The 72,089-nt window shown below is 38.7% G+C and overlaps 1 long non-coding RNA gene across 2 annotated transcripts; it reads left to right on the forward strand.

Moving 5' to 3' along the window:
• The first annotated feature begins 13,528 nt into the window (after nucleotides 1-13,528).
• LOC131382031 (uncharacterized) lies at nucleotides 13,529-42,520 on the forward strand. Of its 2 annotated transcripts, none has more exons than XR_009211184.1 (4): nucleotides 13,529-13,587; nucleotides 29,904-30,004; nucleotides 34,204-34,331; nucleotides 42,454-42,520. It is a non-coding gene; the product is annotated as an uncharacterized LOC131382031 (long non-coding RNA). The 2 variants fall into 2 exon arrangements; XR_009211181.1 differs by lacking the exon at nucleotides 13,529-13,587 and adding an exon at nucleotides 26,407-26,447.
• The last annotated feature ends 29,569 nt before the right edge of the window (nucleotides 42,521-72,089 follow it).

The raw sequence follows: 72,089 nt of genomic DNA on the forward strand, positions 1-72,089 counted from the left end.
CCTAGATTGCTTCCAAATCTTGGCTACTGTGAACAGTGCTGCAACAACATAAGAGTGCAGATATTTATTTGATATACTGATTTCCTTTCTTTTGAGTATATATCCAGAGGTGGGATTGCTGGATTATATGGTAACTCTATTTTTAGTTTTTTGAGGAACCTCAAAACCGTTCTCCACAGTGATGGTAATTTGTATTCCCACCAACAGTGTATGAGTGTTCCCTTTTCCCCACATCCTTGCCAACATTTGACATTACCTGTCTTTTGGAAATAAGCCATTTTAATCAGAATGAGATAATATCTCATTGTAGTTTTGATTTGCATTCCTCTGAAGATCAATGATGATGATCACCTTTTCATATGCCTGTTTGCCATTTGTATGTCTTCTTTAGAGAAATATTCAAATATTTTGCCCATTTTCATCTGATTATTAGATTTTTTTCCTATAGTGTTATTTGATCTCTTTATATATTCTGGTTATTAATCCCTTGACAGAAGACTAGTTTGCAAATATTCTGTGGGTTTTCTCTTCACTTTTTTTATTGTTTTCTTTGCTGTACAGAAACTTTTAACTATGTGATCCCGTTTGTCCGTTTTTGCTTTGGTTGCCTGTGCTTTTGGGTATTGTTCAAGAAATTTTTGTTCAGACTAATGTATGTTTTTTCCAAGTTTTCTTGTAGTAATTTAGTAGTTTGAGGTATTTGATTTCATTACTTAATCCATTTTCGTTTTATTTTTGTATATGGTGGGAGATAGGGGTCTGGTTTCATTCTTCTGCATATGGATATCCAGTTTTCTTAGCACCATTTACTGAAGAGACTGTCTTTTCCCCAGTGTATGATCTTGGCACCTTTGTCAAAAATGAGTTCACTACAGGTGTGTGGGTTTGTTTCTGAGTTCTCTATTCTGTTCCATTGGTCTATGTGTCTGTTTTTATGCCAGTACCATGATGTTTTGTTTATTATAGCTCTGTAGTAGAATTTGAAGTCAGGTAATGTGATTCCTCCAGCTTTGTCCTTTTTACTTAGGATAGCTTTGGCTCTTCTGTGTCTTTTATGGTTCCATATAAACTTTAGGATTGTTAAATTTACACAAGTTTTCTGTGAATAATGTCATTGGTATTTTTGTAGGAATTGCTTGAATCTGTAGATTGCTTTGGGTAGTATGAACGATTTAACACTATTTATTCTTCCAACTCATGAATATGGAATATGTTCCCAGTTTTTGTGTCCTTTCCAATTTCTTTCCTCAGTGTTTCATAGTTTAGATTATACAGAACTTCCACTTCTTTGCTTAATTCTTAAGTATTTAATTTTATGTATGGCTATTGTAAATTAGGTCAATATTTTTCCAGTTCTGTTGGCATTATAAATGCTAATTTTTGTATGTTGACTTTGTATCCTGCAACTTTACTGAATTTTTAAGTTCTTATAGTTTTTTGGTGGAGTCTGTAGGTTTCTCCAAATATAATATGATATAATCTGCAAACAAAGATAATTTGACTTCTTCCGTTCCAATTTAGATGCCCTTAATTTCTTGCTCTTGTCTGATTGCTCTAGCTAGGATTTCCAGTACTATGTTGAATAACAGTGGTGACAGTGGGAATCCTTGTCTTGTTCCAGATCTTAGAGGAAAGGCTTTCAGTTTTTTCCAATTCAGTTTGATACTAGCTGTGGATCTATTGTATATGGCTTTTATTATGTTTAGTTATGTTCCTTCTATATCCAGTTTTTTTAGAGTTTTTATCATGAAGTAGTGTGGCATTTTATCAAATGCTTTTTCAGTATCAATTGAAATGATCATATGGTTTTTATTCTTCATTCTGTTGGTATAATGTATATTAATTGATTTGCATATGTTGAACCATCCTTGCATCCCAGGGGTAAATCCCACTTGGTCATGATGAATGATCTTTCTAATGTACTGTTAAATCCAGTTTGCCAATATTTTGTCGAGGATTTTTGCATCAATGTTCATCAGCAAAATTGGCCTGTAGCTAGCTAGCTTGCTTGCTTGCTCGCCCGCCCGCCCGCCCGCTTGCTTGCTTGCTTTCTTTCTTTCTTTCTTTCTTTCTCGCTTTCTCTCTCTCTTTCTCTTTCTTTCTTTCCTTCTTTTTTCTTTTCTTTCTCCTTCTGTTTCTCCCTCTCTTCCTCCCTCCCTCCCTTCCTTCCTTCCTTCCTTCCTTCCTTCCTTCCTTCCTTCCTCCCTCCCTTCCTCCCTTCCTCCCTTCCTCCCCTCCCTCCCTTCCTCCCCTCCCTCTTTCTTTCCTACCTTCCTTCTTTTGTGTCTTTGTGTGTCTTTGTCTGCTTTTGGTATCAGGGTAATCCTGGTCTCATGGAATTCGTTTGGAATTATTCTCTCCTTGTTTATTTTTTGGAATAGTTTGAGTAGGATTGGTATTAGTTCATCCTTAAATGTTTGGTAGAATTCAGCAGTGAAGCCATCAGGTCCTGGATTTTTCTGGGTCCTGGACTTATGTGCCACATGCCCCTTTCTTTGTCACCCATTGTGACCCACGGGAAATCACACACCAGGTCTGATGGCATTGGGCTGGAGAAAGTATGATCATCTTATGATCCCATAATATCCTGAATTGGCAAAGGCTTTACTACAGTTTCACCAGCTGACTTTTTGTTTCTTAATAAAATGCAACAATATTTATTTGTATACACACAATATATCCCCCACACACCTCACAGGATTGAGTAGGGTACATATGTACATACTGGGAGGATATATTTGTAGAGTCATTAACTTTCCTCGACCAAGGCCCAGGAACACACAAACATTTTTGGAGACAACTAAGAGAGTGACCACCTATGTCCTAGAATCTTGTTGGCTATACCAAATCTAGTTTTTTGATCCTTTCAATAAAAGATATTTTGGAACTTAAGAAAATTAGTGTCAATTGTAATACAAATTAGTTAAGATCACCATCCTGCCAAGATTTTCTTGACCAATAAAATGAATTTGCTACTTCAAATATGACCACTGCATTCCTTCACAGCTTTTATTTTCATTGAATGAGAAAGAACAGGTAATTCTGAGATGTTCAGATCTCTTTGTTCAAAAGCTAAGTCATCTCTCTTTCTCAAGACATTCTTAGTATAATAATTATTTTCCTAGAAGTACTGTACATATAATAGAATTATTGTTATGTTCTTTCAACTGTCTTACCCTAGGCATAGAGAGATAAATTTGAAGTGGATTGTAGGACACTTGCAACACGGATGAAAGAAGCAACACTCTGTTCTAAGGAAGTGGTCATTGGAGTTTTCTATGTGAAGTGTATGGTCTTCCTTGGCTCCATCATTTAGCAGGGTAAGAAAAGCCACAGCAAATCAATTATCTTATAACAGAGCAAAATTGTGTTAGATGTATTTGGAGAACAGCTGGAGGATGTGTTGGTGTGATAGTTAATACTGAGTGTCAACTTGATTGGCTTGAAGGATGCAAACTATTGATCCTGGGTGTGTCTGTGAAGGTATTGAGAAAAAAGATTAGCATTTGAGTCAGTGGGCTGTGAAAAGTAGACCTATCCTTAATCTGGGTGGGCACCACCTAATCAGCTACCAGTGAGGCTAGGATATAAAGCAGGCAAAAAACCATGAAAAGACTAGACTGGCTTAGCTTCCCAGCCTACATCTTTCTCCTGTACTGGACACTTCCTGCCCTTGAACATCGGACTTCAAGTTCTTCAGCTTTGGGACTTGGACTGGCTTCCTTGCTTCTCAGCTTGCAGATGGCCTATTGTGGTACCTTGTGATTGTGTGAGTTTAATATTCCTTAATAAACTCCATATATATATAAATGGATATATACATGGAGTTTATTAAGGATATATATGGAGTTTATTCAGGACATGTATATACATATATGGAGTTTATTAAGGTATATATATATATATATATATATATATCCCCTATTCTGTCCTTCTAGAGAGTTTATTAAGGTATATATATATATATATATATATAGAGAGAGAGAGAGAGAGAGAGAAGTTTATTAAGGTTTATTATTAAGTTTATATAGATATAGATATACCTAGGAGTTATATGAACCCTGACTAATACAGTTGATTTCCTCTTTTTTTTCCTGTAGGCTACTGATGTTTTATTTATGGATTTGGATGAGTTTATATACGGTATTGTATATTAAAATAAAATTTTAGGACAAGAAAAAAATAAAACTACCACAGAGTATAGTGTCCTGAGTTGTGTAATCTTAGGCAGTTTGTCTTTTGGACATAAATGTTCACACCTTCAAACAAAGCAAAACAAAATAGATATTATTCTGTCTTTAATAGTAGAGATGTTTAAAATATTTCTTGTTTCCCAATTCTGCCTGCCTTGGAATCGAAACAAGAACTCAAGCCACCCTTTCCCCTTGCTAACTTGGCAGGCAATTCATCTAATCTTCCTCAATTGCCTTCATTTGAAGAATGTATAGAGTAGCACATCTTGAAAGCATTATTGTGAGAATCGAATTATATGATGCACACATATAAACTGTGTGTCATTAGTATTAATAAATATAATTTAGGCATTTGAAAGATGATACTTGTTCATTTTTAAATTTTGCCTGAAAAGAGAAAATTTGATTAAGCCATGACAAATAAACATATTCAAATTCAACACTTTTTTCAATAATTTCAGTTTTTAAATTCATTTCACTTGGGATTTTCTCTCTTTGGCTTAAATACATAGTAATATCTGTGTTTTAAAGTATCTAGACATTAGATAAATGAACGTCTGGTCGAGGTCACGTGTCCTTTTTCTTCACCCAATAGTAACTTCTTCTGCCAGTTCTTTCATCTTTGGTGTTCATTCGCATCATTATCTACTGAAGTGGCTCAATCCCAGTTTCCTCTGAAAATTCGTGCTTGTGGATTTGCTGGTGGACTGAAGTTTTTCAAGGATTTACATTTACTATTACTTATTCTGTATGCATATATTGTACTATTCTGCCCCTATGTGCAGTAATTTCAATACATTTTAATGCATGAGACCACACATGTAACTCAAATTCAAAAGAAAATCATTTCATTTGATGAAAATCTCTCTGTTGATTATTTGCAGAACCCAGAATGAGATTTGGTCATCCTGACCAGAGAACTCAACTACACTTTGCATCTGCTTTGGGAATATCTCACATAGTTATTTTCTTAGCAAACACATCTGCAAAAATATCAAATATACAATGTTCAGAGATTTCACAAAGTGAAAATTTCTCAAATTTCACAAAGGTGCCCAGACTGGCCACTTACCCCAGGCTATAAGTTTTTTAACTGAAGTTTATTCAACCAAGTTTTATTACCAGGGGTTGGGGGAAAGCATGTCATTTGAAGATTATAGCTCAAGATGGGAGTGTCTTGATAAAGTTATTAATATATTATAATATCTCTTTGGTATCATCTCCAAGTCACCATTGTTATCAGAAAGGTTAACAGTACAATGTTGATTACTTATCTTCTACTCTATTATTGGATGCTTCCTTTAGCTTTCTTTTTTCTTTTGTCACAAATTATGGGCTTTTTTATGCTTTCTCTTAAAGCAAATTTTTTTAAATTATACTTTAAGTTCTGGGATACATGTGCAGAATGTGAAGGTTTGTTACATAGGTATACACGTGTCATGGTGGTTTTCTGCACCAATCAACCTGTCATCTACATTAGGTATTTCTCCTAATGCGATCCCTCCCTTAGCCGCCCACCCCTGACAGGCCCTGGTGTGTAATATTCCCCTCCCTGTGTCCATGTGTTCTTATTGTTCAACTCCCACTTATGAGTGAGAACATGCAGTGTTTGGTTTCCTGTTCCTGTGTTAGTTTGCTGAGAATGATGGTTTCCAGCTTCATCCATGTCCCTGCAAAGGACATGAACTCACCCTTTTTTATGGCTGCATAGTATTCCATGGTGTATATGTGCCACATTTTCTTTAACCAGTCTATCATTGATGGAGATTTGGGTTGGTCCCAAGTCTTTGCTATCGTGAACAGTGCTGCAATAAACGTATCTGTTCTTGTGTCTTTATAGTAGCATGATTTATAATCCTTTGGGTATATACCCAGTAATGGGATTGCTGTGTCAAACAGTATTTCTGGTTCTAGCGCCTTGAGGAATCACTACACTGTCTTTCACAATGGTTGAACTAATTTATACTCCCACCAACAATGTAAAAGCATTCTTATTTCTCCACATCCTCTCCAGCATCTGCTGTTTCCTGGCTTTTTAATGATTGCCATTCTAACTGGCATGATACAGTATCTCATTGTGGTTTTGATTTGCATTTCTCTAATGACAGTGATGTTGAGCTTTTTTTCATATGTTTATTGGCCACATAAATGTCTTATTTTGAGAAGTGTCTATTCATATCTTTGCCCTTTTTTGATGGGGTAGTTTGTTTTTTTCTTGTAAATTTGTTTAAGTTCCTTGTAGATTCTGGATATTAGCCCTTTGTCAGATGGATAGATTGCAAAAGTTTTCTCCCATTCTGTAAGCTGCCTGTTCACTCTGATGATAGTTCTTTTGCTGGGAAGAAGCTCTTTAGTTTAATTAGATCCCATTTGCCAATTTTGGCTTTTGTTGCCATTGCTTTTGGTGTTATACTCATGAAGTCTTTGCCCATCCCTATGAACTGAATAGTATTTCCTAGGTTTTCTTCTAGGGTTTTTATGATTTTAGGTCTTATGTTTAAGTCTTTAATCCATCTTGAGTTAATTTTTGTATAAGGTGTAAAGAAGGGGCCAAGTTTTAGTCTTCTGCCTATGGCTAGCCAGCTATCACAACACCATTTATTAAACAGGGAATCCTTTCCCCATTGCTTGTTTTTGTCAGATTTGTCAAAGATCAGATGGTTGTAGATGTGTGGTGTTATTCCTGAGGCCTCTGTTCTGTTCCGCTGGCCTATATAACTGTTTTGGTACCAGTACCATGCTGTTTTGGTTACTGTAGCATTGTAGTATAGTTTGAAGTCAGGTAGCATGATGCCTCTAGCTTTGTTCTTTTTGCTTAGGATTGTCTTGGCTATACAAGCTCTTTTTTAGTTCTGTATGAAATTTACCATAGTTTTTTATAATTTTGTGAAGAAAGTCAATGGTATCTTGATGGGGATAGCATTGAGTCAATAAATTACTTTGGGCAGTATGGCCATTTTCATGATATTGATTCTTCCTATTCATGGCCTCGGAATGTTTTTCCATTTGTTTGTGTCTTCTCTTACTACCTTGAGCAGTGGTTTGTATTTCTCCTTGAAGAGGTCCTTCACATCTTTATTTTGAGCCTACGTGTGTCTTTGCATGTGAGATGGGTCTCCTGAATACAGCACACCGATGGTTCTTGACTGTTTATTCAATTTATCAGTCTGTGTCTTTTAATTGGGGCATTTAGCCCATTTAAATTTAAGGTTAATATTGTTATGTGTGAATTTGATCCTGTCATTATGATGCTAGCTGGTTATTTTGCCCATTAGTTGATGCAGTTTCTTCATAGTGTCCATGGTCTTTACAATTTGGTATATTTTTTGCAGTGGCTGGTACTGGTTTTTTCTTTCCATATTTAGTGCTTCTTTCAGGATCTCTATTAAGGCAGGCCTGGTGGTGACAAAATCCCTCAGCATTTGTTTCTCTGTAAATGATTTTCTTTCTCCTTTGCTTATGAAGCTTAGTTTGGCTGGATATGAAATTCTGGGTTGAAAATTCTTTTCTTAAGAATGTTGAATATTGGCCCCCACTCTCTTCTGGCTAGTAGGGTTTCTGCAGAGAGATCCGCTGTTAGTCTGATGTGCTTCCTTTTGTGGGTAACTAGACCTTTCTCTCTGGCTGCCCTTAACATTTTTTCCTTCATTTTAACCTTGGCGAATCTGACGATTATGTGTCTTGGGGTTGCTCTTCTCGAGGAGTATACTCGTGGTGTTCTCTGTGTTTCCTGAATCTGAATGTTGGCCTGTCTTGCTAGGTTGGGGATGTTCTCCTGGGTAATATCCTGAAGAGGGTTTTCCAACTTGGTTCCATTCTCCCTGTCTCTTTCAGGTACACCAATCAAACGTAGTTTTGGTCTTTTCACATAGTCTCATATTTCTTGGAGGCTTTTTTTATTCCTTTTCATTCTTTTTTCTCTAATCTTGTCTTCACGCTTTATTTTGTTAAGTTGATCTTCAATCTCTGATGTCTTTTCTTCTGCTTGATCGATTTGGCTATTTATACTTGTGTATGCTTTTCGAAGTTCTCATGCTGTGTTTTTCAGCTCCATCAGGTCATTTATGTTCTTTTCTAAACTGATTATTCTAGTTAGCAATTCCTCTAACCTTCTTTCAAGGTTCTTAGCTTCCTGGCATTGGGTTAGAACATGCTCCTTTAGCTTGGAGGAGTTTGTTATTACCTACCTTCAGAAGCCTATTTCTGTCAATTTGTCATACTCATTCTCCGTCCAGTTTTGTTCCCTTGCTGGCGAGGAGTTGTGATCCTTTGGAGGGAAGAGGTGTTCTGGTTTTTTGAATTTTCAGCCTTTTTGCGCTGGATTTTTCTCATCTTCATGGATTTATCAACCTTCGGCCTTTGATGTTGGTGACCTTCAGATGGGGTTTCTGTGTGGACATCCTTGTTGCTGATGTTGATGCTATTCCTTTCTGTTGTTAGTTTTCCTTCTAACATTCAGGCCTCTCTGCTGGAGTTTGCTTTTGTTTCAGACCACTTGTAATCACATATATAAAAACATATTTATAGATTTTGTCAATGCTTCTACTAACCTCTCTTTCTCCTGATTTTCTTTGATATCACTTTTTGATTTTCTGTTACCACTTTTCTACTTTATCCACTCTCAATTGTTGGTAGAGCAGTGGTTTTTTTAGAGTGAATTGATCAGTATGATAGTCAACATACTGATTATAGTGGTATGCAATCAATTGCATTAAAAGAATCAGGTAAGAACCAAAAACATTTGCTTTTCCTATTTTTTCCATTGACTCCTTCAATCACTGTGGATAGTCTCATTATGTGTTTTATAATTGTGAATTGTGAGCTCATCTTCAACAAGGCTGTATCCATGGGAATCCTCTACTTGAAGATATTTTGTTCTAGTGATATTGTGCATTATCTTTGAAAAGATTTCCCAGGTATATCACAGTTCTAAGAGCAATTTTATGTTAATTACTAAGTTTAGGGTTTCTGGAACATAGGTATGCTATTTGATTTTTTTAAAAATAGCTTTATAAATATATAATTTACATACCATAACATTTGTCTATTTAGAGAGCACAGTTTGATGTGTTCAGTATAATTTCAGCTGTACAACCATCGCCATAACCTAATTTGAGAAAATTTTTATTATATGAAAAATAAATTTAGTACCCATTATTAGCATCTTTGTCCATTTGGGATACTGTAATAATATACTGTAAACTGGGTGGCTTACAAATAACAGAAATTTATTTCTCACAGTTCTATATGCCGAGAAGTGTAAGATCAAGATGCCAGCAGATTAGGTGTCTGGTGATGAGCTGCTCTTCTGTTCATAGATGGCACTTTCTCACTACATTTTCACATGGTAAGGCGATGATTACCTCAGGCCTCTTTATAATTGTACTAATCCTATACATGGGGGTTCTACCCTCATGAGCTAATCACCTCCTGAAGACCTCATCTCCTAATACTATCATCTTTGGAGTTAGGATTTCAACATATAAATTTTAGAGGACACAATCATTCAGACGACAGCAAGTAGCTATTTCTTACCAATTCTGCAACATTTCCCAAGCCCAGGGAAACCACTTATCTACTTTCTGCGTCTATTGATTTAACTATTACAAACATTTCATATGAAGAAAATCATATAATATGCAGTCTTTTGTGACAGGCTTTTCTTTTTATTAACACAATGTTTTGAAGTTCATCCATGTTGAAACATGTCAGTATTCCTTTTTATTTTAAAATAAGAATTTATAGTATAAATATACCACATTTTGTTTTTCTTTTAATCGGTTGATAGACATTTAACTCTTTGGCTATTAACAATACACTTAGGAATTAGAATCTTCATATGCAATTTTTTCATGGATGTATGTTTTCATTTTATGTGAATATCTACCTAGGAATAGACTTTCCAGGTCATGTGATAGCTCCATCCTTAACATTTTGAGATAATGCCCAGTTGCTTTTCAAAGAGCATGTATATTTCTATGTCAATTAGTAATAAATGTGTTCCAATTAGTCAGTGTGGCGATTCCTCAGGGATCTAGAACTAGAAATACCATTTGACCCAGCCATCCCATTACTGGGTATATACCCAAAGGACTATAAATCATGCTGCTATAAAGACACATGCACACGTATGTTTACTGCGGCACTATTCACAATAGCAAAGACTTGGAACCAACCCAAATGTCCAACAACGATAGACTGGATTAAGAAAATGTGGCACATATACACCATGGAATACTATGTAGCCATAAAAAATGATGAGTTCGTGTCCTTTGTAGTGACATGGATGAAACTGGAAAACATCATTCTCAGTAAACTATCGCAAGGACAAAAAACCAAACACCACATGTTCTCACTCATAGGTGGGAATTGAACAATGAGAACTCATGGACACAGGAAGGGGAACATCACACTCCGGGGACTGTTGTGGGGTGGGGGGAGGGGGGAGGGACAGCATTAGGAGATATACCTAATGCTAAATGACAAGTTAATGGGTACAGGAAATCAACATGGCACATGGATACATATGTAACAAACCTGCACATTGTGCACATGTACCCTAAAACCTAAATTATAATTTAAAAAAAAAGAGTTTAAACAAAAAAAAAAAGAAAAAAAAATGTGTTCCAATTATCCACATTCTTATCAACACTTGTCTTTTTGTTAAAAATCTTATTCTTTTTTAATTTTTTTTTTAACTTTTACATTCAGGGGTACAACTACATGTTTGTTACATAGCTGAACTGTGTCATGGGGATTTGTTATACACATTATTTCAGCACCCAGCTATTAAGCCTAGAACCCATTAATCATTTTCTCTTCATCCTCTTCCTCTTCCTCTTCACACTCTCTACCCTTGAAAAGGTCCCAGTGTGTGTTCTTCCCCTATAGAGTAGTTTTAGGTTGACAACAAATTTTAGAGAAAAGGACATGATTTCCCATAATTCCCATCTCCCACATATTCACAGCCTCCCTCATTATCAACATCCCCTGGCAGAGCAGTATGCTTGTTACAATTAATGAATCTACATTGACACATCATCACTCAGAGTCCAGAGTCCTAATGTTAAAAAATGGTTTACATTAGGGTTCTTTCTTGATGTTGCACCTGCTACGAGTTTAGACAAATGTATAATGGCATGTATCAACCACTATAGTGTCATACAGACTAGTTTCATTGCCCTAAAATCCTCTGTGCTCCTATTTATCCCTCCCTCCTCCAACCCGACAATCACTGATCCTTTTACTGTCTCCATAGTTTTGCCTTTTCCAGAATGTTATATAGTTGGCATAATACAGACTAACTTATTTCATTTAGTAATATGCATTGGATTTCTTCCTCATCTTTTCATGCCTTGGTAACTCATTTCTGTTTAGTGCTGAATAATATTCCATTATCTGGATAAACCACAGATCATTTATCCACTCCCCTACTAAAGAACATTTGGTTGTTTCCAGGTCTTGTCAATTTGGAATAAGCTGGTATAAACATTTATGTGCAAGTTTTTGTGTGGATGTAGTCTTCATCTCATTTAGGTAAATGCTGAGAAGTGTAATTGCTGTATTATCTGATAAGAGCATGTTTATTTTTGTAAGAAATTGCCAAACTGTCTTCTAAAGGGATTTTTCTATTTTACATTCCCACCAGTAATGAATGAGAGTTTCTATTACTCTACAGCCTTTCTAGCATTTGATATTATCAGTGTTCTGGATTTGGGCCGTTTCAATAGGTGTGTAATTATATTTCATCCTTGTATTAATTTATATTTCCCTCTTGTCTGTCTTTCTAGAAATTGTATCCATCTTATAGGGATATCAAGTGATATTGTGGTTTTGATTTGCATTTAGGTAATGTCTAATAATGTGATGTTGAGCATCTTTTCATGTCTTTATTGGCCATTTGTGTATCTTTTTCAGAGAAATATCTATTTAGATTATTTGCCCATTTTCAAATGAGTCATTGGTCTATTTATTGTTGAGTTGCAAGTTCTTTATATATTCTCCATACATGTTCCTCTTCAGAAATATAATTTGCAAATAGTTTCTTCCATTTTGTGGGCTGTTCTTTCACATTCTTCATGGCATCTTTTGAAGGAAAATAGTTTTCAATTTGAAGTCCAATTTATCTATGTTTTATTCCTTGTGCTTTTGCTATCATATATTTAAAAATCAATGTCTAAACCAATGATATGAAGATTTACTATTATTTTTTCCTCTAAGCATTCTATAGTTTTAGATCTTACATTTTTGTCTTTGATGTGTTTGAGTAATTTTTACAATGATGTAGTGAAGGTGTCCAACTTTATTCTTTTGCATGTGCATATTCAGTTGCCCCAACACTATTTGCTGAAAAGATTATTTGTTCCCCTTTTATTTTCCTTTTCACCTTTATTGAAAGTCAGTTCATCATAAATGCAAGAGGTTTTTTTTTCTGAACCCTCAATTCTATCCCATTGATGATGTGATTATTCTTATTCTAGTGCCACTCTCTTTTTTATTACTTTGTGTTGTATATTAAATGAAACAAAACAAACAAAAGTCTGCCCCTTCTAGTACCACTTTCCTAACTGCTACAGCTTTGTGACAAGTTTTAAAACTAGGAATTGTGAGTCCTCCAAATTTGTTCTTCTTTTTAAAGATTGTTTTGGCTACTCTGCGTCCTATGTTTTTCCATATGAATTTTAGAAACAGTTTGGAAATCATTGCAAAAAAAACCCCACAACAAGTCATCAGGAATTTGGTAGGGGTTGTGTTCAATCTGTAGATCCATTTAGAAAGAATTGCCATCTAAACAATATTAAATATGCTGATATATGAACATGGAATGCTTTTCTACTTTATATCTTCTTTAGTTTTCCTTAATTTCCTTTGATAATCTCTTATACTATTGTTTTTAATTCCAAACATTATGTACAGGATCACACAATTGAATGTTTTGATATCTGCCAATCACCTATTACAAATGCTAGGGTAAAAACAGACATATTACTTTATTTTTTTGCTATCAGCCTGTACCAATGACCCAAATTTTTCAAAGTCATGGGATATAGCCCTGGCAGTTTCTGCCTTTAGAAAAGGCATCCTTCCAAACCCTTCACATTACATTGGTCCAGTGTGAACATCCTCTCTCCAGTAATCCCAAGCCTGGCTCATGATTCATACTCACTGTCTCTGTTTTTTCTCAAAAGAACCTCAGCATTAGTTTACTGTCTTGTCTTTAATTCCTTTTTTTTTTTTTTTTTTTTTTTTTGCATCTAGAGATTTCTTTTCATTCCTTGCAAGATCAGAAGTATCTTATTCTTGATTTCTAGATGTTTGTGGTGAAAGTATTTCACTTTGCCTAAGCTTCTACAATGGACAAACTGGAAGTGTCTTGCCACGTACGTCTTACCAGGTCTGTTTATACAAAACTCCTAGATGATACTAAACCATTATTTCTCCATAAACCATGCTATTTCTGTTATAAGAGGGTAAAAAGTCATTTTCCTCTTAAGTATCTTCAAACCAATTTGTTTTTAAATACAGTTTAAGCATAGTCTCGAGAAAAAGTGTTATTTCATACCCTTTCAAATGAAATCCAACACCTCCCACTTTTTTTGAGAACATTGCTCTTCCAGCTTTCTTCCAGCCTGTCTCAGATATTTAGGTATTAAGTTATATTTAGGGGTGTCCTCTTTGATTGAGTGAAAGTATGGAAATCTCAACTAATTATTAAGAATTCAGAGAGATGACCATTTGATCAGAGTAGATAAAAGTAACAAACTACAAATACAAATAAACCAGAACACACTGCAACAAAACAAACAAAAATGGAAATTCAGGGAATATTATTAAATTAGCAAGTGAGAAAAAAATATGTCACGTAAAATAATTTTGTCTTCACTACTATCTCTGTTTTACAAATGAAGAAACAAAGACTGAAGAGAAATAATTTGCCTAAGGCCATCTAGTGAGTGAACGGCAGAAGCCAGATTCTAACCCATCCAATTTGATTTCATAGCCATGGCACATTAGCTGTCTGGCTCCCATTGGGATATGAACAAAATAAACCACCATTCCCATTACGATCCTCACAGCCTTGTTCCCCAAAGTGCTCATTTTCATCTTATATTTCTTCTTCCATTTTCTAGACATCATTGGCATTCTAGTTTTCCAAATCAGAAATGTTATGATCCTCATTGCTCTTTTACCTTACATATGCAATTTGTCAGAAGAGCGCTGATTCTTCTCCTTGTTTCTTTCTTGGTAATCTTTTTGTTTCACCTTATGTCTACTGTGATGCTCCTGGCTCCATCACCTCTCACCTTCTGGGAGACTTACGCTGTCTGTAATAGCTCCACCTGTGTGCTCGACCTATCCTTTGCATCTCTCTTCAAACCAGTGCCTAGCGGTTCCAGGGATCTTTTTCTAGAACATTGATGACAATCTCACTCCATCTCTAGCAATTACTTCCACTGCTAAGAAGGTGTTTCTCAAATTCACTTTAGTGAAGAAACAGTTGATTTTGTTTTTGTTTTTTAATTAATTATCAGACTGGTATGACGTTCTTGTCTCCCTGACACAGCTCGTTCCATTGGAAACTGCCCATTTGAGTTCCACAGCACTAAAATCTCTCTGTGATCTGATGAGTCATGTTTATTGATTGTGCACCTGAACAACACAGCAAGGCCAGATTGCTAAGTTTCCAACATAAATTCTCCTAGATTCTCAAGGCTAGTAATTATTTCATGACAGTCTGGCATTGGCCTTGCAGTTACACTGTGAGTAGAATCAGTTTAGTGACTTCTATGGACTGAATGTTTTTATCCCCCAATAATTTATATGTTAAAATCCTAAACCCCAAGGAGGATATGTTAGGAAGTAGGTTTTTGGGAGGTGATTAGGACATGAGAGTGGAGCCTCACAAATGGTATTAGTGTTTTTATAAAAGAGGCCCTAGATGCAGTAAGTCGAGATCGCACCATTGCACTCCGGCCTGGGCAACTGAGTGAGACTCACTCGAAAAAAAAAGAGGCCCTAGAGAGTTCCCCCACTTCTTCTACCCTACGAAGGCACAACCAGAAGGCCCCATTTATGAATCAGGAAGCGACCACTCATCGGACAGCAATCTGCTGATACGTTGATATCAGAGTGTCAGCTTACAGAACTGTGAGAGATCAATGTCCCTCCTTCATAAGTCACCCAGTCTATGGTGTTTTGTTATTGTTGCCTAAATGGACTAAAACAGTTACTACAGCAAGAATTTGTGTAAGATTTAGATGTGAATCCTTTATTGGCTTCAGAAAAAATGGAGTGAATTGGAGCAAGTCACTTGGTTCCCTTCCTTTTTTTTTGAGATGAAGTCTCTCTCTGTTGCACAGGCTGGAGTGCAATGGAACTGTTTCGGCTCACTGCAGTCTCCACCTCCTGGGTTCAAGCGATTCTCCTGTCTCAGCTTCCCACGTAGCTGGAATTACAGGCCCCCGCCACCACACCTGGCTAATTTTTGTACTTTTAGTAGAGACGGGGTTTCACCTTGTTGGCCAGGTGGGTCTTGAACTGCTGACCTCATGATCTGCCCACCTTGGCCTCCCAAAGTGCTGGGATTACAGGTGTGAGCCACTGTACCCAGCTGTCACTTGGTTTACTTCTCTAAAAAAATATTTTATTTAGAGATCATCACAGAGTTGCTGTGACCCTCAGAGAATATAAAATTACAACATGATGTCTAGCACATTAATTAATCGCAGCCAGTGATATTTCTATTTCTGACGTAAATTCAGACTCCTTATCCTTTTCCCACAAAGTCCTTATTATCTGGCTTTTGCCTAACCATTCAGCTTCCTTTCCTGGATTTTTGCCACAGCCTAGGGGCTTGACTTTTGCCACATCATGGCTGTTCTTTGGCTGAAATATTCTTCTGCAACTCCAGTTATCTGTTTTCAATAACTCTCCCCGAGGAACGATATCTAGCAACATCTTTTCTTTGTCTGAGGAAGCTGTGCATCCTCTTTGCTGGGTGCTCTTTATGATGGAGTACTTACTGCATTGTATGTGTTCACTTGCATACCTTATGATAAAATCACAGATGAATATTCATCTTCAGTGCCCATGTCTACCAGACACATACTAGAAGCTCAGTGAATTAAAGAACTGATAAATGAATGATTGAGTAAATGAATAAATGGCCAGCTCATTTGAATGGAGTTCAAAAAGTTGACAAATGACTTCTCTAGCTAAATATATAATTGATTATTTTTTTCTTACTAAAATTACTGAGACTATGGAAGCTGTCATTTCTAATTTTTAAGCTTTTTGCACCTTATGTTTACCTAAGTTCATTGATATGCATACAGTTACATCAAAGAGAGATTTTAATTGGAATCTAATGCCCAACATGAAATCTAAAGGATGCAAAATCAGAATTAACCACACACGATGAGGCTATTGATTGAATAAAGGCTTTTGTTGTTTTGCATTTCTCAATATGTAAAACTGGAAATAATTATAGAGCAATTCAGCAGAAGTGATGGGGAAACTAGGTTATTTCCACTATAATCAGTGGAGCTATTGACAGTGGCAGCCCTTGTCTTTCATTCCTGAGGCCCTCAGTTTCCCTGACTCAGAGCCTCCCTGATGCTGGCATGGGACTCTCCTTGAGATCAGTGTTTTCCTCTTCACTACCTACTGATCTATCCATTAAGTAAGGCACAGAGTTTCCAGGCCAAGCCATGCTCAGGTTCATACTGACTCTGGATGATTAAGTTAGCTTAAGGGCCAAATAAGTGCTTGTGGGATAACCTTAGAAATATTCCCACTTCCTACATTGACATTGTGGGGATATGTACTGCTAGGGGAAGAAAACAAAAAGCAAACAAAACAATGATGAAAAAAACCCTTTACTTGGTCACATGTCACATCACAATTTGAAATTTGAATTATATATATTTCAAGAAGTAACATAAGGTATTTACTTTCATATTTACTAGAATATTGAACTTTTGTCTTTCTACAATTCATAACTTAATTTTAAACTATTTTTTTCAGAATATCTGAAGTGAGGTTTATTAGTGTCCATTTTTATTTTGAGAATTATGTTCATTCTTTGAAATTGGTTGTTGAACCAATGTGTTCTCTGTTTTTTTCACAACTAGTACTCGTTTTAAAGGAAAAAGCAAAGATTATTTTATAAATTAAATAAGTGGTGAGGAAAGTCAAAAATGTTAATACTATTCAGATTTCTGGTTAGATCACAGACTTTCTTCAGGAATCAAAATGTCTTCCCTCTATCCTTGTTTGAAAGAGACTTTTTTGATTTCATCAGAGGACTTCTACAGCTAAGAAATACAGTCACATGAACACAATGGGAAAAATTTAAATTTTTTCTTAATTAAAAAATGTTGAGAACTTGAGAAATTGTTCTAATATGATGGATGAGAGTATTTATCAATCACCAGAAGGTAGATTTAGAGGTATGTTCAGAGCACAACCAGCTCAAAGAATTGGAAAGGCCCAAGTAATAATTGTCACTAAAATATATGAGCAATACCCACACAAAGAGTATTCTATTCATTCTCAGAAATCTATACAATTGAAGAACTCATAAGCATTTTTTACAGAAAACAAAACTTGTAATTGTAGTTTACGTAAAGCTAATTTATACAGCAGTTTTATAAAAGCAATGATTTATATATATGACATATTTTGGATTTGAACAATTTGAGTTTGAAGACCATTGGGCCATTTCATTTTTGCCTGCCAGTTAATAATCTGAGATTAACAGAAGTTAGTTAGTGCTGAACAGTTGCAGTATGCAAGTTCCTTGAAGAATTCACACTGAATGTAAACAGGAAGAACCACAGTTTTGCAGGAAATTCAGGGCTGATCAGATTGCAGGCCTCATTCTGGAGACAGGATAGTTTTGGATCAAAATTACAAAAAAAAAAAAGAAAAAATTTTCTCTGAAATAAACTCCAACCCTTCCAAACTCACTTTTATTAACATTTAAATAGCCTAGATGTTAGTTTAATTTTTAAAGTAATAAAAAAACATTATTTTCTGCCAGTGATTTATGATTCTGGCAAGAATTTCAATCTTAAGTATCCCAAGTCTGCTATTTATATAAAATGATACTATTTGTTTTACTTTTATTTTTATTTTAGACCAAGGCAATAGATCTTGGTTTTAAGAAAAACTTGGTTTGGCAAAATAATGAAAGAAATAATAAACATCTGTAATTAAAAAACAAAATACCAAAACAAAAACAAGCTGATTAGTGTCCAGGTCCCCAAAACTTGTTTATTTCACTTACTTTTTCTCAGAGACAATATGAAAAAGAGAATCACCTGATCCTATTTTACTTCCTTCATTTAGTACAAGGTCTGGGATGGAAAGATCCAAGTTGATGTTTTGGCTTACCCCTTCCTGAGTGTTTTGACCAAGTTATTTCTCTGGGAAGAAGCCAGAAAAGTTATCAACCTCACAGTTCTATGAAGAGAGATGACTGTGAGAATGACTATAAATCTTTTAGAAACTTGAAAGCATGTTCTGATAGGTGTTGTTATTGTTGTTGTTACTCTTTTCATCCTGGCTAACATCTTAGAGTAAAACCAGTACTGGGCATCTCTCATAAATCAAGAAGAATTTTCCACAAAGAGAACATTGGATGCTATGATCTGTGAGTTGAGAAGCTTTATGTGGGTCTCTGGCAAAATTTAGAATGGGATCTTCATGTGGTTTGATTTAGGACAGAAAATATATATTAAAATGATCACCAGGAGCTTGCACAAATTAACTCTTAGAGAGACAGGAAAGTACTACTGTGCTTTCTCAACCAGCAGAAAAAAGGACTGTCACAGATGTTGAATCATTCATTTTACAGGTTTTTAAACAGATTTTTGGAACATCTCGGGGTAAAATGGGCAGGATGCTAGCTCCATTATTTGCTTTTATGTATGTTGAGATATTAAACCATACAATGATGACAATGGTGATGACAGTGAAAGGAAGGGGGCCATGCCAACACACTGTAGCTCTTCCATGGCTCAGTTCCCACTTGAAATGTTGTGTCATTGGAGAAGATAATCATATTGCTAAATTTAAGGTGACAGAATGATGAGAGATCCAGTAAGATGATCCCAGCTTCAAATGTCAAAATCATTAAAATCAAGAGATTAGAGAAAGAATAAAAATACTCGCAATTAAGTCTAATAAAGCTAAGGGTGAAGTTTCTTCTTAATATTTAAAAATTCCAAAACACATATTTTCTGCATGTAAGCAGATAATTAATCAATATTTCAATATTTTTCTTTCTTTTTTTTTTTTTGAGACAAAGTCTTGCTGTCACCCAGGCTGAAGTGCAGTCATGTGATCTCTGCTCACTGCAGCCTCTGCCTCCTGGGTTCAAACAATTATCCTGCCTCAGCCTACTGAGTAGTTGGGATTACAGGCATGTGTGCCACCACACCCAGCCAATTTTTGTGATTTTACTAGAGATGGAGTTTCACCATGTTTTACAGGCTGGTCTTGAACTCCTGACCTCAACTGATCCACCTGCCCTGGCCTCCCAAAGTGCTGGGATTACAGGCGTGAGCCACCATACCTGGCCATCAATCAATATTTCTTAAATTAATACATAAATAAATGCATGAGTGGGCAGAAGGATAGATGAATTTCACATTCTGTGTGAAGAAGAGTTTACTTGACAGTAATTTATACTTAAAAATACAAATGCAGAAGTCATGAAATCAAAGCTGGGGTTCCCTCACAAACCATCTGAGTGTCTCTATGGGAGTTCTTCCACTGGGAGAACTGAGGTAAGGTGGCCATGGCCTCCCAGCCAGTAAATAGCACATCTGAGCTCAAAGAGGTGCTGTTTGCCTTCACACCTGGCAGGTAAGAAGAGCAGAGTCAAAGACAAAAGGAGGAATGAGGGAGCCTTGAAAGATTAAATTGTAGAATTAGCCATGACTGGCTAATGGTCATGTTCCCTTCCATGCATATCACTTGCTTTTACTGTTTGAAAATTCTCCACATGTATCACCTCATCTCCAAGTCCAAAGATAACCTGAATAGGTGATCTGGACATCAGTTCAAAGGTAAGGAGATGAACATCTTTCTTTATGGATATTTGGATGTTAATATGTTTGTAAAGCATGCAAACATCTTTTAAGCTCTATATTCTGCACCCTTGAGAAGATGTCTGTATTGCAGTGGTTCTGAAACTGTGGTAGCCACATCAGCAGCATCAGCAGCTCCTGGGTGCTGGTGAGTAACACGAGTTTTCAGGCCCCACCCAAGACCTAGTGAGTCAGAACCTCAGGACTGGGCCCAGCAGTCTGAGTTGTGTCAAGACTTCCGGCTCATTCTAAGGCACACTCAAGTCAGAGAACCACTGTTGTATTATTGGTGCAAACATCCCAACAGAGAAAGTTAGAAATACAATTTATGAAGATGTGGAAGAATAAGAGATGTCAAGGTATCTGTAAAGGAAGAATAAAATCTTATTTAGATGGTTAAAGCCCAGCAAATATGTAGTGTTTAATTGACATCCGGGAAGGTTGAGTCACTTGTCAAAGTTCACACAGCCTCCTAGGAGTTTAAATCATTATGAGTTTAAAAACACATTTAGAATGACTACTGAGAATAAAAATGAAAAAGGACAACAAAAAATATTCAATAGGAAGCGATTCCAAATGCTAGGAATTGCTAAAAGAAGCTAGAGAGGAATTTATCTGTCAAAGCAATGCAGTTTGCTTTTTTCTACCCTGCGGTACTAAATCATGCTTTTAATTCAATAATGGCATGTAAGAATAAGCTCATTAAATGAGTTAAACTTTTGTGACCCTGAAAACTAGTTTTCTGCATGTTGAATCTGTTGAGAGCACAGCTGAGACCCATCTTCTACCATCTCTGTTGACATTTTTATCAGGCAAGAGGTCACTATGGTAATTATAGAAGAGAAAAATATAAACAAGTGCATATTTATTGTATTTCAGATTTTATCTTCCGTGTCTTCTATCCTCATAGGATGCAACTATCTTTCACACTGATAAGAGTGGCCTTCCTCCATGTTCACTCTGTCAAATGCCTTGTCACTTCGTGTTGGAGGATAATGTTTATGTCCATGTGAATGAAAAATTCAGACAGGCACAGATTTCAAACTCTCAGCAACTAAGAACAAAGAAATTTTGAAGTAAGAAATCAAAATTTTTTAAAAGCTTAACATTTGTTTCACTTATTTAGAAAATATGATTTTAAGCATTTACACCCTTTTTTTAAACATTAAAAATTGCGACGAGACACACCAAGTGTGAGAAGCCTGTTTATCAGGTGGCTACATAAACTCAGGAATGGAGGAAATGTGATTGATGTAAATTTATAGTAAGCAGTTAGTGACTCAGGTGGTAGGTTAATAAAAAACTCCTCAGAAAGGGCAGAATGGACCTCAGGCTAACAAGGCTGGATTGTACATGTTTAAATATCTTTAAAGATAATGAATTGGCCAAAGAATCAGGGAACTGCCATGAACACAGAGAAAAGACAGTAGTTGTGGCAGAGGCAGATAAGACAATTGACCCATGGACAGCAATTGCTACTTTGCAAAAACGACAGCTGTACTGCCCTGACCACGCTTTTTAGATTACGTGCTCTCATTTTTTTCTGATTCTGTATCTCATAAAGACTTGCTTTTGCTAGTTTTCCAAATATGGGAAAAAATGCCTGGTCAAACCACTGTGCATTCCAACCTGCAGGAGGATTTTTATTTATCATTGTGAATTAGTAACACTGACATTGCTGTTGAGTTCATTTATTCATCCAAGTATTTCCTTAGAAAGGAGCTTCCTGGGTTTCTGAGATAGTGAGCACCCTGGTAGGGGGGAGAAAGATGGCATGCAGGTGTTACTATGACTTACTTTGGAAAGCAACCCAGTGGGACACAGCCCAGGACAATGATCTACCTGTCAAGGAGGAGGTAGTGGCACCAACTGCACTTTGGAGAAAATGACACCCTTGAGCTGGTTCTAAAATGACAAATACAGTTTGGCCAGATTTGTGTTTTTGTTTTATTTTGCCTTAAAGGAGTAATAGGAAAGGACTTGGAGGCAGAGAAGGGGACAGAAAAGCAACCCTGTAGGTAGAGTGCCCCATGGGGGTGGTGGTGTTAGGAGAGGAACTGTTTCCACTAGGAGCCTTTGAGTTGTGATGTGCCAACTTCCAGCCGCAGTGCCCAGGGCAGAGCAGAGAAGTCAGGCTTCAGGGAACACTGGGCTGTATTCCACAGGCAGATGTCAGGAAGGAGGAAGTGAAGAGCCAACAGAGCACTTCACTTGCTGGTAGCAGGTGGAATATGGATTGAGAGACAACCAATGGATTGAGAGGTGGAACACGGTGGGGGGATTGGTTGAAACAAACAATAGAAATGTTGTGTGATCCACAAAGGCAATTTTAAAATTCTTTTTTTTTTTTTTTTTTTTTTGAGACGGAGTCTCGCTCTGTCGCCCAGGCTGGAGTGCAGTGGCGCAATCTCGGCTCACTGCAAGCTCCGCCTCCTGGGTTCACGCCATTCTCCCACCTCAGCCTCTCCGAGCAGCTGGGACTACAGGCACCCGCCACCACACCTGGCTAATTTTTTTGTATTTTTAGTAGAGACTGGGTTTCACCGTGGTCTCGATCTCCTGACCTCGTGGTGCACCCGCCTCAGCCTCCCAAAGTGCTGGGATTACAAGCGTGAGCCACCGCGCCCAGCCTTAAAATTCTTTAATAGCCAAGGAACAAGTGAAATAAATTTGATAATGTAATTTATTTAACACAATACATCCAAACTTTTGTCATTTAAAATGTCATCAGTATACAAGTTTATTAATGATAGTTTATACTTAATCTTCTTGTACTCGGTGTTTGAAACCTTGCATGTATTTTACACATAAAGCATATTTTTATTTACAGATGCTAAACTCATCACAATTACTAGATCTGTATTTAGATTTCATTAAATTTAAAGTTGAAGAGTACATTCACATGCCAGAGTTTTTCAGAGATTCTGAAAGGGTTTTTTTCTCTCTCTTTTGTTTTTTGTTTTTCTGTTTTGAGATGGAGTCTGGCTCTGTTGCCCATGCTGGAGTGAGGTAGTGTGATCTTGGCTCACTGCAACTGCCACCTCCTGGGCTCAAGTCATCCTTCCACCTCAGCCTCTTGAGTAGCTGTGACCACAGGCACATGCCACATGCCCAGGTAATTTTCTGTGTTTTTGATTGAGACAGGGTTTCACCATGTTGCCCAGGCTGGTCTCAAACTCCTGAGCTCAAGCAATCCAACGGCCTCAGCTTCCCAAACTGCTGAGATTACAGGCGTGAGCCACCATGCTCAACCAGAGATTCTTAAGTTTTCTAACAACTGAATCCAGTATCTATATTTTCTTGATTTGATGAAATTAAATACTACTAAAACTTTACATAACTGGTTACACCAGTCACATTTCAAGTGCTCAGTCGATAGTAACATGCGGCCACTGGCTAGTGTATTGGACAACTCAGGGATAGAGCAAGGAGACTTGGAGGATAGGATCTATTTGGAAGATTTATATTGTGGTCACAGAAATCATGACAACATTTTAAACAAGGTTAATCATAGAAGAATGAATATGAGATGGAATATTGGAGAACTATTAGAAGGCATAACGGACAAACTTAGTAAGAGAGACAGGGAGTAGTCAGGCAAGGTCCCCAGGGAGCTGGTGTGAGGGAGTGCGCAAATGGTGCTCTCCCAGGAAGACTGTGTGTACAGGAGAAGACAAGAGTTGAGAGAGAAAGAACAACTTCTACTTTGGACAAAGCAATTCCAAGGAGCCCATGGGACTCTGAAGCAGACTGACCACACACAAATAGCCCTGGAGGATTAGTTCTTTGAAGAGAGTTGGAAAGTAGTTATTGAACTTTGAGAGCCATCCGCAGGTGGTAGTCAAAACCCGCCAGGCTCTATGAGGTCTTTGTTAAAGTGAGTCCATCTCTGAGCGGCACACGTGCTTCGGCACACGTGCTTCGGCACACAGAGAAAATTAGAGTTTGAGCCTGAAGAGTCCTGGCACAAATTGTGGCCTATGTTAATTTGACCTAAGTACTGCCTGCTGCTGACATCTTGGTAGGCAATTTGCTGGTGTCTTTGGGAAACTCCTAGATTCACAACTTTGTTCCATATTTGTCTTCCAGATTTTGCAGGTGTCATCTGCTTGTCATCAAAGGCTTATAAGCAAATATATTTAAGAAACATTTTCCTTTCTTTACTTATCCCTAATAGATAGTAGTTTTGTGTCTCATAGGTTACATGCAAATTAAACACATATGAATGGGAGAATTCAAATACACTGAGGAAAGCTCTAGATAATAGATGTGGTGTTATTTTGTAAATGTAAAAGCAGTCACAAGTTATACAAGTTACCACTAATTAGTACAGAAATTTAATGAAACTTTTTTTTTAGTACAGCAAATAGGAAAACTCAGTTTTAAGTTTGGATTTTATATTACAATCATTAAATATGAACTCAATTTAAATTGGAGAAATTTAAGCTTTAGAATGAAAAGATTTCTTTCTACTTTTATGGAAGAAAGTAGAATTCTTTCATCATTACTGTACTTTTTAAATTATTTATTATACTTTAAGTTCTGGGGTACATGTGCAGAATGTGCAGTTTTGTTACATAGGTATACATGTGCCATGGTAGTTTGCTGCACCCATCGACCCGTCAACTGCATTAGGTATTTCTCCTAATGCTATGCCTCCCCAGCCCCCACCCCCCAACAAACCCTGGTGTGTGATGTTCCCCTCCCTGTGTCCGTGTGTTCTCATTGTTCAACTCCCACTTATGAGTGAGAACATGCTGTGCTTGGTTTTCTGTTTTTCTGATAGTTTGCTGAGAATGATGGTTTTTAGCTTCATCCATGTCCCTGCAAAGGACATGAACTCATCCTTTTTTATGGCTGCATAGTATTACATGGTGGATATGTGCCACATTTTCGTTATCCAGTCTATAATTGATGGACATTTGGGTTGGTTCCAAGTCTTTGCTATTGAGAATAGTGCCACAATAAACATACGTGTGCGTGTGTCTTTATAATAGAATGACTTATAATCCTTTGGGTATATACCCAGTAATGGGATTGCTGGGTTAAATGGTATTTCTAGTTCTAGATCCTTGAGGAATTGCCACACTCTCTTCCACAATTGTTGAACTAATTTATACTTGCACCAACAGTGTAAAAGTGTTCCTATTTCTCCACATCCTCTCCAGCATCTGTTGTTTCCTGACTTTTTAATGATCGCCATTCTAACTGGCATGAGATGGTATCTCATTGTGGTTTTGATTTGCATTTCTCTAATGACCAGTGATGATGAGCATTTTTTCATATGTCTGTTGGCTGCATAAATGTCTTCTTTATAGGCAGAAAACTGAAACTAGACCCATTCCTTACACCGTATACAAAAATCAAGTCAAGATTGATTAAAGACTTAAATGTAAGGCCTAAAATCATAAAAATCTTAGAAGAAAACCTGGGCAATGCCATTGAGGACATAGACATGGGCAAAGACTTCATGACTAAAACACCAAAAGCAATGGCAACAAAAACCAAAATTGACAAATGGGATCTAATTAAACTAAAGAGCTTCTGCACAGTAAAAGAAACTATCATCAGAGTGAATAGGCAACTTGCAGAATGGGAGAAGATTTTTGCAATGTGTCCATCTGACAAAGGGCTAATATCCAGAATCTACAAAGAACTTAAACAAATTTACAGGAAGAAAACAACCCCATCAAAAAGTGGGCAAAGCATATGAACAAATACTGTACTACTGTTAATAAGAATCATATATAATAATTCACAAACATTTCATTAAAGGGCTGGTTAGAGTAGCCTTTCCTTTACGAGTTCCTCTTCTTTAAAGGACAGAAATGGCAGTGGATTTCAAGTCTCCAGCAGGACACAGCCCAGGTGCTCACAATGGGGACACAAGTGATGACACAATGACCCAAATCAAACAAAGTGAAACATCATAGAGGCAGGAAAGTTCTGCCCCAAACCCTACAAGAATAGGGATTTAGAAAAGCTTAGACATTCATAGGAATAAGACCTCCAGCTATTTATTGGTTGTTTACAAGCTCAGTCTGATTCAATTGATAATTAGATAGTAGATATCACCTGTAACAATTGGAGCCCTGCAGCCAAGAGGACCCTGTGAACTATTTCACCTGATTAGGCCACACTAGGCTTTTGTGCTTGGGTAAGAGGTCCTGCTTCCCCAGGACACGGGCAGCAGCCTGGAGAGAGGAGTCTCAGAGGGTAACCCTGCTCTTCTCAAATATGGAGAGCTCCTATGTGGAAGGGCAGTGAGTGGGATTTATCTTTTTCTGGGGATTCCAGATGGCAGAGAAGTAAGTTACCAATAAGCAGTGGTCAAGGGTTTGAACTGAGAAAGAGGAGCACAAGTGCTTCCCAATTCTTCCCATGAAAACTTTTGGGCATTACACATAATGCCTCTCTGCCTGCCAATGTCTCTTATGAACCAACATAAAAAGACACTGGCAGGCAGAGAGAAGGCAGCCCAGCGAGGGACCTTCAGACTCAAGGCCCGGTGTGGTGGTGAGTGCCCTGGTTTTTTCTTTTTACCTCACAGGTTACAGACTTGGATCTCAAGAAGTGAGCAGTGAGGAAAGGCCAACAGGCACAGAGAAAATGAATCAATAAATGCAATCCCCCAAGAAAAAGCTCGCTATGTCTAGCCAAAGCACCAAGAAAGGGGCAGCCTAGCAACACAGGAAACTTTTAGACAATAATGTCCCCACTCCAGCCAAATACCAGAGAAAAACTGTGGCCCCACCCCCACCCAGGCCAGGAAAAGCCAGGCAGGGACCCCAGACTTCCACCCTGCACTGGCCAGAACAATAGGCTGCAGGGAAGTGTCCCAACCCCAACCTGCAGCTGAGGAGGTGTTAGGGAATGCAGAATAGGGACATGAGACTCATATCCTCACCTAGTGGATGCCACCCCTCTTCCCCAGTGTAACACAAACCACGCACATGTGGAGCAGATGTGGGGCAGGGCTTCCACCACTACTAGGCTGTCCTCCTGCTCCACCAGAGAAATGTCAGAACTTTCACCTCTGCCCAGCAGTAAGGAGGCCAAGACCCCTCACCGGGTGTCTGTGAAGGCCTCTGGGGAAGCACTAAAAGGCAGAACCATTTCTCCTGCCCAGGTAATAGCAGAGGCCTCATGGATTTTACGAACCCCCACCTCTACCCACAAAAACTAGGAGTCTCTCCCCACACTCAGTGTAAATAGACCCAGGTGGAGAATCTTGACTTCCACCCCACCTGGCAAGGTAGAGGCAGTGGGCCACTTCCCCAGCTGGAGAAGTGTCAGAGGAAGCCACTAAAACAGGCAAAGGATTCAATAAAATCCAGAGTTTTAGAACATAATGCCCCAAATGCTCAGATTTTAATAGAAACTCAAACATAATACTAACAACCAGGATATGTTGGATAAAGTTTCCAAGAAAATTCCTTTCGTTTAGTGATATGTGAAGCAGAGGGGGAACTGGCTTCTTGAAGTTAAATTGTGAAAAACCCTCACAGGGTTTGGGGTTCATATAAAATTTAGATTGGGACATCCCTTATGACTTGGTGATAGTACTGTAAGAAATAGCTTTTCTACAGTTGGACTGGGATATGTTACTTCTAATTGGATGTTTATGGTGACCCTGGTATTAACTTTGGCTAAAATATCTAATGATGATGGTAATACTTCAGCCTATAGCGATTCTAAAGTCCAAATGTAGCAAGAGGTTAAGTTGGTTACTGAGGCTAAGTGTTGCATTTAAATAAATAAATTTAATATTTATAGTTTTCTGCCTTTTAAAACATATTTCATATTACATGTGGCTAATTAATTAAATAATTAATGGAAAATGGCCATGTAAATTGCATCCAGTTAGGCCCACACTGCTGAGTGGGATTTGAGTGTGAGAATCCAAGCACAGAAGCTGAATTTGGGAAAATAGTCTTGCTAAAGAAAGGTAACCAAAACAGATATTCATCTTGAATCTAATAAGAATCTTTCTTTAACTATACAATTATTTAAACTTTTGTATTTTATCTTTGTTAGGCATTGTTGCTTTTTTGAGATACGTTTTAACAGTTTCTTTTCTTTCTGCATAAAAATATCATTTGCAGATTTCAAGTAATACAGCATCCACAAGAAATCCTTGCTATTCTAATTCAGTGAGTCTAGGAGGAAATTTCTCACTTAAGTGTCCATTTCGTTGAACAGTAAAACAAAACTTTGAATGGAAAGAGAATCCATTTGTTGAAATGTAGGAAATAAAACATAATAATAAAAATCTGTGGCTGGGCACAGTGGCTCAAGCCTGTAATCCCAGCATTTTGGGAGGCCAAGGTGGGCAGATCACCTGAGGTCATGAGTTCAAGACCAGCCTGGCCAACATGGTGAAACCCCATCTCTACTAAAAAAAAAAAAAAAAAAAAATTAGCCGGGAGTGGCGATGGACACCTGTAATCCCAGCTACTCAGGAGGCTGAGACAGGAGAATTGCTTGAACCCGAGAGGCGAAGGTTGCGCCGAACCGAGATTGTGCCACTGCACTCCAGCCTGGGCGACAGAGTGAGACTCTGTCTCAACAATAATAATAATAATAATGATGATGTAGAAAAGGGGTTCAATATAACTTTTTTAAAACAAAGGAACTGTAATGACATGACAACACAACTTATCAGCATTTCCCAAGGGCAGTCATTAACATGTTATTTAAGATGTAACTTCAGTAGAATAAGAATCTTAGGAAATGCTAGATCAAAGTTAAGGTGACTTCCTTCTGGGAAAGTCTTGTCAGTTTTTACTGTGGTATTGGTCATAGGCATCTCAGAAGGAGGATATGGTATTGCAGGAGCCAGCACCTCTCAAACTCATACAACATGGAACCACCCCTGCCCTTCCTCTCTCCCCTTTTTTTGCAAAGCAAATTGCACACTTGTTCCCATTTTTCACACAGTGACTAAGGGTTGGGAGGATGTGTTAGACTTCAAATTAGCGTCCTGGATTCAGGTAGGTATCACCGATGAGTTGGCTTTGAGAATTTGACACACTTAGTTTCTTTTGGCATCTTTTTCCTCATTGTTAAACAGGTGATATTATACCTCCCTTGTAGAGTATTTTGAGAGAATGACTTGTTATATATGGGGAAATATTTTGGAACTTTCATATGAAAAATAACCCTTAATGCCTAGTGTACATAACTGGGTCATGACTTACTGGTCTCTGTTGGCACTGGCTTCAGCGATTACTTTCTTTTTGCCATTATTAGTTCATGCACACATGGCCTTGCAGAAAGCTCAGGTCAAAGTGAGTCACATGCTGTCCAGTGAAATGCTTTTAAATGCCCTGCTGGGTCCACATGTGGCTAACCACAAGAGAGCATACAGTGACTTCTAGTGAATGGCCACAGGGAGTGAACATGACTTAACTCATTTATTTCTTTCAAAGCACGTGTGTTGTGATTATCTCTGTTTTACAGATAAGGAAACTGAGGCTTAGATAATTGAGAATAAGTAAGTGTCAGTCAATGACATGATATAGGGGGGTTTCAAGTCAGGTTTCTCTGTCCCCATTCTGTAAGCTCTCATTTTAAGTTATCCTATTTTTATTCTTTAACTCTTCTCTTTCAGTGGCAGATTTTCCCGATTCCACATTTTGGAAGTATCAAGAGCTGTTTCATGAGATAAGCTGGCGAGAGGAAATAGACTACTCTGGTGGGAAACTAGAGCAGGTGGGTGGGAGTGACTTTCCTCCTCTCTTCCTGTTCCTCATACCCACCAGACCCGAGGTCCCCTGCCCATCTGTTCTCTACAGACCCCACTGAAGCCTCAAAGTCCTTGCAAATGTTGCAATATCCTTCCTTCCTCCTTCTTCCTTCCTAAAGGCTCCAGCTTTTCTGGGCCATACCTTTCCATCTCCGCTACCCCATCCCCACCTCTTTTATAAGGCTCTTCCACTCAGGGCTGCTATTGGCCTTTCTTAGTTACCCCAGGGCCAGGTGACAGACAAAAGCCCCAGTCAACACTCCAGACCCTGCTGAAATTACTCAAACTAGCTCATCCTAAGCCCCTTGTGGTATGTCATGCCTCCTGCTTCCAGGGAACTGTGAGCTTAAACTTCTTCCATTATGACAGTCATTTCTGTGTCTGTGTCTGTTGCAAATAAATCCTGGGTATAATTAAAACACCATGCATCAAACTCCAAGAAACACCAGGATTCATCCTCTTCTGTGCTTTTTCTGAACACTGGTTAGAACCTACTTTGCACTTAGCTGGTATGACCTAAGCTTCTCTATCTATTTCTCCTGCTAATCTGCCTGCAAGCCCCTCACCGGAGGTGACACTGTTTTATACACCTCACTCTTAACATACTGTCAGCACAAGTGGATGTTTGATAAGTGTTTACTGAATCTGAAATGAAATTTATGTTGGAGGAGGTGCTCAGAAATTTATCTAACCTCTGATCATTATATCATTCCCTGTTTGTACTAACAACTTAACTAAATTATTACAAAGAGGTTAAGTATTTGTTGGGCACCTACTTTATCCCAGGACCTCAAATTTCCTTTACACTAAAGAAATAAAACTATGATTTGCTTCCAAGTGGTGTCCTATCAGGTCCTCAATCCTCCAAAACAGGAATAAGATCCATCCTATTTCTGTGTTTGCAAATTCATCCCGACCCATGTAAACAGTCTGCAGTGATTCCCAGCAGAAACTAGAATATGAGTGTAGAACACGATCTTTTATTTATTTCATATGTAACATCTGAAAAGTTAATTTTTTTCCCTGCAAACAATGCCCAGCAGCAGAATGAATTTGAGATCGTCCCAAAAGATGTATGTCTGCACCGCATTTTTCTTGACAGGAGAAAAAGTGACAAGAGCTAATTAAAGGAAAACAAAATGTTCTTTTTTGATGACCCAACAGACCATTCTTTTCAGTCACACTTTATTATTATTAGTTTATCACTACCCTATTTCTTTTAGGTGTACTCAAGGCAACATTCTCCCTACTTCCTGGTCTACTAGTTCAAGAAAAACGTTTGTTTTGAGTGCCACACAGCAAGCCCATTTTAGAAGTGTTTGTATTACTAATAAAACATTTTCATATTTGGATAGTAATATGTATCATTCATATTTACTTTAATTATTTCACCATCACATTTATAAAAGCTTTCCAGTTAACAATTCCTGTTTGCACTCGTGTCTCTTTTTATCCAGAGAGATAGTCACCTTATAAGTAGGTTGGGATTGTTTTCCGTGATTTTCTTTAAGGACACCTGAGTCCCTGAGACATGCAGCGGGCCCTCCAACAGCAAACACGAGACAGTGAGCTGGACTCCAGGGCTGTTGCCATCAAATTCCACATTCTTTCTTCTCTGTTAATTCGATGCAAATATTTCCTATTTTGCCCTTCACACTTGGAATATTTGAACTGCCATTATGTGTTCAACTTGAGAAAAGCTGTGACTAGGAAACAAATATTGCTGGCTTCTAGTGACCTTGAGGTCCATCCTCCACTTGCTTTTTTTGGTTAGTTTGCCTTTATTTAAATTTATTCAGTTCCTGACTTGCTACTTGTTTTATTTCTTAATATTTACCTTCATTGAAGTATCCAACCATCACAGACACATTTTTCGTTTCATTCAATGAACTGCACTTGAGCAGCTACCACTTTTCCGGGCCCTGGGTCCATGTGAAGGGCATTAGGTTGAATTACAATACCAATGTGCTCCTGCATGGAACTTCGTGTCCACCAAGGGGGTCAACCTGTAAGGAGGGTGGCTGGACCCAGGGGATCAGCCTGTTATCACACAACAATAGCAACACCCCCCACCCTGCCTTGACCTCTTTGCTCTGTGTGGCCACCAGTGAAATCTGTTTAAGGCTGTTCCCTTGATTAAGGGTCTTTTGTGATTTTCCATCATGCACTGGGTCTGTTAATCTTGTAATCTGCTAAGAATCTCATAAAAGCTATGACTTTTTAACCAAGGAAATGCACACCAGGATATATAACCAGTATTTTGCAAGCACTTCTCAGGAGCTTCATGCCCCTGACAGACATCCACTGAGCCTTAAATATCCCCTGCCTAAAACAAAAAGTCCAAATTCCTAAAATCAGCTTGTCACCCCACTTGCATAGCCAACTCACATCCCTATTTTCTCTGACAAAAAGAAACTTATTCTCCATGTTCCTCAGACAGACTCATGCCTCCCTGGTCCCCAGTCTAACCCAAACTGTTCACTTACCTGGTATGTCTTTCTCTTCAACCTGACTGCACATCTTCCGTGCTGTGTCATCTTACCTGAGTCAGTATCCTCATTTGTAAAATTAAAATAAGAGAACCTACTCTAAAGGTTTACTGTAAGAAGGACATTAGCTTATAATCTTTAAAAGTCTCTAGCCCACATAAATGCTACACAATAAATACTCTCCTTATCCCTTATTCATCCTTAACAGTCTCACTGGGCTGACACCTTCTCTACGAAGCGTTCTCTGATTCTTATCCCTAAGATGTGAGTTGGGTGAGCTCCTCAATGCTTCCCCACATCCTGCACCCATTGGTACTACCAGACACCAGTGTAGAAATAATTCCAATTAGAAATTTTGAGTTCTCAAGTTCAGAAATGTGGTCTCCCTCAACCTAGTGCCCAGAGTACCCACTGATGAACAGTCCTCACTCAATAAATAAATATTAATCGAAGGAATGACATGGAAGATGCACATGCTTTGCCAACAATAAAGAGCTTTATGCAGTAAGCAACTATGAGTGCCAGAACAGGTGACTTACCAACCTCCCGAGATATTCCTATCAGTGATGATTTCTCCCTAATTATCTTTATCCTAGTTTATATGTACTCTAGCAAACAAAGGATAGCAAATGTTAAAAGTTATTGACAAATCCAAAAGTTAATTTTGCTTTAATGACCCTGTTTGGTTACGAATATTAAAATTTAAATATAAACAAGCGATGAGTATTACATATATTACAGGAATAATCCTATTACATGAATATACTTTATAATATGAATATAACAAACACAGATTAATTACCTTTGGCCTGAACTCTCTTAACTCTGTTACATATATGGGGACTATTTCTGGGCCTGATGTTGGTATAAAGAGAACTGTGTTTGCATCGTCATTGTCACTATCTAGTTGGCAGATGAGGCATTTGCTACTCCAAGTCTCTGTGTCCCTATGAATAAAATGAGGAAAATTCCATAATCCCATAGTTCTCAGAGGTTTTGTTCATTCCTTTTCCTTCTTTTTTTCTCTAATCATGTCTGCTTGCCTTATTTCAGCAAGATAAAATATGATACATATACACCATGGAATACTACGCAGCCATAAAAAGGAGTGAAATCATGTCCTTTACAGGGACATGGATGGAGCTGGAAGCCATTATCCTCAGCAAACTAATGGAGGAACAGAAAACCAAATACCACATGTTCTCATTTATAAGTGGGAGCTGAACAATGAGAACACATGGACGCAGGGAGAGGAGCAACACACACTGGGGCCTGTCAGAGGGTGGAGTGGGGTGGAGGGACGGAGAGCATTAGAAAAAATAGCTAATGCATGCTGGGCTTAATACCTAAGTGATGACTTCATAGGTGCAGCAAACCACATGCCACAAGTTGTTACCTATGAAACAAACCTGCAAGTCCTGCACATGTATCCCACAACTTAAAATAAAAATAAAAGTTAGAAAAATGAGGGTGATAATAACACTGAAGTTAAAACCATGCTATCTTAATTCCAAAGATGGGCATGATTTTAAAAAAATTAAGTTGGATCCCTACCTTATTCCATATATGAAAATCAACCCAAAATTGACCAAAGAAAAAAATGTAGGAGCTAAAACAAAAAATCTTAAAGGGGAAAAGTTTCATGACATTAAATTTTGCAATTATCTCTTGGATAGGACACCTAAAGCACAGGCAACAAAAGGAAAAAAAATAAAGCAGACCATCACAATTCAAAACTATGACGCTATCATCAGAGTAAGAAGCAACTCACAGAATGACAGAATGTATTTGCAAGTCATATCTGGTAAGGGATTAATATCCAAAATATACAAATAACTCCTATAGTTTGACAACAAAAAAACAACCTGAGTCAAAAATGAGCAAAGGCATTAAGACAATTCTTCAAAGATATAAAGATAGTCAATAAGCATATAGAAAGACACTGAATCTCACTAATCATTATGAGAATGCAAATCACACCACAGTCAGATGCCACTTTGTACTCATTAGAATGGTTATTATTAAAAAAAGAAGAAGAAAATAACAGATGTTGATGAGCATGTGGAGAAATTGAAACCCTTGTGCATTGCTGGTGGAAATGTAAAAATAATACAAACACAGTAAAAAATAGTTAGGTGATTCCTCAAAATTGAAAATAGAACTACCATATGATCCAGCAATTTCACTTCCAGGCACATACCCAAAGGAACTGAAAGGAGAGATGAAAAGAGATACTTGCACACCAATGTTTATTGTAGCATTATTCATAATAGGCAAAAAGTGGACCACTGGTGAGTAAATGAGTAAGCAAAATGTGGTATGTACATGTAGTGGAATACTATTCAGCCTTAAAAAGGAATGAAATTCTGATACATGTTACAACATGGATGAAACTTGAGGACATTATGCTAAATGAAATTGGTCACAAAAAATACTGTATGATTCCACTCATAGGAGGTACTTAGAGTAGTTAAATTCACAGAGATGAAAAGCAGAATAGTGGCTGCCAGGGGCCAATGGGGAGAACAAAATAGGGAATTATTGTTTAAATAATAAATAAACTACAGAGTTTCAGTTTGGAAAAATGAAAAAATTCTGGAGATGGTTGGTGGTGACATTTGCACAACAATGTGAATGTAATTAATGCCACTGTATAATTAATAATGGTTAAAATGGTAAGTTTTATGCTTTGCATACTTTATGACAATATTTTAAAATATTGACGTGCCATTTGTAAATGTTAAAAAAAGGGAAACAATTTATCTGCCTCTCACAGGAGTGTAAATATAATAAGTCAAGGTAACATGTTACATAAAAGATACATCATTAATCCCAGGCTCAAACATTTATTTCCCTATGTCTGGATGGTGACTAAACTTTCTCCAAACTTAGAACAAATTATGGATTCACTCTAGTTTTCAACATCATAAATATCTGTCCTCTTCCTTTTATGGTCACTAAAAGAATTTCTGTGGCCCATATATGTTTAGATTTGAAGACCCTAGTAGATGGCATTAATTAATATATGAGGAACTGAAACAGAGGCAGGCACCCAGGGCACATCCATCCCAAAAGATTATGCCATTTTACCACACCAAGACCTGTTTTATTTTACTGAAGAGTATAACAAATCATGGAAAGTGTGAAATCTTATAGATGTTCAGGCTATGACATCTTTTGGGGCTAATCAATTTCCAATACCTCATATCCACCATGATAAAGGCTCCTTTCCTGCTTTTCTATCTATATCCTTTGGTGGCTGAACCTAGTTCGAGAATGATAGAGAAGGAGAGGATTGTGCAGTTTCCAAATAGAAACAGTTCTACACAGGGCAACTGCTAGGTGATGATGGTGCCCCAGGAGGCTTCACAGGATGCTGCAGCCTTTAAAAGAAATGACAAACCTTGGTGAGGCCAGGGGAGTTTTGGGAGAGGTGGTGGAGTCAGGCTGAGGACCTGGTATTTATATACCATTTCCTCTAGTAAAGGGGCTGGTGATAGAACTGGAAATGGTGAAACAAGCATTCAAGTGGGCAGTTGGATCCTGAGTTAGGTGATGATAGAGAGGGAACAACAGCTGAATATTCAATTCAGATGTGCAGGTCTGGTTGGCTTTTGCTAACAAAAAGTAAGGACAGCTAGGTGGATAGTTAGAGCAAGGTCCCCAGTAGAAGTCTTTCCAACGAAAGAGCAGCCTGAAAACTCAAGCTGCTAGCACAGATAAGGAAGCAAGATCCAACACAAAACATCTTTGTCTTTTGCAACTGGCAAGTCTCATATACATTCAGTGGGCTTCAGTGAGTACATTCTTTTTCTGTTTCGGATGTACTGAGATAAAATAACTTACACAGGGTGCTTGCATAAGACATGTTTGCAGCTGCACAGTTAAGAAGCATTACACAGAATCAGACATGTCCTCGAGGGAAAATTCCATCTCCCAAAACATGCTCAGTAAGGGAAATAAAACAATATGGAGTGACTCAGGCTAAGGGCCTGTATGCATGCTAGAGGAACAAAGTGGAGCTGCCAAAAATGTATGTCTTATGCAAATAAGACACCCAGCCTTAACTATTTTTTTTTGGGTTTGTGCCTTATGCCAATGAAACACCCTGTCCCACTAGCTTGTTCATAAAAGCCTTTGTATTCAACTGTAAAATGGCAATCCTCTTTCAGGCCATCTCTCCACAGTGAAGAGCTTTCTTCTTTCACTCATTAAACTTTTGCTCCACTCTCACCCTTGCTGTCTGCACTCCTTAATTTTCTTGGTCATGAGACAAAGAACTCTGGGTAATACCTCAGACAATGAGACTGCCACATCTGGGACCATTGGAGAGGTGAGTAAGAGCAGACCTCCAACACTTTGCTTTAATTTTTGAAGCTTCTTGTCCTCAATTTGCTTTCTCTAGATCAAACAATACACTAGGTCCCTGTCAGTCCAAAAGTGGGAACCACAGCTGCCAGCCTTATGAGAGTCAGGAGACAGGCTTGCTGGAGAGGAGTTTGTCAATCCCCCATTGCCCTCGGGTGTTGGAAATGTTGGCTCTGTTACGATCTAGTTTCGTATCGTGGTGGACCTAGCCATCACATGGGACTGGAAGGAGGTCCTGGGGCAACTGAAGGTTTCTGGCTGAGGCTAGAAACCTTCAGTGTTACCTGAAGTACCCTGGACTAACTTTGGCTATTGACCACCTGTCAAGGGGTCGGCACCAGGACTCCCAGTCTTTCATATTTCCTTCCTTTCTTTCCCCTGTGGCAACCATGTCTCTTATCCCTTTGTTGTATGCCATGTTGTGGGTATTTTCACAACCTGGGCATATAATCTTTTTGGGCAAAGTCAGAAACTGCTTTAGTAATCAGGAATGTAACTCAAAGAATTGCTGTTTTTGTAATTTCCTAGAAACATGAGGACTTCAAGATTTCAGTTTAAATTTTCACCAAGTAAGAGCCTTTTTGTCCCCCCAGTGAGAGACATTCATGGCACTGTATAGGGGGATATTTTACCCCAAGTAGAAGTGAATACTCTTTGCTCCATGTTTTTTTCCATGTAAAAGCTCAGCAATGCTCAATGAATCTGGACAGTTCATCATGAGACAAGTTAATTTTCTTCTGTTGGGTGGCATACTATGAGGATAGCCTATTAAGCCCCAAACCTCCATCCCTTTCTCTTTCTTTCTTTCTTTCTTTCTCTCTTTCTTTCTTTCTCTCTTTCTATCTTTCTTTCTTTCTCTTTTTTTAATGGAGACAGAGTCTCACTCTGTTACCCAGGCTGGAGTGCAGTGGCATGATCTTGGCTTACTGCAACCTCTACCTCCAGGGATCAAGCAGTTCTCGAGCCTCAGCCCCCTGAGTAGCTGGAACTACAGGTTCCCACCAACATGCCCAGCTAATTTTTTGTATTTTAGTAGAGACAGGGTTTCACCATGTGGCTCAGGGTGGTCTTGAACTCCTGAGCTCAGGCAACCTGCCTGCCTTGGCCTCCCAAAGTGTTAGGTATTATCCACTACTCCCAATCCCCAAAACTCTCTTTCTAACCTCTGCCTGGAAAGAATTTGGAGCCATGATTTTTACCTAATGCTTAAAGTCCTACCACTCCACCTAGTGAAATGGGATTTTTCTCTGTGGTGGGCCCTATAAGCCTTTAGCCATAACCTTTAATTCCCCACTTTCTTTCCCTCCTACATCCCTTTATCAGCAATCAGGACCTATTCCCTATTTGTAGACAGAAGAACTCCATTTTCAATAGCCAGAAGAAGCCATCCTGGCAAGACAAATTCTAGTCTCAGTACTGTCCCTGCCAAAGAGAGGAGAGCCATTCGAGCCATATGTTATTTTGAGACATTTGTTCTGCATCCAGCTACATTGGTATTTAAAGAAAAAGGGTTTTACATTTAGAAATCAATCAGTCCCACTATCTGGAAATCCAATGCTTTGCCAGGGCCATAGCTAGAGAAGGCAAGGACAGAATTAATATACCCCCCCATTAAATGGCCTTGCCCAAATCCAAGTACTGTACAATCTCTCCTGGGCCCCTGTGGTACCTTGAGAGCCTTTTGGATCAATTGGTCTAGGAGACCAATAGGGAATCCCCAATTGAGAACAAGAGCATCGCACAGGTAAGTATGACTAGGTAAGCTTGAATACTGCCAACTAGCTCCTCTGGATCCGTGGGTGAAGGTCATGCTTGCATCCATGGACAGCACCTATGGCAGTTGCTGGGACCCAGAGAATACAGAGAGGGAAGGAGGAAAAGGGGGATGCCCTTTCTATTTTCTCTCCACCCTGGGTCGCTCCAAGAGGAGGAAGGAGACAAAGGGATGCCTTTTCTCCATTCTCTTTCTAGATGGGTAACAAATCATTTTCAGTCTGCACTCCTCTCAAGTGCATTCTGAAAAACTGGAACTCCTTTGACCCTCAGATTCTGAAGAAAAAGTACGTCATATTCTTTTACACTCAGGCATGGCTGACTTACCAACTGCAGGATAGGGAGGCCTGGCATCCTCACAGAAGTGTGAATTTCAATACTCTATGACAACTAGATATTTCCTGCAGACAGGTCAAATGGTCTGAGGTTCCTTATGTGCAAGCCTTCATTGCCCTGGGAGATAATCCAGATATTTGCCAAGGTTGTAAAATTGGTCTGGCCCTCTTAGCTGTTATACAGGGCAAACCCACAGTAGACAATTCCCCCAAATCAGAGAAACAACCCCCTGGGGAAGGCTAATATTAAGCTCTTTGATTCCCCAGCCTTTCCTGTCCTCTCTATCCAGGACTCTCTTTAGCCACATCACCGGTTCTTCCAGTTTTACAACCCCCAAAATCTTTGACTTCACTATTACCCCTAAACGAAATACTGATGGCCTAGTGCCACTGGGGTCCAGGTTACTTTTTCCTTGCAGGACCTTAGACAGATAACGGGGGACCTAGGCAACTTCTCTGATGACCCCAATCAATATATAGAGGCTTTCCAAAAGCTGACCCAAGTGTTTTACCTTACATGGAGAGATGTTATGTTGCTCCTAAAACAGACCCTAACTGCTGCCAAAAATCAAGCAGCTCTGTAGGCAGCAGAAAAATTCGAGGATGATCAACATGTCTCCTATAACCAATCATGAAGAAAATAAAATGAGAATGAACCATAATTCCAATACCCTATAGGAAGAGAGGCAGTGCCCCTTGTAAGCCCTAGTTGGGACCCCAGTGATCCCTTAGATGAATGGAAATGAAAACGTTTTTAAAAGTGCATATTAGAGAGCTTATGGAGGACCACAGTCAGACCATTCAATTACTCTATGCTTTTCATGATAAATCAAAAACTAGATGCAAATTCCTCCACCATTTTGGAAAGGCTAAGAGATTTAGTAAAACATACCTCTCTATCTCCTGACTCAGTTGAGGGACAGCTAATTTTAAAGAACAAGTTTATAATTCTGCAGCCCCTGTTATTATAAGGAAGTTACAGAAAGAGGGCATAGAACCAGATAGCACCTTAGAAAACCTCAGCCTTTTACAATAGGGACCAGAAAAAGAAAAGGAAACACAAGAAAATGGCAGTGGCTCTGGTGGCCACACTGCAGGTCAATAAAATCCGGAATCTTTGAGATGTACCTGCTAACTGCTACCATTGCAGCAAGCCAGGACAATTTAAAAAGGACAGCCAAGGCACCAAAAGAAAGTTACCTCGACCCTGTCCTGCCTGTGGTGGTGACCACTGGATGGCAGAGTGCCCCCAGAGGCATAGGCCCAATGGGTCCAAGACCAGTCTCCCACATGCTCCAGCAGGACTGATGGGGCCCAGGGCTCAATTCCCCGGCTCCAATGGCTCAGACTGCCAGCACTATCCAGGAGCCTGAGTGATTCTGGAGTTTGAAGGGAGGAAAATAGACTTCCTACTGGACACTGGATCTGGTCTCTCTGTACTCTTCTCCAATCTAGGCTTTCTCTCCTTGCATAGTACAACTGTCATGGATGTCTCAGGAAAGACTTTAACCCAATGTTTCCCTCAATCCCTCAGATGTAGCTGTGGAGACCTACTGTTTACTCATCTTTTTAATCATACCTGAAAGTCCTACTCATTTACTAGGTGGAGATATTCTAGCCCATATGGGAGCCATTATCCTTACAGGTACAGAACAAACCCTTTGCCTCCCCCTAGTGGAAACCAACATTAATCCAGAGGTTTGGACAACCCAAGGAAGAATTGGCTGAGCTATAACTGCTGTACCCGTCCAAATCCACATTAAGGATCCTATCTTCTTCCCTAACCAGAAGCAATATCCCCTAAAACCAGAATCTAGAAAAGGGCTAGAAGCTATTATTAATAACTTAAGAACACAAGGCCTCTTTAGACCATGCAACAGCCCCTGTAACACCCTAATATTAGGGGTGCAAGAACCCAATGGGGACTGGAGGTTCAAGACCTCTGCCTCATTAATGAAGCTGTGGTTTCAATTCATCTAATAGTTCCCAATCCCTATACCCTGCTAACTCAAATACCTGAGGGAACCAAATAGTTCACCATGTTGGACATGAAGGATGCCTTTTCCTGGATACCACTGCACCCTGACTCCCAATATTTGTTTGTATTTGAAGATACCTCCAATCAGACCATCCAGTTAACCTGGACAGTACTGCTTCAGGGCTTCTGAGACAGCTACCACCTGTTCACACATGCCCTGTCAAAAAATCGATTTGATGTCTCTCACCCTCAGGCTGAAATTTTACAACATGTAGATGACATCCTTCTCTGTGCCTTAACTGAGAAAGCCTCTTGGGAAGGCACTAAGGCTCTTCTTAATTTCCTACCTAACAGAGGATATAAGATTTCAAAGTCTAAGGCTCGGCTCTGTCAGACTTCATTAAAGTACCTAGGTCTAGTCTTGTCAGTAGGGACCAGAGCATTAGGTGAGGAGAGGATTAAGCCCATTTCCCCCTTCCCCTTCCCAAAATCCTCAAAGAGCTAAGAGGATTATTGGGCATTACAAGTTTCTGCAGGTTATGGATGCCTGGGTATGGTGAGATAGCACTTCCCTTATATCACCTTATAAAAGACACTCGGGCAGCTAAAACTTACTTCTTGATATGGAAATTTGAGGTTCCAAAAGCCTTTAACCAGCTAAAACAAGCCTTACTTAAAGCACCAGCCCTCAGTCTTCCCATAGGGAAGATATTTATTCTTTAAGTCTTGGAAAGGAAAAAAAATAGCCTTGGGAGTTTTAACCCAGGCTCAAGATACAACTCAACAATCAGTTGGTTACATAAGAGAGGAATTCAACTCGGTGGCTAAAGGATGGCCAGCTTTCCTCCAAGCAGTTGCAGCAGTAGACTTGATGCAGCTACAAGCCACTAATTTAACCATGGAGAATGTTTAACTGTATATACACCACATAATGTGGTAGGACTGTTATCCTCTAAGGGAAGTCTCTGGCTAACAGATAATTGCCTCCTCAAATATCAACGTTGGGTGTTAGAAGGATCAGTAGTTCAGTTAAAACCGTGTCCCTGCCTGAACCCAGCCACTTTCTTCCAGGAGAAAGCTGGAGAACCCGAACATAGCTGGGGAACAGATAGTGGCTATGCAGCCAGGAAGGACCCCAAACTCCCCTGGAAATCCCAGACTGGACTTTCTTTACAAATGGGAGCTCTTTTGTAGAACAGGAAATCCATGAAGCAGGATATACAGTAGTCACTGTAAATAACATTATTGAGAGTACGCTTCAGCTCAACTAGCTGAGCTAATCACTTGAGAATCACTTGAATTGAGCAAGAGAAAAAGTACCCAACATTTATATGGATTCCAAGTATGCCTTCCTATTTCTCAATGCCTATGCCTCTATCTGGAAGGAAAGTGACTTCCTAACTGCTGATGGGTCTCCCATCAAATATCATCAGAAAATCAACAGGCTATTATTCTCTGTTTTCCTCCCACAGGAAGTGGCAGCAATACATTGCAGGGGACATCCAAGGGGGATAGAAGCAGACCAGATGGCTAAGTCAGCCACAAGAAGGCCCCAAAGTCCCAACAACATTTTAAGCCCCTCTAATCTGGGAGGGCTCCATAAGAAAAATAAAGCCTTAGCATTCCCCTGCAGAATGGACCACCTCTTGAGGATACATTTTTCAGCCCTTGGGATGGTTACAATCAGAGGACAGCAAACCTCTTTCAAGCCTCCTGTTAATGGAAGATTCTTAAGCTCCTTCACCAAGCCTTTCACCTAGGAAAGGATAAGACATCAATGCACCAAGAAATTGTTCTCAAAGGAAAATATGCTAAAAAATGTCAAACAGGTTGTCAATGAGTATGAAATCTGTCTTAAGAATAATCCCTTCAACAGGCAGCTCCTCCCCCCATGAGCTCAAAGATAGGAAGTTATACAATGAGAGACTGGCAAATGGACTTCACTAATATGCCAAAAGTAAAGGGCATCCGATATCTTTTAGTATGGGTAGATACCTTCACTAACTGGTTAGAGGCATTTCCATGCCAGACAGAAAAGATCTCTGGGGTAATAAAAGTAATAATTAATGAAATAATTCCTTGTTTTGGACTCCCCAATTATCTACAATGTGACAATGGCCTCTCATTTAAAGTGGCTATTACACAGGGAGTCTCAAAAGTGCTAGGCGTACAGTACCATCTTCATTGTGCCTGGAAACCACAATCCTCAGGAAAGGCAGAGAAAACAAATGATATTATCAAAAGACACCTCAGAAAATGTTCTAAAGTACCTCACCTACCTTGGGTTACCCTTCTTCCTATGGCTACACTAAGGATAAGGAACACCTGTTCAAAGTTAGTTTTAAGCCCATTAGAAATTATGTATGGGTGGCCTTTCCTCACCAATAACCTTTTACTAAACCAAGAAACTTCTGAATTAGTTAAACATATAACTTGCTGGCTCACTTTCAACAAGAATTAACACAGCCAAAAAACATCAACCCCAGAAAATAGGACCACCTTTATTTAACCCAGAAAACTTAGTACTGGTGAATGCTCTTCCCTCACTTTCCCCATCTCTAGGCCCCAGTTGGGAGGGACTTTACACTGTTCTCCTCTCCACCCCCTCAGTGGTAAAATTGCAGGAATCAACTCCTGGATTAATCACACTCAAGTCAAAGCTTAGAAAGCAGAGGAAGCAACCCCTAACAGCCCAGAAAAGCAATCCAGATATCAATGTGGAAAAAGTCAGGGGCCTTAAACTGAAAATTACAAAAGATAAGTAGATGAGTAAGGACAACTTGTCCAGCTCAATCCCACATTTACCCAACCAAACTCTTTCATCTATTTCCATGTTTCCTATCAAAATCTGCCATCAAGTATTACAATTTCTTTTTGATGCATATTTACAGAGAGACTGATTTATCCATGGGACCAAGTTTGTAACTTCGTAGACCCACAGAGGGAAATCTAAAACTTTAACGGATAAAACCTCAGATAGAAGTCATTCACTGTACCATACTTACAGGTATTATTTTGTTCATTCTACTTATTGCAGTAGAGTTATCCACTATGTAGCACCTTCTGAGTGGAGTACCGGACAAAGAACCTTAATTGCTCTAATATTTTGCTTAGGTATTATCCTCATAGCAGGGATAGTAGTTGCCAATAAAAGACAAACATGAAGATTTTGTTACTGAAGTACTTTTTCCCCTTCCTAATAAGATGGTTTGATCCCCTATGCACCATTATACAACAACTACAACACTTGGCCTCAGTAACCAACTTAACCTATTGCTACATTTGGATTTGGAATCACTATTGGCTGAAGTACTACCATCATCATTAGATAATTTAGCAGAAGTTCATACCAGGGTCACCATAACCATCCAGTTAGAAGTAACATATTCCAATCCAACTACAGAAAAGCTACTTCTTACAGTACTATCACAAGTCATAAGGGATGTCCCAATCTAAATTTTATATGAACCCCAAATCCTGTGAGGGTTTTTCACAATGTAACTTCAAGAAGCCAGTTCCCCCTCTGCTTCACATATCAGTGAAAAAAAGGAATTTTCCTGGAAACTTTATCCAACTTTTCATATGAAGTTTTTCTTAGATACCCCAAGAAATATCTTGTAATTCCTCAGAAAAAAAATCAATTTATACCTCAAACAAGAAAAACAACACCAATTCCTTCTCATTAAATATCCAAACCCAAGAAGCCCTCAATATGCCAGCAATGAGACCACTTTAAATATTTCCACGGGTTGATCCACAATATTAATAAATAATTCATCTTTGCCCTTAGCTCAAATGTTGGCCAGGGGTTACAAAAGACGATTTTAAAATTTTACCCTGACTCAGCTTTTCATTCCAACCTCCAGGCACAACTGGCTGCAGATGGGTCTCTTATGTGGGAAAGACTCACTGGAACCTCTGGGAGCTCACAAAATCCCCCTTTGGAACTAGCCTCCTCAGGGTATGAGGTATCTTTAGACCCCAAACAAGGGCTATACTTCATATGTGGAGACTCAAGATATATGAGTCTTTGAAGCCAGTGGAAGGGAACTTGTGGCATTGTTGCAATATTTCCAGAATTGTCTTATGTCAATGCCATTGCAGCATTCCTCTTTCTTATAAAACATATCTATGCCATGGTAAAGACAGCAAGCCCCACAGTATTTCTTCCTTTAGCTGCTGTTGTGTCTGAACTTCTGGGGACCACTCTTGGGTCCATCTGTCTTCATCTATCCTCCCAACAAACTCAGGTCCTAGCTGAAATAATGGCTGCCATTCACAAACTACAACAGCAATTAGATTCACTTGCAGGTGTTACCTTACAAAATTGTAGAGGATTAGATCTCCTTACAGCAAATCAAGGAGGAATATGTGTTTTTCTCAAAGAAGAATGTTGTTTTTACATTAACTCCTCTGGCAGGGTACAACAACATCTAGTAGAAGCAACCAATATTATAACTCATCTACAGAAATCCAACCCATCAGAATGGCTGGAAGCTATCAAGCAAACCTTACCATCATGGCTATGGCCAACAATACCTCCATTAATAGCAATGATCTTAATACTCATATTCAGGCCCTATGCTCTAAATCTTCTTACAAAACTTACCTCTTCCTGCCTAGAGACTATCAAACTCCAGATGCTACTACAAATGAAGCCAAAGATGGAGACACCTTTCATCCAAAGACTCTTCAATCGATCCCAGGAGGAACCCTGGCTACTTTCCCCACACAACATCCCTCTCCAACAGGAAGTAGCCAGAAAGATTGTCACCCAACCTCCCTAACAGCAGTCTAGGTCTCCACTCATGAAGGGGAAAATAAGAGGGGAGAAAGTAAGAAAACAGTTAAGCAGATATTTAGAGCAAAGTGCTTGACATAATTCTTTCTAACAAAAAAGCAGCCTGAAAACTCAAGCTGCAAGCATAGATAGGGAAGCAAGGTCCAATATAAAGCATTTTTGTCTATTGTAATCAGCACATCTCACATACACACAGTGGGCTTCAGTGAGTACATTTCTTTCCTTTTTTGGACATGCTCAGGTAAAAGAACTTACACATGGGGCTTGCTTAAGACATGCCTGCAGCTGCACAGATAAGAAGAGTTACACAGAACCAGACACGTGCACAGTGAAAATTTTCCTCTTCCAACACATGTGCGGTAAGGGAAAGAAAACAATATGGAGTGGTCAGGCCAAGGGCCCACATGTGCACTAGAGGGATGGGGTGGAGCTGCCAAAAATGTATGCCTTCTCCAAATAAGAAACCCAGCCCTAACTGGTATTTTGTGCCTTATGCTAATAAAACACCCCACCTGACTAGCCTGTTCATAAAAAGCCTCTGTATTCAACTGTGAAACAGCAACTCTCTTTCAGGCCTCCTCTCCTCAGTAGAGAGCTTTCTTCTTTCACTCATTAAACTTTTGTTCCAACCTCACCCTTGATGTCCATGCTCCTTAATTTTCTTGGTCGTGAGACAAAGAGCTGCAGGTAATACCTCAGACAATGAGACTGCTACATTGCCATGGCATTCCAGAAAGTTCTGTGAAATGACAAGCCAGGCACAGTGGCTCATGCCTGTAATCCCAGCACTTTGGGAGGCCGAGGCAGGCAGATGATGAGGTCAGGAGATCGAGACCATCCTGGCTAAGGTGGGGTGAAACCCCATCTCTACTAAAAATACAAAAAATTAACTGGGTGTGATGGCAGGCACCTGTAGTTCCAGCTATTCAGGAGGCTGAGGCAGGAGAACGGCATGAACCCGGGAAGCAGAGCTTGCAATGAGCTGAGATGGTGCCACTGCACTCCAGCCTGGGTGACAGAATGAGACTCTATCTCGGAAAGAAAGTTCTGTGAAATGACAGTCAATAGGGGGTGAAAAATCTGGAAAATGAAAACATCTCAAAATGGGAAACTGAGTTTTCAAGACAGATGACTATAAATTTCTGAAATTATAAAAAGAATGAATGAATATCAAGAATACTACACCAATATGTGGTTACTACTGAGAAAAAAATATAGTTATCTTCAATCCTGGGCCTTACTAAGATAAACACATTAACTTTTAAACATTATCTTATGGTGCATGTGTATTTGAGGGTTTCTTTTCTTTGTGGGTGCTTCACTTCACCCCTCTTGGTTTAGAGATCCAAATGTGTTGGGTGAAGGAGTAATTCATCTCAGTGGACTTCAGTGGCACATGGTCCATTTTCTATCTGCTCTAAAATATACTGTATTAATAGAAAAGTGAAGTATAGTGAAGCCAACAGATCAGGAGATAATTATCATTGAAAAGATAGTTTGTTACCCAGTTCCCATGAGGAGAGGCACCACACTCCATGCAGGGACCTGCAGGGCAATACCAGGGTGAGTTAGGAGGCAGAGGGAGAGAAGGCCCACATGGGTACAGCCTTTGCTGTGGTTTCTGCAGGAACAATTAGGCAATGCCAATGAAGCAGGCTTAGGATAGGCTGGTTTGAATCATTTCCAGACTCTGGAGCAGAGGAGCTGCCCCTAGTTGTGTGGTACTTGGCCCTGGAGTGATCAGGGCAGGTGGACAGTAGCCCTGACTGCGAGAGCCCCACAGTGGAGGTGCCTAAAAGTGTGGGTTTGGATTGACAGATTTGTATTTGAAAGTGTGTTCCTGGGCAAGCTGTTATCTATCTTTAGGAATTAGCTATCCTTAAGGGTCAGCAAGGCCCCAGAAGTCAAGGTATCAGATCATAAAAAATAAAAAACATACTTAATACACAGCTGATCTTGTCAGAGGTATTCAAATTAGAGAGATTCCATATTGAAAAGGGTCTGGGTAAAATTATGCTGAGGCCTACTGGGCTGCATTCCCAGGAAGTTTGACATTCTTAGCCACGGGATGAGATAGGATAGAAGGCTGGCACAAATTAGAGGTCATAAAGACCCCACTGATAAAACAAGATGCAGTACAGAAGTTGCTAAAGCCCTCCGAAGCCAAGATGGTGACAAAAGTGACTTCTGGTCATCCTCACTGCTCGTTATAAGCCAATTATAATACATTAGCATGCTAAGAGACACTCCCAGCAGTGCCATGACAATTTACAAATGCCATGGTAATGCCCAGAAGTTAACCTATGTGGTCTAAAAGGAAGAGATGCCCTCTACTCCGGGAATTCCCTGCCTTTTTCCAAGAAACTGCCTATTTCCTCATGAATAATTCACGCTTCATTTAGCATACGAGCAAGAAATAATCGTTAAAATAGCCAGCCCAAAGCCCTCAAGGCTACTCTGCCTATGGAGTAGCCATTCTCTTCTTTCTTTACTTCTCCAATAAACTTGCTTTCAACTTATTCTGTGGAATTGCCCCAAATTCTTTCCTACACGAGATCCAAGAACCTTCTCATGGGGTCTGGATTAGGACTCCTTTCCAGTAACAATCGGACAGCAGACATACTGTTAAATTAAATTTATCCTAACGCCGTCTTTTTACATATTTGAAGTTCAGGCTAAAGGTTTCTCCATACATGGTTACACCTAACTAGATGTGTAAATAGACTGGAATCTACTATCTTAACAAATAGCCAAGTCACAATCACAGTGGCTGCATTGCATCCACTCACAGTTGGCCAATTTTTCAAACCATGCTCAAATAAGGCAAATGCCAAGCTGTCACTAGTCCAGCTGTTTCTGTACCTCACTTCCATTTTCTGTACGTCACTTTCCTTTTTCTATCCATAAATGTTATCTGATCACTTGGCAGCCTTGGAGACTCTCTGAACCTATTCTAGTTCTAGGAGCTGCCCAATTTGATAATAGTTCTTTGTTCAATTAAACTCTGTTAAATTTAATGTATCCTAAGTTTTTCTTTTAACATGCAAACTGAGGACCTTTGCCAGGCCAAGAAGGCAAGATCAATACAATCTATGCTGACTCTCATGGATGCAAATCAACCCTCTCCCATAGAGCATGCTAATTCGGATTTTATTATAAAAACTCAATTTTGTTTCTTTAACTTTTCTCCATGGGTGTGGAGCACAAGAGTGCATACACACACTTTTATTTATTAATTTTTTGCCCCACCAACTTCTTCATTAAAAACCATCTAACCAGCTTTTGGCCACGTATTTTGTAAATCTTGTCTAACACATTACTTTGGAAATTGATATCTTTATATTTCAGCCAGAAGTTCCATTTTAACATCTTATTACACTCCTTCTAGGGCAATTTTTGCCTTTTCATAAAGTATCAAGAATAATATTTGGCTACAATTCCCATATCTGCAAAGATCAAGCAAACTTCTCCGCAAGTTAGTAACTATTATTATTATTACTGCTACTACTACTAGTCTAGGAGTTTCTAATGGTCCTAAAGGAAACCAAAACTATTTAACCCCAAAATATACTTCTTTGACATATTTTGAGATGGCTGTTCAGAGGTCCTGCAGATAAAAGTAGCCTTGCAAAGCTGTCTTTTGTGGGGGAGATTTGCATCAGTAGAGGAAATAAAGTGAAATAAACAATGGATGCAAGTCGGCTTTCTCTGGAGGCCCCCTTGTCTGGATCTAGAAAAGATTAACTGAGAGTCTGATACCCTTAATGGTTTGATGGAAACCATTACCACTGATTACCATCTACTCTCTCTGAGGGCTGCTACCTGGGGTTTCATTTGAATGAAGTTTCCAACTGCTTTTGCCCTACACCTTTCCTTTCTTCCCTCTCCCATAACCTGTCTTGCCCTATTCCAAGCCCCTCTTCTTTCTGTAACCTCAGGATGGATGAAACTTGTACCATCTGGTCCTTTGTTTGAGTTTTCTTATTTTTTATGACTTCCATTTACACATGTGCATGTAATATATTTGTATGCCATTTTTCCTGTTAATCTGTCTATTATCAGTTTGTTTTATATATTCAAATTATCCAGACTTCAGAGGGAAAATTTAAACTTTCCTACAGTCCCGACACACATCTTTGAGCATTTTTAAAACTCCTGGGATGAAACTACCTTTGCCAAAATTAGAACAGTGAGAAAATTATGACAGTGAAAGAGATCTGATCTAGCAAAATTCTGTCTTGCCTTTAACCTCTTAACTACCCTTAATCATTCCTGGGTTTAGGCCAAGATAACTTTGGGGGATGTTGGGTGGCAAAGACACGTAAGGTACCACAAGATGGCGACAGTTCCGGGTTCTTCCTCCCTCTCCACACCTGACGCAATGTTAAACCCGCCAAGAAAGACCCAATAAGAAAATAACGCCTCCTGTTCCCCCACGCTCATCCCCAGGCCAGCCCCCCAGACCCAATCATCGATACCCACGTAGCCCTAAGGGATATAAATATCCCATCCCAACAGCACTCTCTCTCTCTGCGCGACCTGACCTGACTCTGCTAATAAAGATCTCTTGACTGCGTTTGGCGTGCTCTGGATCTGCCTTTACTCTTTCAGGGGACATTTAGTTTATAGTTTAAATAATAATAATAGGCCTTTCCCAAAATAAACTGACTTTGTAAAGCTAGTGAAAAACCATCAGGTTAGGTGGATGAGAAACCTGAATTCTGCCAAGGTATAGACTTAAAAACAATTACCAGCCATTATTCCGGATGTCACAAGATTTGAAATTTCACCAATTACTCCTGCAGATAACATCAGTATTATGGAACTGAAGATTAGCCTTTGAGATGTCTTTGAGGTTTTTGCATTTCTAATGATGATGGCTCCACCTGAACCCACCAGCCATCCTGTGGCCCCACCCAGAAGAGAACCACTTTCCACACCCCCATTCTCTTGCCCGCCAAACTATTCTGGAAAAATCCTAGCCCCCAAGTTTTTGGGGAGTTGATTTGAGTAATAACTTTGTCACCCAGATGGCATGGCTGGCCTCATGTCAGTTAAACTCTTTATCAAAGTGCTGTGGTCTTAGTCAATTGGAATTGTTTGTGCAACAGGCAGTAAGAACTCATGGGGTGTTTACAGGGAGAGTACCAATTAATAAATAGTTACAATGAACACTCAAGATGTGAGCTATAATAATAAATATTTCATTTATGCTTCTCTGGCTTTCCCTGTGAGTCACCATTGTAAGTCTCTTTGTCTTTGAATTTTCTGTTTTTCTACTTTTTACTGTATTTTTCTTGATTTATTAAGATAATACATGCTCTTTAAATAAAACTCAAATATTATATAACTAAGAAAAATAAATGTTTCAATAATTTTATCTTTTAGGTTAATAATATTGATGCAAATTATTTCACATTTTTCTTTTACATACTTTTCCCATTAAGAATTATCTATTTTATTATTATTAGCTCCTTTGTATTAAATAATGGAATCACTGACTATCTAGAAGTCAACAAATCCTTTCTAGATACCATGGCTAAGCATAGCTTGGCTTGGTAAGCAAAACACATATTCCGAATACTTAAAACCAAAACCTTTGGGATGTTTTTTCTCTCGGCTCATGTGCAATTCCATAACCCTGACGCATAACAGTCCATTAAGTTAGATGCCAGTGGGAAAGTCTCACGTGACTATGCTGCATGTTCAGTCTCTAGATACACTCTGTCCATGTCTGCAGCTGAGCCCTTCCCTTAAGCATTTTCCTGATCCTGGACATATCTGGACTCCTGCCGTGGTGTGAGCTCCTTACGGGCCCTGCCCTTGTTCAGTCTGTGTCTGTTTCCCTAACTCCAGGCACAGTGCCTGGGCTCAACTGAGTAGATTCTCAAGAATTCTTGTGAAGCACAGTAATAGGTACATCTTACAAGGAAAGCCGAGAAGAAATGCAAGTTGATATTTATCATAAGCCAAAATTCAGGTGTGCAGATTGGATCCAAGAAGTGTGTGAGTCAAATGAACTACAACAACTGGCTTCACTCCAGCAGCTTGATTAGAGCCCTGGGCAAAGAAGTATCTGGTACTCTCTGCCACACCACACACCTTGGCATGCTTAGGTTCCAGGGCACTGTGGGTAGTCCTTGGCACTATTATTTCTTTTTTTTTTTTTGAGATGGAGTCTCGCTCTGTCGCCCAGGCTGGAGTGCAGTGGTGCAATCTCAGCTCACTGCAAGCTCTGCCTCCCGGGTTCACGCCATTCTCCTGCCTCAGCCTCCAGAGTAGCTGGGACTACAGGCACCAGCCACCACGCGGGGCTAATTTTTTGTATTTTTAGTAGAGATGGGATTTCACCGTGTTAGTCCTTGGCACTATTTTTATATGGTATAGCCATAAAATGGAATGAGTTTGTAAAAGTGAGACCCTATGATGAAGAGTTTGTGACTGTCAAAGCTGTGGATGATGTTAGGGTTAAAAGGCGAGTGCATTCGCTATTTTCCTGTATCTAAATAGGGGTCATGTAGAATTGAAGGCCACTCTCATTTGGACTGACTTCAAAAGATAGATTTATAAGATGTGACAAAATAAGGTTTAGTGTATTATGAGGAATGTTCTATATGATTCTTCAGGTGTATCCTGTCCAGTTGAATCCCAGTTGCCTAGAGGGATGACCGACTGATTAGTACACTTTAAAGCTTTCCTTCCTCCCATGCCTCACCTCCCTATTCTCTCTCTCGTGCTTCTTGTGGAATCACCTCCAAACGGAACCTCTTGCACTTAAGATCTTGCTTCAGGATCTACTTTTAGGTAGAATCCAAACTAAGACATCTATTCCTGCAGGTGTGGGGCTAGGTTATGGAGTATATCCTAGTTCTCACTGTTGAAGAGCATGGTCTGTTTGGAGCAGATGGACGTTACAATGAAAAAGGACTGTGAGAGGGATTGCATAAGGTCATAAGACACATGAAGCAGGTGGTAATCAATTCCACTCAGGATGCTGAAAGAAAACTCACAGAAGTGTCCCCTTCAGCGGGAACTTGAAGAATAAGCAGAAACTGAACAGGCTCATAATAGATTAGCAGTGCTTCTGGCACAGAAAATGCCATGTGAACAGAGAAGGAGGCTGCAAGCAACCACAAGACAATCAGGAGTGACTCCACGAAGACTGAACAGCAGCCTGGGAAGCCACGGGAAAACAGAAGGAGACGGAACTGCAGAGCTTGAGCTTGTCGGGAGCAGAATGTAGAAAGCCAAGCTCTGGGCTATGAGAATTTGGCTGCTATAGTGTAAGCAGAGGGGGGAATTTAGAAGATTGAAATTAATAATAATAAAACAAATACAAAGAGTAACATAATCAACTGCCATTTTAGAGAGCGAGAACTTTATTTGCAATGTGAAGAATATGAATTGTCAGTAGGGAGTTCAGAGAATAATGTATTAAAATTATACCCCTCAGAAATTATTAGTGTCTTGTCCAGGATAGGGACTGTTGAGGCAGAGAAGAAAGAAGGGTTATGAAGAATATATTGGAGATACAATCAACACCACTTAGGATGGATTGAAGGAGCGTATGTATAAGTGCATGCACATCTGTGTGTGGTGATGCATTGATAAGAACTATTAAGGTGGGCACTTAGATTTTGCTCTTGGGTGATTGGAGCAGTTGGGAGATGTGAGTAAGTAAATATGTAGCCGATGAGATAACTCTCCTATCATCTGTTAACTGAGCTGGAAACGTCCAGGAGACAGTTGGGAACATCTCTGCAGCCCAAGGGAGAAGTCCAATCTGTGCACATGGATTTCTTCATTCACTGTACAAAGAATAACCCTAGAAGAATAGAAGAGAAAAAAAATGCCAACTATGAAGAACATTAATTAAAACAAATTTGAGATTTTATTTTAATGACTTCATGATTTTCTATTACATGACTATTAACCAGCCCTTACGAAATGGACGTTTGTTGTCAAGTATTTCAATTATGTAAACAATATAGAGTTCATTATAGATTCTGGATATTAGACCTTTGTCAGACGAGTAGATTGCAAAAATTTTCTCCCATTCTGTAACAAATTTACAAGAAAAAAACAAACAACCCCATCAAAAAGTGGGCAAAGGACATGAACAGACACTTCTCAAAAGAAGACATTTATGCAGCCAAAGACACATGAAAAATGCTCATCATCACTGGCCATCAGATAAATGCAAATCAAAACCACAATGAGATACCATCTCACACCAGTTAGAATGACCATCATTAAAAAGTCAGGAAACAACAGGTGCTGGAGAGGATGTGGAGAAATAGGAACACTTTTACACTGTTGGTGGGACTGTAAACTAGTTCAACCATTGTGGAAGTCAGTGTGGCGATTCCTCAGGGATCTAGAACTAGAAATACCATTTGACCCAGCCATCACATTACTGGGTATGTACCCAAAGGATTATAAAACATGCTGCTATAAAGACACATGCACATGTATGTTTATTGCGGCACTATTCACAATAGCAAAGAGTTGGAACCAACCCAAATGTCCAACAACGGTAGACTGGATTAAGAAAATGTGGCACATATACACCATGGAATACTATGCAGCCATAAAAAAATGATGAGTTCATGTCCTTTGTAGGGACATGGATGAAGCTGGAAACCATCATTCTTAGCAAACTATCACAAGGACAAAAAGCCAAACACTGCATGTTCTCACTCATAGATGGAAACTGAACAATGAGAACACATGGACACAAGAAGGAGAACATCACACACTGGGGCCTGTTGGGGGGGGGGGGGGGGGGGAGGGACAGCATTAGGAGATATACCTAATGCTAAATGACAAGTTAATGGGTGCAGCACACCAACATGGCACATGTATACACATGTAACTAACCAGCACATTGTGCACATGTACCCTAAAACTTAAAGTATAATTAAAAAAAAGAACACAGAAATTAATATGCTTGTATATATGTATTTTCCAACTTGTAAAATTAGCTTATTGAGGTAAATTTATAAAATAGAGATGTACATGTTAAGTTCTTATATGTAGAGTAGTATCAGTCAGGATTTTCCAGAGAAACAGGAACAGGATATACATATTTTTTCAGTGAGAAAGAGGCTTTTTTTTTTTTTTTTTTGGAGAGAGGGAGATTTAAGGAGTTGGCTCATAGGATTGTGGCAATCCAAAAAATCAGAAGTCTGAAATTTGTAAGGCAGGCCAACAAACTGGGAACTCAGGCAGAAATTGATACTGGAGTCTTGAAGCAGAATTTCTTCCTCCCCAGGAAACCTCAGTTTTTGTTCCTAAGATCTTCAAATGATTGGATAAGGTCCATTCACATTATAGAGGGTAATCTCCTTCACTTAATGTCAACTGACTGTAGATGCTAACCACATCTATAAAATGCCTTCACAGCAACCCCTAGATTGGTGTAGGATTAAACAGTTGTCTACTGTAGTCTAGCCAAGTTGACACGTGAGACTAACCATTACAAGTGCCAACATGCTCACTATAAATTTCTACCAATTTTACACCCCCACTATTAGTATTGTTTGTGTATTTCTGCAAAACTTCAAAACTAAGATTGTCTTTTGAAGTTTTAATCTTGCCAATTTGATATGTCTTCATGTTTTTGTTTTATCTGGTTGCATTTTAGGTTTATTGCCAACTTTAACTCTTCTTTTGTAAGATGCCTTATCTCATGCTTTCTTGCAATATTTTTATGCCTTTTTCTTGCCCATTTACATTTTTGAATCATATAAACGTAAAGATATAATGAGAGGAATAAGGACCCAGCTTTTTGCCCTAAACATCTAGCCAATTGTTCTAATGATTATTCAGTAATCCATCCTTTCCTTGTGTTTATTATAAGCCAACTTCCTAATATACTCTGTGGCTTGTTTTTTTTCTTGAATTGATTTGGACATAGTAATAATTTTATCAGCACCATATCCCATGAAATAGATGTCATAATTCATGTAAGTATTTTTCCATAATAAAGCTTAAGATTTAACTTCTGTAAATTTTATATATAATGACATCCTTTTTTAAACATTTTTAAAATTTAAAATTTTTAAAAATTGTAGTCTTGTTATAGTATAGTATTGGTATGTTGCCCAGGCTGGCCTGAAACTAGTTGGCTCAAAAATCCCCCCATCTCAGTTTTCCAAGTAGATGGAACTAAAGATGCATCTCACCACAGTAAATAGTAGTATTCCAAAAAGATTGTTTTATATAACTTTTTCTTAATCATTTAAATTAGGGCAGTAGTGAGTACCTGTGTTTAGATTTATATAGCAACACTAAAATTTCCTTAAGTTGTGATAGTTTCTCATGGGTGAATATAGTATGCATTTGGGGAATTTCAGAGCATTGCAATTGCTACCAATTATTACAATACCTCCTTACTCCCTGCCCTGCTGTGGCTAAATCAACATTAACAGGGTCAGAAATGTCTGATACTGCAGTGACCAAGTTGTAGCCATTTGTCACATATGTAATGAAAATCCTACACATATCCCCTGTCAATGCTCCCTGATAATGTAAGAGTTTCCTATATTCTTTCATTTTCATTTCACATTCATTTACCTGGGAAGTCTTTCCGAGCTCTGACCTCACCATGTTCCTGCTCTGGAACCTCTCATTGCTCTCTACTGCTCACCTAATAAAGAAGTCCCTAGCAGCTCTTTAGGTTATCTATCTACCTTCCCAAACTTATTTTCCACTATTTATTTCCCTTCATATATTCTTGCTCCAGTCAAACTGGCCTATTCTTCACTGCCTGAGCAAGCGCCTTTCCTTTCCTTTATAGAAAGCTCATGCTCTTGCTTCAAGTATTTCCCCCGTCTAATTGTCTAACATGTCTAACTGTCACACGTCCATCTTCACTCCAAAGTCACCATGTAGCCCCACCTCTTCATTTAATCTGCTTGTGCTTTTTCACCAGCTGGCTCAAACTAGGTCTCTCCAGGTCTTCTAAACTCCCAGTGTGCTTGCTTTACACATTTCTTACAGACTTCATCTTGCCATCATAAGATCAAAGAGATTTGTGGATTTCTCTGATTTTTTCCACCAAGTATCTTGGATGCTTCTTGAATGCAGTTACTAAAACTTAGTCATGATTTCTTCCTTTTTTAATGACAAACACAGATGCCTAGTATAACTATTGTACAGAGTTTTAAAATTCAGTAATCTCCAGGATAGTATTTGTTCACAATAAGACTTAAATGACTTTATCTAAATACAGTTATAATAAAAAAGATGAAAAATCACATGAGAAATGTAAGCAAGAAAAAAAGAATGGGAATTAAAAATCAGGTGCCTCAATTCTTCTGTTGACCACGTTAGGTAGACAGGCAATCTCCCATTAAATTGGCTATCAGAAACCAGCTTCTCCATAGTTGAAATTGCCATCTTGTTGGAAGAGATAATGTGAAAACTGTGGACCTCAAAAAAGCATTCTAGGATGTGTATCCTTTCACACAGTCTGATTTTGGAAGGTCAAAGTGTGAACTCTACCTACCAGCGTGCCTGGCTTCTAGAGTGCACTAAATATGTTACTTTCATTTCCTCTTGTTAAGAGAGAGAAGATAAACATCTGCTTACATCAATGTGTTTATAAACCAGGGAAATTCTACAGTGCCATATTTGTGATCAAGTCTTATAATGATCACATATAGAATAATAGTCATCATTGGTTCACTTGCTTGACTAATGAATAGTTTAAAGCTAATTTTATGATCATTTACTAATAACATAATTATTTAAAAATGAAATAAGCTACTCGTCCTTCTCTTAATATTTGTTTTCCTTAAAGTCTTTAAATGATTATGATCTTCAGTAAGTTAGAAAAGATGATTTGTTCTAAGGCTTTCCTTTTGGTTTTGGATTTGGAAGGTCACATGATTCAGTGTCACACTAAATCAAATTGACATAATATTAAAAACACATTTTCTAAATGGATTTTTTTAGCTAAAATTTTACTTGGATGAAGATTATCAATATTACCTTGAACTTCTCAGAGCCAGGAAAAGAGGCAAAATAGAGTGTTTTATTTCTCCCTTTATACTTGCAGGACTGTTGCCCAGTCCACCTCCAAAAGTCAAGCCTTTCTTGGTGGAGTCTTATTTACTGTGTCAAAAGGCATAAATATTGTATCTCATCCTGAATTTGAGGGAGTTGACACCTCTTAACCAAAACCAGCCCTTAGTCAGAATTATGACTAATGCGTAATGGGCACATTCTGTGCTCACTGCATGTCTTAACTCACTTAACTTTCATGAATATCTCGAGAGGCAGGTACTATCGTTATACCCAACTCACAGATGAGAGAAGCAAGGCACAGAAGGTGAAGTTAATGTCTGGCCTGGAAGGCTGCCTTAAAGATTTTGGTTTATATTCTGGGGGAAATAAGAAACTACTGTAGGGTTCTGAGTCTGAGAGTAACACAACGTGATTTAATGTCATATGCCCACTCCAGATGCTTCGTTGATTCTGGACTGTGGTAAGTTGAAGAAAAAGGTAGGAAGACTACTCACGCCTGTAATCCCAGCACTTTGGGAGGCCAAGGTGGGCAGATCACGAGGTCCAGAGATTGAGACCATCCTGGCTAACATGGTGAAACAAAAAATTACCGGGGTGATGGTGGGCACCTGTATCCCACTACTGGGAGGCTGAGGCAGAGAAGGCATGAACCAGGAGGCAGACTTAAAATAGGTAGGAAGATGAGCCAGGAGATAATCCAAGCCTGAGATTATGATAACTCTGATCAGTATGTAGGTGGTAGGGCTGACGACAAGAGGTTGGCTTCTGAATATATCCTGAAGGTAGAGCCAAAATGATTTTCTGAAAGACTGAATGTGGGATATGTAAAACAAGATAAAAATGTGACTGACTCCCAGGACTCACCAATGCTCCTGGAAACAATGAGCTTCCAGAACCCAAGTAAGAGTAGACTGTGATTGCTACAAGTGTGGGTGGGTTCTGAAGGGAACATGTTAAATGGGAAGCACAGATTATGCATCCAATCAGAGATGTTAAATGAGTGATTGGACATATGAGTGGATTTCAAGAGAGGGCTGCAATGGAGATTAAAGTCTGGGAATCTTTTCCATAAGAATAATATTTCTAGTCAAGAGGCCAGGAGAGATTGTCAAATGAGCATTAGAGATAGAGACATGAAAAGCACAAGTTGAACCCTGGGGTGTTCCAATGAGCAGGTGTTCCTATGACAAGGAAGTGATGACGTCTACCAGCTACTTCAGACACGGAGATTATGGCACAAAGGGATCCTAACTCAGATGTATGCATGTTCTTCCACACCTTCTCCTCAATCCTACTCCCAGAAGCTACCTTGGTGTTGGTGGCCTGAGCTCAGTGACATGAGGAAATGAAACTGGACAGGCTGACTCCAGAGCAGGTTCCAGTCTAAGTGCAGGTCAGCTTAATAGAATGGAAGGCAAAAGGTGTTGTTCTTTGTCTTCCCGAAATGGCATTGATACAACCCTGCCTACTTTATCTCCCAGTGAAATTTGCCTCTTCCCCTATTGACCAATTAAGTCTTATTGTGACTTTTCAACAACTTAGTTAGGCAACTAGGGATGATACATTTTGGGGAAAAAGACCCTAATCACTTGGGTCATATGGTTCACAGCTCACATAGCCAAAGAGCCTGAGTGTCATTGCATGAAGGAAAAGATGCATTGAACAGATCGGGCCTCCAGAGATGCCTGAGATGGGATTCAGGAATTAGGAGATCAGATGTTCATGATGAGAAGGGACATACCACAGTTGTAAGTTTGTTATTGTCATACACTTAATTCAAATTCACAAGAATACGTATTTGAAAAAAAAACTATAATGAGCTGATTTGCCAGTGTTCAGAGGAGAAAAGCTTGGATTTTGTTAGACTAAATTCCATGAAGATCCAAATTCCAGAGATACTAGTACACTGTGTGCTCATCTGTCTTAAGACTCAGATTTATCACCTTTGAAATGATAGCCTGTTCACCTTAGGGAATCTCCACTGTTCTGGGTCAGAAAAGAAAGGGGCAGTGCTGTAAGATCTTGTATTTTAGTTACCCATTAAACTAAGATTGCATTTAAACTTGCCACTGTGATACTTTACAGCACACTGTAAAAGAAAGACCTTCTTAACCTGAAAGACAACAATTCTGTATTTGATGGATTAGGACAGGTACAGATGCATATGTGTAGCCAGCAGAGTACCTCTGGCCTTGGGGGATCCTGAATCTTAGGGGGACCAGAAACATGGGGGCTTTAAAGTGTAACAGTGAGACCTTAGAGGGAACTTCCACAGTGTGGGAAGAGCTTAGAAAATACACTTGTCCTTACAACATTGTATGCCACAGAATTTTTCCTCTTCCTAAGACATAAGGCAAAAAGTAACACTGGAAGTGTCCTAAAAAGAAACCATAAAAGCCCAAGTAATTATCTCACCTGGTTACCATGGGTCATTTCTTGTTTGCTATTTAAAAGAATGACTTCAAATCAATGGCATTACTTCCAAAGAACTATTTAATATATGATTGGATTAATACATTTTTTTCTCTGCCTGGAATTTGATTAAAGTGGATTTAGATTTTGCTTTTTTCATTTAAAAGACTGAATACCTGCTGCTCTGAAACAACATGTTGACTCTCAGTCCAAAAGCTATTAATTGCAACAGTTTATTTCCTTGTTTTTCCAGGAAGCATCCATGATGCCCAAACCTTAAGATGTGAATAGAATATTTGCCAAGGTGAAGAACTAGGTACCCGGGGTAAAATGATGTTGGTACAGCCTGAAGTTTGCCTTTAATCAAGTCCATTGATTGACATGTGAGAATTTTTTTGCAATTTCTTAGCATCAGAAAAAGCATTTTCTGCCAAAAAGATTTGAAAAGTCAGAGCCATGGAGAAGGGCAAGCACTTTAATCCAGTGCCAACTTGGCCCCTTTATTGAAGAGTGACGAGAAGAGAGATGACAGACCTACTGGAGATCATCAGATTGAAAGCCCAAGGGAAGATTCATTCTTTCCCAACCTAGTGGACTCTTCTGAAAGCAAAAAGTCAGCCCAGTGTGGGCTATTTTTGATCTGTATGAAGGACTGAAAGTACATGCTTGCTCTCCCACACTCTCATTTTTGTAAATACCAGATCACTAGAATCTGTGGAACACTATTTCTAAAGGGGTCAGCTAAGAATATTATGAGGTGATTCCGGTTCTTGGAAACTTAATAAGCAAGGTTAGCCCACCCAACAGTGAGGTACTCAAGTTATGCACTGAGTTTTTTTAGTGTATTTTTAAAAACTTCAAATGTGCCTACAAAAAATATTGTTGGTGATGCCCATGTATTCTTTGTGTTGTTTTTTTTAATTCTCCTTTTTTTTTTTTTTCTCACACAACCTCATACCATGTTTATGATCATTTATAGGGACATAGAAAATAACTAACATGCTGACTCTCCTAACTTGAGCTTTTTCCCTTGAACTGGTTAGAGTTTTGGGAGCTCTTCCATGTTCCATGTCACTCACTTTCTGTCCCCCTCTCCAGCCCACTGAGCTCTCTGGTCCCCCCATCATACACACTTCCATTCATAATACTACTCATTCATCCAGAATGTGATGAAAGCCTGCCTCATGCCAGAAACTGCATTAGGCACTCAGGAGACCCAAGGGACAACTGTCCCTGCATGCCCTTGCTGAGACTGTACAGATCAGGGAGGCAAACAATGGCCAACAAATACAACTCACCATATTATTTACTATCTAGGTCAGAGGTATGTGTTCTGAGTTATTCCAGGGCCAGGAGGGGTGGCCGGGGAAGGCCTCGCTGTGAAGCAAAGGATGAATCTGGTAAAAAGGATACACATCGTGGGACAGCAGAGCAAAGGTCTTACCCAGAGGGTCCGGACTGTCCAGGAGCAGCAGGGAGGCCAGTGTTGTAGAAGCCCATGGACAAGAGGAGTCACTGTAGGGAAGGGGTAAGGAAGGGAGGTAAGAGCAGCCAGAAGAGAAATACTGAGAATGGAAGGTTGAACCGAGTGACACGGAAACCTTCCCTTAGCCTAAGAAGAACAGTTTCTGCAGAGTTGTGGGGACAAGAGCGTGAGAGGAGTGGGCTCAACAGTAAGTTGGGGAGGAGACAGGAATAGTAGGCAGAGATGCATCAGAGGCAATTCCGCTGTGAAAGGGGGCTAAGAAATGGGTCCTTAGTGAAAACAACGGGGCCAAGTTAGTTCTTCATGGAAAATTGAGGGATTTCAGTGGGATGCCATTAATTAAAACCAGCACAGAGGAATAAACTTGTCCCAATTTAATGATAAAGGGCTTAAAAAGCATGCCATCTGCGTGGTTGAAACAATAGAGATGTGAAGATCTAGTTGCCTTTAAATTTTAAAGCTTACCTGCCTATAATTTTAAAAGGCTTATCATTTGAAGGAGGGATTAGGCTTTTTCTGCTGGCAAATCAAGGGAAATGATAGAGTGAGAAACAGATTTTGGCTCCATTCAGTGGAGACTGATAAACAATCCCTACTGATTCATGCTCTGGGAGGGACTCCCTGTCTCCATCACCATTTGCACGCTTGAAGGCAGTTGTAAATGGTGTTTCTTCACAGTGTCAAGGGATAAAGCAGTGATTCTGCAGGTGCCCTCCAACTTTGAGTTTCTAAAGAGGAAGTGATGCTTTGAAGAATGTGCTCTCTGTGTAAATCTATTCTGTTCCACAGTGAAGGGTCAGAGTTGGCTACTTTCTCCCAATGGGTCAGAAGTGAGACTGCACAGGTTTCATTCAGCCTCTACCTCCTGCTGTGTCCCATAATCAAATGCTTATCTTCTCCAAGACCTCAACAGATGTGTGTTACTAAAATACCTACAAAAATGGTAAGTCAAATATAGTAATTTACAGAAAATTAGCTCTCTGAGCCACGTATATTTCCACAAGACAGAATGGAGAATTCTATCCATACTCTTTCATAATCAAGGACATGGCTTAGAAAGAATTCCTAATCAGGATCAAGGAGATGAACTGTTTTGAACAAGGATAAGTATCATGCAAATATCAGACAGAATCAGAAAACACGAGTGTGAAAGAAATTCCTGCTCTGCCCCTTTGTGTCTAGTGGAGCCATTGCCGTAAGGCTACAGATGAAAATGCTCAGGCTACACCATGGCATGTGCTGTTCTCAGAATATGGACTATAACAATAGTGCTTCAGGAACACAGAAGACAGAGCCAGCACTTGACTCTGCCAAGGCTATGTCAGGGAAGGATTTGGAAAAGACAGGACAACGGAAAGATGAGTGACCGTTCCTTAGCAAAGGAAAGAGGGTGTTTTCACCCAGAAAGAAATCCTTGGGCAGTGTACAAAGACCACCTTGGGCTTTTGGCATGGCTCAACCTCAGGATCTGTTTTTGGGAAGAGATGACAGATTTGACTGGAAGGAAATTAAGACCAGGTCTTGAAGGGCTAAGCTATTTGAACTTTCTCCTGGAGTCATCAAAGGATAATCCCATCTTCAGGTCACATAGATGATCCAGATGGCATGACTCAGACACACTTAGTCACCACCTTGCCCTGAAGACACTCGACCACACTGTACTATCATCTCTCACCTGCATTTCCATAATTGTCCTTTACTTTGTGGCCCTGCTTTTCCCTGGCTGTGTTCTGTGATGCATTCTTAACACAACAGCCAAAGTGGTCCAATCAAACACTAAGCAGAACTGCTTCTGATCCTGTCACACATCCATCTCATTCAGAGAAAAAATTCCAGTCCCTACAATGGCTAACGTCGGAGGAATTTTTCTGAGCTCAGAAATTAGCACTTCTCTGCTCTAGAAGCTCTCATGGCTCCCTATGGCTCACCTAATAAGGAGAAGCTTCTACCAGCCCTTTAGACTCTCCACCTACTTTTCCAAACTTACTCTCTACTATTTACTACTTTTTGTATATTCTTGCTCCAATCAAACTGGCCTGCTTCATAGCTTGAGCATGATCCCTTTCCTGTCTTTTGCTCATGCTGTTGCTTCAGAAACTGTTTCTCCCCTCAAACTGCCATACACCCACCACAATGCCAAAGTCACCGTGGAAGTCTCCACCTTTTTAATGAATCTGCTTTGCTTTTCTACCAACTAGCCCGAAGCAGGCCTCATCAGATCTTCTAAAGTGAGGACAAGGATCTTCTAGAACTCCCAGCTCTGAACATTTCTTATAATCTCATGAACATTTCTCATGAATCTCCTCTTGCCACAGCAAGGATGCTATAAGCCAGCTGTAGAAGGGACTTGCACACATATTTGTAGCAATATGATAAAACCACCACAGTGATTAATACTTGTTTCTGGGGAGATACTTTGAGGTTATGCAAATCTTCTTCTTCTCCTTAAAATGTCACCCAATAATGTCAGTGTTGGTTAGTGGATCTTGCCTGCAGAAAATGTTACCATGGTTTGCTAATGGCAATTTTGTATTTCCTTCACTTCTACATTTATTATTTGGGATTCCCCTGTAAGGACCATTTGCCCACTTTCCCTTATTTATGCATTCAATCATTTATTTTTATTAGTAGAAATTTATGGATATTTATTTTATTCTTACGGTTATAATCCAATACATTCATAATTTTTCTTGTTCTTATTAAAATAGTTTCAGCTTTGGCCACTGGGAACTCCTTCGGGATGTTTCTGTGAGGTTTTTGTTTGTTTGTTTGTTTTGTTTTTTGACATGTTCTCATTGTCTGTCTCTTCCTTGCTCCTTTCTTCTTCCTTCCGTTTCTGTTATATTTTCTCTCTCTTTTCTTTTTCTTCTTTCTTTCTTTCTTTTTTCTTTCTTTCTTTTTCTTCTTTATCTTTCTTTCTCTCTCTTTCTCTTTCTTTCTTTCCTTCTTTCTTTCTTTTTTCTTTCTCTCTCTTTCTTTTCTTTCTTTCCATTTCTTTATCAGCCCCATAAGATGCTTCAGGCTCTTCTTGTATTTTCTATGCATCAAACCCAGACTAAAGTTATTCAGGAAACCCTGTTTTTAGTATAGGTAAATGGCACCTAAAAAGATCTGAGTGATAGGTATTTTAATTGCTTCTGAAATATTAGTGCTTCTAGGGTCCTCAGCAGACAGAGATAAGAAATATATATATATATATATATATATGTATCTATATATATACATATACATATATATAGTAACCATGAATATCCACATAACTATATTTCTATAACAATCATCCTGTGTATATATATCTTGATATCTCTGACTGTAATCTAGCTGTAATTTCAATACAGCATCACCTGTGTGTTTATTTTATCATCATCATGGTTTCCTCTTGCTTAGAAGAATGTAGGCCAGATTTAGAAAGGTTTTGAAGTAACCTTGATTCTCTCTTTAATAATGGCTTATTTTGATTCTCTCTTTAATAATGGCTTATGTTGTTAAATTATATCTGCCAAGATAGAGGAGATTTTGTTAAGTTAATGGATACCTCTAAAATCACATTAGCTTAAAAAAATAAAAGTTTTATTTCGGGCTAAAACAAAGCCTTTTGTGAGCCCAGAGGGCATGCTAGTGGAGCTTTCTTTCTTTCTATTTTTTTTGTTATTATACTTTAAGTTCTGGGATACATATGCAGAACGTGCAGGTTTGTTACATAGGTATACACCTGCCGTGGTAGTTTGCTGCACCCATCAACCCATCATCTACATTAGATATTTCTTCTAATGCTATCCCTCCCCTAGCTCCCCATCCCTCAATAGGCCCTGATGTGTGATGTTCCCCTCCCTGTGTCCATGTGTTCTCATTGTTCAACTCTCACTTATGAATGAGAACATGTGGTCTTTGGTTTTCTGTTCCTGTGTTAGTTTACTGAGAATGATGGTTTCCAGCTTCATCCATGTCCCTACAAAGGATATGAACTCATCTTTTTTATGGCTGCATAGTATTCCATGGTGTGTATGTGCCACATTTTCTTTATCCAGCCTATCATTGGTGGACATTTGGATTGGTTCCAAGTCTTTGCTATTGTAAATAGGGCCACAATAAACATACGTGTGCATGTGTCTTTATAGTAGAATGACTTATAATCCTTTGGGTATATACCCAGTAATGAGATTGCTGGGTCAAATGGTATTTCTGATTCTAGATCCTTGAGGAATCACTACACTGTCTTCCACAATGGTTGAACTAATTTACACTCCCACCAACAGTGTAAAACTCTTCCTATTTCTCCACATCCTCTCCAGCATCTGTTGTTTCCTGACTTTTTAATGATTGCCATTCTAACTGACATGAGATGGTATGATCGTTGACATACCTGACAAAAACAAGCAATGGGAAATGATCCCTATTTAATAAAGGGTGTTGGGAAAACTGGCTAGCCATATGCAGAAAACTGAAATTGGACCCTTTTCTTATACCTTATACAAAAATTAACTCAAGATGGATTAAAGACTTAAAAGTAAGACCTAAAACCATAAAAACGCTAGAATAAAACCTAGGCAATACCATTCAGGACATAAGCATGGGCAAAGACTTCAGGACTAAAACACTAAAAGCAATGGCAACAAAAGCCAAAATTGACAAATGGGATCTAATTAAATGGAAGAGCTTCTGTACAGCAAAAGAAACTATTATCAGAGTGAACAGGCAACCTACAGAATGGGAGAAAATTTTTGCAATGTATCCATCTGTCAAAGGGCTAATATCCAGAATCTACAAGGAATTTAAACAAATTTACAAGAAAACAAAAACAAACAACCCCATCAAACAGTGGAGCTTTCTTTCTTAAGATTCTTAGCATCGTTTCTCCTTGATATGATGTATGTAAATCATGACATACAAAGAAAGAGAGAAGCGAAGAGCTCAACACCAGCAATTAAATGCTTTAAAGCAGAAGAGACACAGGGTCCTGTTGCTCACACTTTATTGTCAAAGCATATCTTATGACTATAATCAACTTCACACAGGGGCTGAGGAACTGTAGCTTTTCCACATGTCCACAAAAAGAACATAGCAAATATTGATGGACAATAGAAAAATTTGCCCGAAACACTAAGTGAAGTATTTTTTAAATTATTCTTAATATAACTACTTATCTTTCTATTTTAACTTGTTTTTCTATTATTTCCCTTACATGGTTTTATGTAATATTGTGATGTTCATATAAGTTTGAGAAAATTATCATTTTCTTATATAGCCTATATTTGTTGAAAAAAAGGATGAAAAAATTGCTCCTCTAATGATATTTCCATGGAATGGAAGGATATATATGCATGAGGAAGGATGGCAGCAAGTGAAAAGCACAGTAATGGAATTACAATCCACACTGAAGTTTTCTGCTACTGAGTGGGATGGAGGATCCACTCAGCCCAGCTTCTCACTGAGAACAATCTGGAAGCTGGACAAATTCCCAAATATATGACCTGCCCGCATATAGGTATCAATATAGATGTAGCAACAAAAACTAAAAGAAGAAAATTCCAGATGAGAGGGCATGGTTGTAGGAGATTCCCAGGGTCCCTAGAAACCCGAGTAGCATCTGTTGGTTTTGAGAAGGAGCCAGAGCTGCAACACTGGGCTTGAGTGGAGCAAAGGGCAGCTGCTGATGGGCAGAGTGGTTAGACAAGCAGAGGGGGCTCATACGCAAGGCAGTTTCTCCCTTCAGGTATTTGGTAAACTCCGAAGCTGTGTAGGCTGAAAACCAAAGAGCTAAACCACAAAATCTGAAAAGCAGCAGGGAATGTCCTTCCACCTCCCAGCGTTTGGATGCTCACAAGACAAGGACCCAAGAGAAAAGGAGGTACTGGACGCACCGGTGAGAGCTGCAAGCTGGAGGGGTGAAGAAGTGAAGTGACATGGAAAATCTGCCACCACTTTCTCTCTGGGACCACTGGCCAATCTGGGCAAAGCTGAAGGATAAGTAGCTTTTTATTTTTATTTTTTTAAACTGTGGCTGGCATTTTACCAAAAATTGCTAGCCATGAAAATAGATGGGATTATCTGAAAACCAAAAGAAAAATCAAGGCAGACCTATAGGTGATTATAATTACAGCTAGCAGTAGACTTTAAAATAACTATTATGACTATTTTTAAGAAAATAAGGCTGGGCGCGGTGGCTCACGCTTGTAATCCCAGCACTTTGGGAGGCCGAGGCGGGCAGATCACGAGGTCAGGAGATCGATACCACGGTGAAACCCTGTCTCTACTAAAAAAAAATACAAAAAATTAGCTGGGCGTGGTGGCGGCCGCCTGTAGTCCCAGCTACTCGGAGAGGCTGAGGCAGGAAAATGGCGTGAACCTGGGAGGCAGAGCTTGCAGTGAGCCAAGATTGAGCCACTGCACTCTAGCCTGGGCGACAGAGCAAGACTCCGTCTCAAAAAAAAAAAAAAAAAGAAAAGAAGAAGCACAAAATAGGTGAAAAGCTATGAAAATTTAATAGAAATTTTTATATGAAGATAAAATTCATATTTAACAACTGAGGAATAACAACTGAAATTAAGAACTCAATGTATTCATTGAATAAAAGACTGCAGAAAAACACAGAATTGATGACATAGAAATTAGATTCATAGGAACTACACAAATAGAAATACAGAGAGAGGAAAAAATGATAAAACATTCACAAAACAGATTAGAAGTGATATATAGTACATCATCAGAAGGCCTAATATTCCTGTAATTGCTGTCCCAGAATAATATGGGAAAATGGGTTAAAAGTAATGTTTTTCACAATGGCAAAGAATTTCCTTGAAACTGATGAATAACATCAAACTGTACATTTGAGAAGCTCAGCCAGCTCAAGCAGGATTTTTTTAAACAAAGAAAATAAAAAGAAAAAAAACACACACACCCAGAACCCAGACACACAAAGTCCAACTATTGCAAATCAAAGCAAGGAAAAAATGATAAAGCATCCAGAGAAAAAAGGGCACACTGTTTATAAATTTACAAGTAAAATATGCACAGCTGACTTCTCAGAACAATGGGAGAGGTTAATATATGAGAAAATACAAAAGGAAACTTACTACACAGGCATTAACAGTAGCATCTTATAGGTTTAAAATGATAATAATTAAAACTTATGGTTAACATAAAGCCAGATATATATATATATATATATATGTGTGTGTGTGTATATATACAATTCTAAAGTCCTGAGAGTATTAGAACATAGTAAAAGTAATAATTTGGTTCATCGTTTATATTTTGTAATATCCAAGATGACAACAAAAGTATACTCAAAGATGAAAGATGAAACGCAACTATAGCAGTAATTCAATTAAATGCAGGAGGTCTATGTCAATTTCAAACAAAAATCCCAGCAGATTTTTTAGTGGAAATTGGCATGCTGATTCTAAAAATGTATATGGAAATGCAAAGGCAAATATATATTTAAGAAAATATTGAAATAGAACAAACTTGCAGGACTGGCAGTTCCAGATAATAATGCTCACTGAAATTTGGTAGTAATCAAGACAATGAGGTAGTAGGGCAAATACAGACGTATACCTAACGCATATCTCTTTTCTATTTAAAGACAGCATTTAAAGCCCATATTGGAGGTATAAAAGAGATGGAATTCAAACTGTGGAAAATCCAATTAACAGATTTGGATGAAATACCTGAAAACCTCTACCCAGACTTCAGGGATAAAAGAGAGGCATTAGAAAAAATGTAAAGTGGATACGTCTTTGAAAAAAAAAAAAGTGAAGATTGCCACATTATAGGCAAATTCCATGAAAAGGAGCAAAACCTGATCACACTCTTACAAAACATTTAAACTAGGGAAATAAAGAAAAAAGTATTCTATCATTCAAGTAGGAGAAAATACCAATTTTGACCCAAAGAAATAAACATCTGCCTAACATTAAGCTATTCCTAGCAACACTAAAAAATAGAGCAACGAGCAAAGATTTTAGAAGGCAAAAGTGGTAGATATATTAACTTTCATTATTATATATGTGCGTGTATGAGTGTGTGTGTGTGTATATATGTATATGTACTTGTGTGTATGTATGCATTTACTTCTATCTATGAAGAAATATTACCCCATCAAATAAATGAAGAAAAGTTAGATATTAAGATATGGAATAACCAATAGTGAGTAACAAAATCATTTAACGAGAAAAGGCAAAATAAATATTGCCAGTTATTTTAGACCATCAATGACCAGGGAATTCCCCTGCCACATGAACTGTTTCAAGAATACGAAAAATAGCAAAAGCTTCCTTTTTCCTTGTATGTTAGCATGCTCCTAATTCTTCATTCATTCCATTTTCTGATCCCCCAAAAATGGTTTAAATTAAAACTGCAAGCATAAATTATTTGAAACTAGAGATGAAAAATGAAAAACCAAGCAATTATAATTCTCAAACACAAAATCCGAAACTAAGTTATAAGCAGGCAATGCATATTCATGGATGAAAGTAAAATTTCATTTTGAAAGTATATATGAAATAATGAGCCCTAGAAACAGAAGGAAAGATATAGACAACTAGTAGGCATTTGAAAACATATAAATTTCATAGGTGGTTAAACTAACAATTATGAAATGGAAAAGCAGAATCGTTCTTTAGCATGACAAACAACATCCATCTTAAATCAAAGGGACTTCCAGTTTCCAGTTTGACATATAAAGAGCTTGGAAGTCCATCAGCCCCATCCTCACAAGAAAAAAGATGAACAAGATGAAAATCAGCAGTTCTTCTATCTGTCTTGGAAGAAGCTGAGGGATGGGGAGAACACCTTACTTACAGAGAAGTGAGGATTGGAATTACACTGGACTTCAGAAACAAGACCAACAAGAAGAGAGTGGAGTAACAGTTTTAAAGCTTTGAAGGAAACTAAGCTAGAATTCTATATCTAGAGAAATTATCTATAGAAAGTGAAGAAATAGTTTTTTTCAAACAAAAATTGAGAGAATTTGTCACCAGTAAGTTCACCATGCAATAAATTTTGAAAACAAAATTAATTTAAGAAAAAAGGAAAAATGTGCCAAGTCAGAAACTTGGATATAGATACAGAAAGGAAGAGTGATAGAGAAGGAACAAATGAAGGTAAAGTATTATTTTTATTTTTCTTATTCTTAATTGATATAACAAATAGAAGTTTGTTCAAATTAATAATAGCAACAATGTGTTCAGTGATTATAATGTAGATAAGCATTTAAATGAATGAAGGAATGTTATTAGGGATAGGAGGAAGATATTGAAAATATTTATTTATAAGGTAACTGCACTACTTGTGAAATGATATCTGTTTTTCGAAAGTGGACTTAGATTAATTGTAAATGCATATTGCAAACTCTAGGACAATCACCAAATAAATTAAAAAGAGAAATGTAATTGATATGATGAAAGAAGAGATAAAATAGAGCATATAAAATACTCAATTAAATACAGGAAAAGCAGAAAAGAGTGAAGGACAGAAAAAGAAAAAGGGAACACAAACAACAAATATAAAACAGTTACAAGTATATGCATATAAATACTATATCATATTAAATGTGAATGACCTAAATACACAAATTAAAAGACAGAGCTTATAAGAGTGGACTAAAAAAAAAAAGGAGCTACGTATAGTTGTCCACAGAAAACACATTTTAAATATGAAGACACAGGAAAATTAAAAGTAAAAGGATGGGAGAATACATACCATGATAATACTAATTGACAGAAAGCTAGAATAGCTATATTAATTTCAGAACAGCAGATTTCAGGGCAAGCTAGTTTATTAGTGACAAAGGGGGACATTACAAAATGATAAGGGAGTCAGTTCTCCAAGAAGATATAACAGTCCTTAAAACGTATGTACCTAACAACAAAGCATCAAAATACATGAGGCAAAACCAGATAGAACTGCACAGCGAAATAGATGAATCCACTATCATAGCTGGAGACCCCAACACTGTCTATTAGAAATGAACAGACCCAGTAGGCAGAAAATCAGTGAAGACATAGTAGAACTCAACAGCACCATTAATAAATTTAAAGGAGTAGAAAAACACCTTAACAAATTTAGAAGAGTAGAAGTCATGTGAAGCATGCACTCAGATCACAATGGAATTGTACTACAAATTAATAACAGAAAGATAAATGGAAAATCCCCAAATATTTTAAGTTTAAACAACACAGTTCTGAATAATACATGGATCAAAGAAGTCTCAAGGAAAGTTGAAAAAAGATCTTGAACTAAATGAAAATGAAAATGAAAATATAAACTATTAGGCTGGGCCCGGTGGCTCACACCTGTAATCCCAGCACTTTGGAAGGCTCAGGCAGGTGGATCACTTGAGGCCAGGAGTTTGGGATCAGCCTGGCCAACATGGT

This window comes from Hylobates moloch, unplaced genomic scaffold, assembly GCF_009828535.3.
Source record: "Hylobates moloch isolate HMO894 unplaced genomic scaffold, HMol_V3 SCAFFOLD_1, whole genome shotgun sequence".
Taxonomy (NCBI): domain Eukaryota; kingdom Metazoa; phylum Chordata; class Mammalia; order Primates; family Hylobatidae; genus Hylobates; species Hylobates moloch.